Below are 72089 nucleotides of genomic sequence, written 5' to 3'. Positions count from 1 at the left end.
TTTATTCATTTTTTATTTCCAGCTTTATTGTGATGTTACTGACATATAACATTATGTAAGTTTAAGGTGTACAGTGTTGATCTGATACCCTTATATACTTAATGCAAAATAATTACCACCATAGCATTAGCTAACACCTTTACCACACCATATTATTAAACATGTCTTTTCTTTGGTGAAAATATTTAAAATATACTCTCTTAGCAACTTGCGAGTACAGTTGCCCCTTGAACAATGTGTGAGTTAGGGTTGCTGACCCTATATGCAGTGGACATCTGAGCAAAACGTGTGATCAACTCTCTGTATACGCAGTTCCTCCATATATACCACAGTTCCTTCATATACACCACAGTTCCTCCATGTCCATGATTCCTCTGTATCTGAGGTTCTGCATCTGAGGAGCCAACCAACCTCAGATTGTGTTGCATTGTAATATTTACTATTGAAAAAAATCTGCGTATATGTGGACCCTCATAGTTCAAACTTGTGTTGTTCAGAGGACACTTTTGTGTATTTGTGTGTGGGTCTGATATTTGTATCACATCTTATTTATCCATTCATCTGTTGGTGAACACTTAGCTTGTTTCCATATCTTGGCTATAGTAAATAATGCTGCAATGAATTTGGGAGTGTGGATAACTTTTTGAGATCCTATTTTTATTTCATTGGGATATATATCCAGAAGTGTAACTGCAGGATCATGTAATAGTTCTATTTTTTATTTTTTGAGAAACCTTCATACTGTTTTCCCATGGCTGTACCAATTTACTTTCTCATCAACGGTGTGCAAGTGTTCTCTTTTCTCTGTATCCTACCAACAAGTTAGCTCTTGGCTTTTTGATGATAGCCATTCTAACAAGTGTGAAGTGATACCTCATTGTGGCTTTGATTTGTACTTTCTTGATGTTTAGTGATGTTGAGTACCATTTTGTATATACTTATTGGACATCTGTATGGAAAAATGTCTATTCAGTTCCTCTCCCATTTTTAAATTGTATTATTCATTTTTTTTTTTTGCTGTTGAGTTGTATCAGTTTTTTACATATTTTAGATATTACCCGTTTATCAGAGATATTATGTGCACATATTTTCTCCTGTCTTCAGGTTGCCTTTTCATTTTGTTGATGCTTTCCTTTGCTGTGCAAAAACTTTTTAGTTTGATATAGTCCCACTTATAGACTTTTCATTTCCTTGCTCATGCTTTTGGTGTCATATACAAAAAATCATTGTCAAGACTAATGTCGAGGAATTTTCCCCTGTTTTCTTCTAGGAGTTTTATAATTTCACTGCTTATACTTAAATCTTTAATCCATTTCAAGTTAAATTTTGTGAGTTGTATAGATAGGGGTCCAGTTTCATTTTTCTGTGTGTTGGTGTCTAGTTTCCCCAATGCCATTTATTAAAGAGAGCATCTTGTGCTCATTGAGTTTTCTTGGCTCCCTTGTCAAATGTTAGTTGGCTGTGTAAACACAGTTGCATTTCTTACCTCTCAGTCCTCTTCCACTGGGGAGACTATATATATTTTGAGTATAACATAGTACCCCTGCGAGTTCTTTATGGTATATAGATGTATGTAGAATGTATAAACCATGATGGGCATAATTAAGAGACATACTAAGTGGTAATATTTTATTTTTTTGTCGTTTGTATATCATCACCCACAAAATTTTATGATGTGATTCTGTTCACTCTTTTTGGCTTCTGGCTTGCTGCCACCACGCTTTTCCTTCTAAATTTGCCCTCTTTTATTGAGTTGAAAGATTTGTCCCTCTCACTTACCCTTGTCTGGGTATCCGTGTAAGAAATTTGCCGTCATGCCATGAAAAACGCCTGTAGCACAGACATATGCAAAGTATTACCACTCTGCTTTAATCACCACAGTAGAGTCACTCCATGAATAATTTGAGCCACAACATCCTGTTGAAAACCAGGACCTCTGGGTTGTGAGTCATCTGTTCTTTCTGTGGCAGGTGTTGGGGTCAGAGCACTTTGGATATTTACTGTGATTTGTAGAAAGGACAGTTAGCCTTAGAAGTCCCAAAGCTACTGCAGTCAGTACACTTCATTAGACAAATACTTGTACTGGACTAGAGAGTTTGTCTTTCTCCCTTCAGACCTGGAGTGTAGGCTCTTTCTGTAGTATTCATGTGGAAGCAACTGTTGAGGAATTCTTGTCTCTCAGAGCTGGACCTTGAACCTGAGTCACAAAACCAGCAAGCACTTGACCATGCATCTGAACCTGTCAGGGTCTGTTTTATGGTGAGCCAGGCATGGACAGAGGTCGGAAAGGCCTGTGCTCTTGCCACCTAGTTCCCACATTTGCTTTGGTTCAATCTTGTTGATAGTTACCTTTAACAACTGTCATATTGAAAGTAAGTGGGGAAAAGGTCTATAGTGTAATATCATTGTTTGAGGGAAAGGTGCTATGAGTACATGAAATATTGATTCGAAAATGATATAACTGTGGCTGAAAAATATCTGTTACTTCATTTGTTTCTTTTCTCATTTACCTAGTCATTCAAACCTTTCTGATTAGTAGCAATGAGGAAGCTTGTGATAAGATACAGTGCTAATTTGTAAGTGGCATATTGATTTTTTATGTATAGATACCTCAAAATTCCTGAGACTGCTTAAAATTTCTCCCTGAAAATATAAAATATGTGTGAATATAATGAGGGATAATTTCTTGAAATGCCATTTTTTTTGGTCTTTCTCTTTGGTTAGGAGACTGAAGAAAAGTGGAAAAGCAGCGATTCCACCCTCTTGCAACCATGGGCCGTGTCTATATTCTGGCCTCCCTTGTTTCCAGAGAATTAGTTATTTCCTTGGATTTCTGTGGTTAGCAAAAGAAAGCCCCTTTAAGTCTTTGTTGGGAAGCCCTAGGATTTCTAAGGGAGGAGGCTGGAATTTCCTGTGATGTGGTGAACAAGAAGCTCTAAATGCTGAACTGGACCCTTTCCTGTGCCCACTGATGGGGCATGACGGTATGAATGTCCAGGATGGAACACCAGGTAGTGCTTGTCCACAGGCAGAGGGTCTGGAGTATAAAGATGGGAGATGCTTCAAGCACAGCAGCTACTACCTTCAGATGGACCGTGCTTGCCTAGACAAGGGGCCTTTCGGTGTGACTGCCAAGATGCGTCTTCAAGCAGCAGAGCACCTTCTCCATGTTTCCAAGACTATGTAAACCCCTACGTGGTCCTAGGATCCCAAAGATGAGGGAAGAGTCCTCAACAAATTAAAGACAATTGGTGTTTGTGCTCATACTGCTAGGCATGGTCATAGCTAGCTTTGTTGGGATTTAGAATAGTGTTCCTGTATCTTTACTGTGTGTGTGTGTTTGTATTAAATGGGATCTTATTAAAAATGCAGATTCTGACTTAGTAGGTCTGAGATAGGGCCTGAAATTCTGTGATTCTAATTATTAGTAGTTCCCAGCTGACACAAATGCCATTGGTTTATGTATCACCTTTGAGTAGCAAAGTATAGAAGAATAATCTTGGTCAGTTTTCCACACTGGACAACTTAGGAACAAACTTACATGTACATACATCCACACATATGTTCATGCACATATACTAACATGGTATATGCATATGTATCTATGTATTTTCAATAGAGCATACTGACCTTTAACCAAATGGCAAGCTGTGGAACCACCTGCTTCAGAACTAAACTCTCTGATGTGTGTGTATAGGATGCAGATCCCTGATTCCACCCCAGGCTTGATGCATCAGGATCTGGCAGAGCCTCCTGTTAATCATAACTATAAGTTGATAAACTTTGGCTAGACTTGTGGATTCTCAATCTGGTTATACCTTAAACTTATGTTCAGAGTTCTTCCAAGAATTCTTGTCTTTATTCCTAGAGACTCTGATTGAATTTTTCTAGGGTGGGGTCTGGGTTTTGGGTATTTTTTTTTTAAAGCTTTCCTGATGGTGGGACTATGTAGTCAAGATTGAGATCCACAGAGGTCAAAAGCTGTGTAGCTGGAGTCCGTCTTCACTGTGAGGCTTGGCAGGCGTACTTCCTAGCAGGGTGACCTATAATAGCCATTTAACTTTTTAATCTCAGTTTCCTCATCCATAAATGGGGACTTGATAATAAGAACCTCACAGATGAGAGGGTGCAGGACAAATATTAGGTTATAGTGCCTTGCACATGGTAAACAGTAAGTAAAAGCCTTTATAATTCCATTTTTACTTGTATTCATGCATATGCATGAATTCTGTCTTTTATGAAGGATTTATGAAGAAACGTCACACTTCAGTCTGTGTCCAGTTTTTCACAAAACCAGAATTATGAAAATTTGAATTTGTTGTCAGTGTTCATGTATTTTATGGTAGAGTTAGTCACTGCTTTACTTCTTTTACATTTGTCAGTTGAAAGCAATTCATGCTCACTATAAAAATGTTCGGAAAACTTAGGAAAAAGGAAAGTCCAATTCACCCATACTCCTTTTACCTGAGGTTAACTATTATCGTCTTTAATTTATTTCCTTCTCATATTTTTGAATATACATATAGAATAATATGCATAAATAGCAAAGCTTGATATATGTGAATATTATAAAATTGGAATCATTACTATATATAATTTGTACCATGTGTTTTTAACATTAATATTTTATCATAAATATTTACCTATGCTATTAAATATTCTTCAAATATATGACTTTTAATTTCTACCTAATATTCTGTTACAGGACTGTACTATAATTTACTGAATCTTTTCTGTATTGTGGGATTATAATTGAGTGATAAATATTTTTGTACATAAATCTTTTATTACATCTATCATTTACTTAGGATAGATTTCTGGAAGTGGTATTATTGATTCAAAAGTATGAACACTTTTATGGCTCTTAATGCATATTGCCAAATAGCTTTCCAAGTTAAATTTCCAATAGCAATATATAAAAATACTTGCTTTTCTCACTCCTACTAGTATTATACATTACCCTTAAAAATATTATTACTATGTGATAGGAATTTTAATTTGTATTTTAAAAAGTTGAGCACGGTTTCCATTTTTCAAATGCTTAGTATCTGTCAGTTCTTTGTTCTTTTATGAATTTTCTGCTCATGTTCTTTCCCTTCTTTTTCTATTGACCTACTAGCATTGATCTTGTTGATTTGTAATTTTTTCACTTAGTATAGATGTTCATCCAGTTTTCACTAATTAATCATTTAACTTTTTGTACTTAGATTCTTTTTTTGTCACAGAAGTTAAAAAAATCATTGTATTCAAATATGCCAATACCTACTTTGTGATTTGACTAATTGTTTTATAGTGTAAATGGATTTTCTAAACCTCAGATCTGTTAAACAGCTTCCTATGTTTTCTTGGGTATATTTTAAGAAGTATGTTACTCTTTTAGCTGTTACAAATGTTGTTTTGGCATATGATATAAGACATGACTCTGACTCTGAGCTGACTGGCAGAGAACCAAGCTCTGGATCTGGAGGTTTGCATGGATTTCATAGGATGGGCTGCAGACACTTTCTCCTTTATTTTTGAATTATTTGGCACAGAGCTAATGGAGAAGGGAGTGATTTTGTTTTAATCCTGATATGGGATTATTTATGACATTCTCTTCTTGCCCCACCTTGTTTGCTAGGAGCTCATATTAGAAAAGATTGTCAATTATATTTTTTAACTTTGGTCTTTAAATATCTAGGGCTTCCCCGGTGGCTCAGCAGTAAAGAATCCACCTGCAATGAGGGGAGATGCGGGAGACCCAGGTTCGATCCCTGGGTGGGGAGGATCCCCTGGAGGAGGGCATGACAACCCACTCTAGTATTCTTGCTTGGAGAATCCCATGGACAGTGGAGCCTGGCGGGCTGTAGTAACATGGGGGTCTCAAAGAGTCGGACACGACTGAAGCGACTGAGCACACTGGCATAAATATCTAATTTCACCATATTATGTTTGAAGAATGTGGCTTATATTTTTAAGACTTCTATGTATCTTGTCATGTAACAAAATAATTGTCTCACTTCTTTTGTTTTTAACATAGTTGAATGAATCAGAGAGTTCGGTAGAGCTTGTTATGAAGAGCAGCAGCGGCCCTCCGGCCCCAACTTTCTATCATCTCTACCTTCTCAGAGGTCAGTTATTCCACCTCTTAGAAGTAAGTTCTAAGAGAATCTACTCAATGTCTTCACAAGACATACTTGTATTGCTGCTTCCCACAATGGAGGGGGAGGATTTATCCTTCTGATTTCTCCAGACACACAGATGTGCTCAGGGACCTCACCCCACATGGACACGAATATCACACTCTTTTCATTCCCCTCTGGTATATTTTCATATTTATGGGGCAACTTTGGTTTTGTTTCTATTCAGTACTTGTATTCTCAATATCCATCAATACAGTTCACAGCAAAGGAGCACTTGGATGGAGCTTATTGATTGTTGATGTTGCTGTATTTTGAACTGACTGGGCTGTTTTACTGTTGTTAAGTCTTTCTTTTTGGACTGGTCAGGTATGCTAGATAAAGCTCTTCTAATTTCCTGCTTGGAGGAGGTATAAAATCTTTTTGCCGGAATTTTGGGAACTGCTCAAAGAAGGAGAGATTGGTGGTGTTCAGAATGTCCTCAATCCCTTTACTTTGAGAATGGCTCAGTACACCCATTCTCACCTGTATCTGATGCCTCCTTGTCCAGGACGTTCTGTTGTGCTCTGTCTAGAGCTTTAACTTCCAGTATTATGAATGGGTTGGGGAAGCTTGAGAGGAGGGCAGGGCAGTTGTCTGGCCACATGAAGTCATGGAGAGGACTTGGGGATCTCCTTACTTCTTAAACAAACTCACACAATCCTTCTTTCATCTGACTCTCACTCCCATTTACAGAGATACCTGGTGCAGCCAGTTTTGGAGTCTTTTGGGTATTCTTTAGGGTAAATTAGGTTTTTCATGGTTTTTCCCACTATCAGCTTGGTATTCTGCTTTCTTGGGTCTGCTAAGTCAATTACCATGGGTCATCTGCTTTCTAGCTTCCAGAATTAGGTGGTGATTGTCTTTTCTCTTGCTCTTTACTCTAATGGGCTATATCTTTATAAAACTATTTTAATTGTCATTTTGTGGAGAATCTTGGGGGCAGTATATGCAAATACAAGCACTCACTTTGCTTTCTTTACCTAGAAGCCCTTTTTTTCTTTATTAAAGAAAACTTATGTGTTCATTTTGGAAAAATTAGAAAATACAAGGTAGACAAAATATTTAAAAATCACTCATTCTCACTTTCTAGTCATACCCTTTGTTAATACCATTTTGGTATATAGCTTTTAAGATACATTTTTGGAATATATTTATAAAGAAATGATCTTATTATATGCAGACTTCTGGTAACATCTTTCAAGATCATCTTCAGATCAGATCAGATCAGTCGCTCAGTCGTGTCCGACTCTTTGCGACCCCATGAATTGCAGCACGCCAGGCCTCCCTGTCCATCACCAACTCCCGGAGTTCACTGAGACTCACGTCCATTGAGTCAGCGATGCCATCCAGCCATCTCATCCTCTGTCGTCCCTTTCTCCTCCTGCCCCCAATCCCTCCCAGCATCAGAGTCTTTTCCAATGAGTCAACTCTTCACATGAGGTGGCCAAAGTACTGGAGTTTCAGCTTTAGCATCATTCCCTCCAAAGAAATCCCAGGGCTGATCTCCTTTAGAATGGACTGGTTGGATCTCCTTGCAGTCCAAGTGACTCTCAAGAGTCTTCTCCAACACCACAGTTCAAAAGCATCAATTCTTCGACGCTCAGCCTTCTTCACAGTCCAACTCTCACATCCATACATGACCACAGGAAAAACCATAGGCTTGACTAGACGAACCTTTGTTGGCAAAGTAATGTCTCTGCTTTTGAATATGCTATCTAGGTTGGTCATAACTTTCCTTCCAAGGAGTAAGCGTCTTTTAATTTCATGGCTGCAGTCACCATCTGCAGTGATTTTGGAGCCCCGAAAAACAAAGTCTGATACTGTTTCCACTGTTTCCCCATCTATTTCCCATGAAGTGATGGGACTGGATGCCATGATCTTCATTTTCTGAATGTTGAGCTTTAAGCCAACTTTTTCACTCTCCACTTTCCCTTTCATCAAGAGGCTTTTGAGTTCCTCTTCACTTTCTGCCATAAGGGTGGTGTCATCTGCATATCTGAGGTTATTGATATTTCTCCTGGCAATCTTGATTCCAGCTTGTGTTTCTTCCAGTCCAGCGTTTCTCATGATGTACTCTGCATATAAGTTAAATAAACAGGGTGACAATATACAGCCTTGATGAACTCCTTTTCCTATTTGGAACCAGTCTGTTGTTCCATGTCCAGTTCTAACTGTTGCTTCCTGACCTGCATACAGCTTTCTCAAGAGGCAGATCAGGTGGTCTGGTATTCCCATCTCTTTCAGAATTTTCCACAGTTTGTGGTGATCCACACAGTCAAAGGCTTTGGCATAGTCAATAAAGCAGAAATAGATGTTTTTCTGGAACTCTCTTGCTTTTTCCACGATCCAGCAGATGTTGGCAATTTGATCTCTGGTTCCTCTGCCTTTTCTAAAACCAGCTTGAACATCAGGAAGTTCACGGTTCACATATTGCTGAAGATCATCTTAAGCTGGTAATAATATAAATTTACTTAATTCTTCATAATATTCTTTTCATATTTTCATAATATTCTTAATTGAAAAGACTAAGAAAGATTATCTAGATTATTTTGTAAATAAGGTTACAATGCTGAATACAAATAATTGTGGAAAGGAAAGATATGTTAAAAATAATAGTCTCAAATACAGTTATATTTGAGCTTTTAGCTACCATCTTATATTAGATAGAGCTTAAGAAAGGAAACAGAGGACTGTGAAGTATAACCTGGCAAATCCCTTGTTTTAGATAAAGGGATGTCAAGAAATTCCATTTTATTCTTGAATTTGATAATTAGAAAATAGAATTTAAAAATTTTTGTTTAATTTATGTAGTGAAGGCAACCAAACACAGCATGGAATACATTACAAGTTCAGTTCAGTCGCTCAGTCGTGTCCGACTCTTTGTGAACCCATGAACCACAGCACGCCAGGCCTCCCTATCCATCACCAACTCCCGGAGTCCACCAAACCCATGTCCATTGTGTCGGTGATACCATCTAACCATCTCATCCTCTGTCATCCCCTTCTCCTCCTGCCCTCAGTCTTGCCCAGCATCAGGGTCTTTTTAAATGAGTCAGCTCTTCACATCAGGTGGCCAACGTATTCGAGTTTCAGCTTTAACATCAGTCTTTCCAATGAACACCCAGGACTGATTTCCTTTAAGATGAGCTGGTTGGATCTCCTTGCAGTCCATGGGACTCTCAAGAGTCTTTTCCAACACCACAGTTCAAAAGCATCAATTATTCTTCAGCGCTCAGCTTTCTTTATTGTCCAACTCTCACATCCATACCTGACTACTGGAAAAACCATAGCTTTGACTAGATGGACATTTGATGGCAACATAATGTCTCTACTTTTTAATATACTGTCTAGGTTGGTCATAACTTTCCTTCCAAGGAGTAAGCGTCTTTTAAATTCATGGTTGCAATCACCATCTGCAGTGATTTTGGAGCCCCCAAAATAAAGTCAGCCACTGTGTCCACTGTTTCCCCGTCTATTTGCCATGAAATGATGGGACCAGATGCCATGTTCTTAGTTTTCTGAATGTTGAGCTTTAAGCCAACTTTTTCACTCTCCTCTTTCACTCTCATCAAGAGGCTCTTTAGTTCTTCACTTTCTGCCATAAGGATGGTGTCATCTGCATATCTGAGGTTATTGATATTTCTTCTGGCAATCTTGATTCCAGCTTGTGCTTCTTCCAGCCCAGCGTTTCTCATGATATACTCTGCATATAAGTTAAATAAGCAGGGTGACAATATACAGCCTTGATGTACTCCTTTTCCTATTTGGAACCAGTCTGTTGATCCATGTCCAGTTCTAGCTATTGCTTCCTGACCTGCATACAAGTTTCTCAAGAGGCAGGTCAGGTGGTCTGGTATTACATTACAAGGGAAAAACACAAAGACTCAGCAAAGTTTTCTTTTACCTTTTGTAATTTCCTTTCAGTCTCTTGCAAGTTAGTTAAATTGATTGGATCACACTGCCAACCATGGTAAAAGCCAATTTTCTTATTCTAAATGTATTTCATGTAGGAATGATTCCAGTCAATTGTTTCTTTAAAAAATGCCATTTCTCCAAAGATCTCTGTAAAAATGTGGATGGCTAGCAGCCAGTGGTCATGTATGGATGTGAGAGTTGGACTGAGAAGAAAGCTGAGCGCCGAAAAATTGATGCTTTTGAACTGTGGTGTTGGAGAAGACTCTTGAGAGTCCCTTGGACTGCAAGGAGATCCAACCAGTCCATTCTAAAGGAGATCAGCCCTGGGATTTCTTTGGAAAGAATGATGCTAAAGCTGAAACTCCAGTACTTTGGCCACCTCATGAGAAGAGTTGACTCATTGGAAAAGACTCTGATGCTGGGAGGGATTGGGGGCAGGAGGAGAAGGGGACGACAGAGAGGATGAGATGGCTGGATGGCATCACTGACTTGATGGACATGAGTCTGAGTAAACTCCGGGAGTTGGTGATGGACAGGGAGGCCTGGCGTGCTGTGATTCATGGGGTTGCAAAGAGTCAGACACAACTGAGCGACTGAACTGAACTGAACTGAGCAGCTCAAAGATATTCATAAAGAATGGAACAATAGATTAGAATATACACCTTTTTCATTGTGGGTCAACTGAATTGTATTCTGTATTTAAAAGTGGACACCGATTATTGTGCATTTGTTTGCAAGGCATTAAAAAAAATATATATATTCATATATATGTGTGTCTATGTATGGGCTTCCCAGGTGATGCAGTGGTAAAGAATCCATCTGCCAGTGCAGGAAACACAGGTTCAATCTCTGGGTTGGGAATATCCTCTGGATAAGGAAATGGCAATCCACTCTAGTATTCTTGCCTGGGAAATCCCATGGACAGAGAAGTCTTGTGGGCTACAGGGCATGGGGGTCATGAAGAGTCAGACCCGACTTGAGTGACTAACTGACTGACGACAACAACAACATTTTCTATGTCAATGTATATATATATATACTGTTTAGTGGCTCAGTATACATATATATATATGTATATATGTATGTATATACACACTCATTTACATACACATATGCATATGTATAAACATATATTATCTCTAATCTTTCCAATGATAAGTGCAGAGCATGCATTATCCAGTTTATTTACTACTAAGGAAAGGGAAGGCTTGCAGAGGTTAAGTAATTTGTCTATGTTTATTTAGCCCATATGCAACAGATAATAGACTCAAACCCAGGTCTTATATTCTGTGCTCTTCTACAAAGTGGTACCTTGGATTAAAGATCCATAAATTTGTCCCCAATTGAAGTATTAAACTATGCCCCAGTGTAATTCTCCCTCAAGGTGCTAATATTTGGAAAATTGTCGAGTTCTTCCAAGTAAGTATTCCAATGACTGAAAAAGTTTTAGGGGGTGCTGTCTTGAGAGATGCTAAATACATCTTTCTGGCAGCCTTTAACATACTGATTGTGTTTTGAATTGTTGGAGGGGCGTGTCATGTACCCAGTTTTACAAACTTACCTGTGCAACCCTTTTTGTTTCTGATACACCTGAAATCGACTCTTCTGGAAGCCTTATTTGGGACATTATATTTCAGTGACCACCATACATTGCACTGCAGGATCTAATGTATTGAGTTTTGTAACTTCTTTCCTCCTTATGAAGGACAGACAAGAAAGGTGGGAAGGAAGGAGAAAAAGAAGAGAGAAGAGAGGGAGCTTTAATCATAGGCAGTGTCCTCTTTGCAGTCATTAGGTTATGTCATTCAAAGAGATTTTCTATGGTGTTGAAAATTACGACAGACAAATAATAAAAGCTTTCATGAGTGAGAGAGTATGTTTCATCTGTCTTTACATCCATGGTGCCTAACACAACCTGTCACTGACTTGGTTGTTCAATAAATTGATGATCCAGGGAATGAATGAGTGAACAGAAGTGAGAAGTCTGAGGTCTGGAAGTCCTGGGTGAGCTTGGGTGTCCCCCTTGATCTCTCTGCTCTGCTGGGTGAAATGGAGATGGATCCTTTGTTGCAAGGTGTTATAAGGATAGCATAGATGGTGAAGTCCTTACAGCAGCATCTAGAACAGAGTATCAGCCTGCTACACTTCTCAGTGACCATTCTGTTCTCTTTCAGGTGAAGATTTTATGCTTCATACAATACTGGCATTTTGTTTTGGAATTCCTCTTTCTTAGAGACATTAAAGGTGGGGAAAACAGATATCTAAAGATTTTTGTATTCTTAATATTCAGTCATCTTCTGAATATCTCAAGGATGTTTTCCTTCAAATAAGTGGTCTCCATCCCATCCTGTTATAAACTTTTTTTTTTTTTGCACAAGATAATGGGTTGTCTAGACTTTATTCTGAGTGTTGATCGAGGCTGCAGAATGTTCACCTTTCTCTTCATATAAATATGGAAGTTGTTTTTAATAACTGTCACTCAGATGGTAATCAGCAAAGAAACTGTGTGATGTTTGGCTAGGAAAGAGGAAAATTAACATATAAAAAAATCATGGGCCCTTCATTACATGGGGCACCAAAGGAACCCCTTGGAAAGAGACAGGCATGAAACAGTAGGAAGTGGGACAAGGTTCATGTTACTAGCTCATAACTATCATGATTTATTTCTGAAAATTAACATAATCTATGCAGATACTGAATCTAACATTTTCATTCCACCATGTTTTTTCTTTCTTTCTCATCTGCCTCTGTTCTCAGCCATGGTCAAGTTATGAACAATTGAAACTTAGCTAACTTTACCTTCTGCCATTTACTAAACATTCTGAAAGAAAACAGAGAAGTGGTCAAGAAAACCCCTAGTAATTCTGCAATGATTTTTTTCCTTTTTCCTCCTCATCTGTGGAATAATTCTGTGCACCTTGCGTTTGTGTGTGTGATGTGTGTGATGACGCACACAAAGGGAAAATGCCTTTCAGAAAAGACCAGAGACAGAGTGTCTGATTTCCCAACCTGATAAGGCTTACCAATAGAAAGAGGAGAAAGAGAGTTAATGTTAGGGGCTGAATGTAAACACTTTTTGTTGCCTCTGTGGCCTTGCAGTCTGTTATACTGCACTATTGGATTTCTCAAATTTCTGTGTACTTCTTAGCTAGATTTTTGAGCTGATGGTTTGCTGATGTCTCTCTTACCAGCAACAGCAAAACCATCTCTATGTATATGCTTCTTTCATCTGTGTGGATGGATTGCTTTCTTCCAAAAGGCTTTAGCTCCTGCAGGTGGCTGTACTCTTGAGTCACTGTTTTCATTCTTTTTCACAGGAGAGTTAGGGTAGGGTCCTTGTCTGAGAACAAGCCTGTTCTTTAAGCCGTCATGAGCTACACAGCACATATGTTTAATACATTTAGGGATATCTACATGTGGTTGGTGCTTAGCTAATTAATTGCGTTTGGATGAAGGCTGGACTCTCTTCCTTCTCTTCTCCATGTGTCTATCAAATGGCTTCCCCTTTTTACTTACTCTGTATCTTGTTTCTGCCCAGAGATCTTCCTTTCTTTCAACACTGCTTACTGACCCACCTCCGTCATGGACAAGCTTTGGAAGTCACCAGTTCGGTGCTAGGGAATGTGAGGGGCTTGGCAGATCTAGGCTCCTCTTTAAGGATGAGTATGATGGAAAGACTCCTGGGCTGGGAGTCAGAGACCTGATTCTTTCGCTTACTGGCTCTGACCACTGAGCAAGCCTTAGAGCTAAAACTTCTTTTTATAATCTGTAAAGTGGGGTAGCAATATATGGGTACATGGTTTCATGAGTTTCAAATTAATAATAATGGCTATAAATAACTTCCCACTGGAGAAAGCCCTGGGCTTCTATAGCTATTGTAGCTTAAAAGGAAATATGTCCCTTCTCAGGTTCTTTTTCCACATCGCACCAATCCTCCACTTTCCTCTGCCTGTTAAGTCCTTTCTACCATCAGGGCCCCTGTTGGTTCTATCTACTTTATAATGCTTTCCCCTGGTGCTTTGACCAGTTGGTCTCTAAGTGTTCAAATTGCCTGTAAGCTTTACTGACAGAAGAATTTTTTTTTTTTTATCACTTGAACAAATGCAGCTTTGTGTTTGGTTTAACTTCTCTGCTTGTAACACAATAAATTGATCCTACTTCTGACCACTCCCAGCAGTGTCATATTCAAAAAATATTCAATACATAAATCTGACATCTAAAATAAACACCCGTTAAATCTTAAAAAAAATTTTTTTTTTGATGTGAGCTATTTTTCAAGAAGTCTTTATTGAATTTGTTACCATATTGCTTCTCTTTTATGCTTTGCTTTTTTTTTTTAACCTCGAGGCATGTGGAGTCTTAGCTCCCTTACCAGGGGTGGAATCCACACCTCCTGTGCTGGAAGGTGAAGTCCTCATCACGGCATCCCCAGGGAAGTCCTCGTTAAATCTTAACTGTAACTTTCCTATAAACAGCAAAGGACATGACATTGCCTGACGCTCATCACAGCATCACAGTTACTCTGCTCCCTTCTCCAGACTGTGTGCCGCATGCTGACTCCTGTTCCATCAGTTCCTTTCTTCTATCCTTCAGGGTATTTTTCTCCTTCAGTGAGTAGCTCTCTAATGTTTCTAACATATATTAAATTTGGCATTCTGGCCATTGAGAAAGAAGAGAATCTGTTCGAATTCTTCACAGTGACTTCTTAGTACAAAAGTATACTAAGCATGCGGTAGGTATGCCTTCAGTGATTGTGGTATTGAATCTGTCCCGTAATAACCATGTGGCTTTTGTGATAAAGTCAGATTGTTGGTGGGTGCCACAGTGTTTGGATCTTACAGTGACTTCCAGGGCTGGGAATGGCTGTGTTAGAGGCTGGAGAAATATAAGAAACAAGAGTCTTCCTTCCATGACCATCTCTGTGCTTGCAACCTGTCAGCTGGTCAAGGCCTGTTGCCCACTGTGGAGTCAGTGGCTGGGGATGTAGGAATCGGGTCCAGCAGCCTTGATCTGCTGTCTCTTCCTCCTCCTCCTTGGCCAGTCTCCACTGCAGCTCACCCAGTTGGCCAAGTGATCAGGGCTCACACAGTCACTTTTTCTGGGGAGAGGAGCCTCCTGAGCACGTCTCCCACAGAATGGGTGTTACTGCCCAGCCAGCTATTGGAGCACCTTACATTTGTAAAGAATTCCCAGTTTGCAAGCCAACTTCACATATGTTGGTATGATTTAATACTCCACATTACCGTGGAAAGCAGATATTTAGGGCTCTGAGATCCCTCTTTCCTAGATGAGAGAAGGGAAACAGGTATACAAGGTTTCCTCTGTCTTTTACCAGCCACAGGCTGCCTTTCTGCAGCCCTCTCCAGTATGTTCCTGTTCCAGTTCTTTAGTTTACCTAGCGCTTAACTTTTTTTTTTTTTTTTCTCTTTACTAGTTTAATTGATGCCATGGCTCATCTCTTCTACCCTTTAGGATTTGTCAGCATGGGTCTGTCTTACCTGTATATTTTCTGGGCAAAATCCTATCAGTCTGATCTCAGGGAAGGGAATTCAGAAGAATTCTGAATTTATTATGTAAAATGCTTCCTCTCAATGGTGTTGACAACCGCATATCTATTAGAAGCCAGGCTTGGGAGCACAGATGGTAGCCAAAGAAATGAAGATCACTTGGAAAGAGTCTCTTCTTTGACATGTGACAAGACGAAAGGCACACCTGGAGTTTTATGGGGGAAGGAAATGAAAGGGAAATGATTTCAGGAAAGATGCAGCTTTAACTAGCTCCTCCCAATCCATGTGGGTTAACTCTTAAATGCAAGTCCTGCACTGTCTACCTGTGGTTTTATGAACATCATCTGGTTAAGAGACTCAAACCTACCCTTTAATAAGTTAAGCAAACTTGTCACTGGGTTCCAGCTGTATTTTACTGTTTTCACTCTTTGGATCTGTGTTTCTAGATTTGAATCATGAAAAATGGATGGTTCCTTGAAGTCATAGGTCACAAGCTGGTAGGCTTTGGGCTTCATTTAACCTGCAGATGTGTTTTATTTAGCTTATTCAGAATTTTTAAAAAAGAGGGGAAAGACAGGAGTTAGTTTCCAACATTTGCAGATTGCGACATTTCGGGTAAAATTGTATTTTTAGCCTCTTTAGAAAATTACTTTCTCTGGGGCCTTTGGGATCGAATAATTATTACACATCCATGTTTGGTTAGAGCCAATGAGGGCCCTGTGGGCAGTCATCTGTCTCGGTCCTGCTGGGCTGCCTCTCTCATATATGGAACTTACTGAGCCCCTGGACATTTTGAGTTTCCCACCCCTCCCCTAAAAGTCACTCTGCCTCAAAACTCTTTTATTTAAGTTTGGCATCAGGCAACGTAGAGACATAATTTGAAGCTGAGGGACAGAGGGGAGGAAGAAGAAGAAGGTTGCCCAGGGAATCTCTTTAGGTTTCTCTTTCCTTTTTCCATTCCTCCTCTCCTCTCTCATAGGTAATTTAATTCAGACCAGAATATTACAGTGCACGTTGGAAGCAAGCCAGCTTTGTCCCAGGAATGATAGGCTATGACAGTGGTTCTCAATGCTGGTTGCACACTACATTCTATACAGACATTTAGAACATGCTGGAGTCTGGTCTTCACTCTGGACCAATCAGATTAGTCTCTGAGAGTGGGACCTGGACATCAGTAATTTTGAAAGCTCCCTAAGTCCATTGGTAGTTGAAAACTCTTGGGTTAGGCCTTAGAGGAAGTTTGTAGAGTCTTTGAGGTCTTTGAACTTAACAATGCTCTTTACCATTTTGCTACGCAGACGCAGAGATGCTTCTCAGATAATAAACGCTGTAAGTATCTGTGTGCGTCCATGCGTTCTCCTCACTACTTCCCAGAGTTCCCTGGGAAGATCGAGGGCGGGTTTCTTCTCCATCAATATAAGGGGGACAGTCCAACATCTAGTCTCCTGCCACAGTGAAACTGGTATGTGTAGCAGCAAATGTCATTTGTTTTCACTATCCAGTGGCCAACTACTCCAAGTTCATGACACTTTTTCAAAGCACTAAGGATTCTTTAACTCACACACAAACTGCCAGTAGAATAACAACAAGAATATGTTATCTTCTTCACTCAATAAAGTATTAGAGCAAAATAAAACATTCTTTTTTAGCTTCAAAACAGATATTAGCAATACAGACTGCAAAATTTTACAGTTATTTATAGGGAAGTAGGATTAGCAGACAGGGCTTGTCTTTCTGGCACCAATTCTAGCTGGTTTTCAAATGCTACTTTTCCCTTCGTGGGTCAGAGCCACATGTGCGAGTAATTCTCAATAAGATGAATAACTGATATGTAGCTGATGGGTACCTCCTGCAAGGGTGGATGGTTTACCTCAGATGTTCCTAATCCTGGCTGATCCTTCTATTTCCTCAGACACTTAAGAAAAAGATAGATATTCTGGGCCCCACCTCATACTGCACCAAACTTTCTGAGAGCGTGAGGCCTGGGCATCTGTGTTTTTAAAAAGATCCACCCCTGTTCATCCCTAGTATGTCTCCTCATACATTACTGGCAGAATGGTAAATGGAAGACTTCTGTTTGAAAAGCCCACTTGATTCTATCAGTCAAGATGTAAAATACACTTCCCTTTGAGCTATCAATTCTACTTCATCCTGTGGCTGTATTTGCACAAGTATCACATATATATCACAGAAGGCAATGGCACCCCACTCCAGTACTCTTACCTGGAAAATCCCATGGATGGAGGAGCGTGGTGGGCTACAGTCCATGGGGTCGCACAGAGTCGGACACGACTGAGCGACTTCACTTTCACTTTTCACTTTCATGAACTGGAGAAGGAAATGGCAGCTCACTCCAGTGTTCTTGCCTGGAGAATCCCAGGGACGGGGGAGCCTGGTGGGCTGCCGTCTATGGGGTCGCACAGAGTTGGACATGACTGAAGAGACTTAGCAGCAGCAGCAGCAGCAGCAGCAAATATATATGCAAATCTGTGATAGCAGAAAGCTGGAAACAACCTAAATATTTGTTAAAGTGGAGATGGCTAAATAAATGAAAATATATCTGCACAGTGAAATACTACTTAATTAAAAATAATAAGTTAGATTGTTGTGTATTGATATGGAAAAATATACATGTATATTTTAAGTAAAGAAAGTTGCAGAATAGTTTGATTAGTTTGATTCCGTATGTCGGTGTCTATGTATATTGGTGTGTGTGTGTTTGCATTCACATTACACATATGTATACATATTCAAACATACAGATGTACATATTCATTCATATGTTCATTCATTCATTCACACACACATTCATATACATCCCTACATCTAGTTAGTTAACTACTGGAAGGATATGCTGTTAACCATTTGAATTTATTTGAGTGTGTTTCCTAAGCCTTTCAGTGTTGATCAGACATGTCTGAGAACCAGTGGCTCTAGCTGCTAATGTTGGATTCTTAGGCCAAGCCCACGATCCTTGGAACCTCCCAAAAGATAGTCTGTGACTGTTCCTAGTTAACTGAGGAGAGAGCCTCTGCTCTGGCCCTGTTAAGGCAGACAAGCACCTGGATTGGTTTGGGGATCCATGAATGATGGGTGACAGTTTGTCAGGTGACAGTTCCTCATAGTTTCTTCTCCTTTATTTCATGGATGAAGCAAATTCAGAAATAAGCTTTCAGAATGCTGGAGAGGATGTGGAGAAAAGGGAACCCTCTTACACTGTTGGTGGGAATGCAAACTAGTACAGCCACTATGGAGAACAGTGTGGAGATTCCTTAAAAAACTGGAAATAGAACTGCCTTATGATCCAGCAATCCCACTGCTGGGCATACACACTGAGGAAACCAGAAGGGAAAGAGACACGTGTACCCCAGTGTTCATCGCAGCACTGTTTATAATAGCCAGGACATGGAAGCAACCTAGATGTCCATCAACAGATGAATGGATAAGAAAGCTGTGGTACATATACACAATGGAGTATTACTCAGCCATTAAAAAGAATACATTTGAATCAGTTCTAATGAGGTGGATGAAACTGGAGCCTATAATACAGAGCGAAGTAAGCCAGAAAGAAAGACAACAATACAGTATACTAATGCATATATATGGAATTTAGAAAGATGGTAACAATAACCCTGTATACGAGACAGCAAAAGAGACGCTGATGTATAGAACAGTCTTTTGGACTCTGTGGGAGAGGGAGAGGGTGGGATAATTTGGGAGAATGGCATTGAAATATGTATAATATCATATATGAAATGAGTTGCCAGTCCAGGTTCGATGCACGATACTGGATGCTTGGGGCTGGTGCACTGGGACGACCCAGAGGGATGGTATGGGGAGGGAGGAGGGAGGAGGGTTTAGGATGGGGAACACATGTATACCTGTGGCAGATTCATTTTGATATATGGCAAAACCAATACAATATTGTAAAGTTAAATAAAAGAAAATATAAAAAAATAAAAAATAAAAATAAATAAAAAATGTTTTTATAAAAAATAAAAATAAAAATATGTATATATATAAAAAAAAGACATCAATTATATTTGAAAAACAAACAAACAAAAAGAATCAAAGGGGTGATCTTGCTTTCCTAGTGGAAATAGTATTTAAATGACTTTGACCTTTGAATCTTAATGGGTTCATTAAAAGAACTTCCTTTTACCTTTAATCAGTGTAAAGAGGACTTTTATGATGATGATAATTCATTTGAACCCCTTGTTTAATTTCAAGAAAGTAGGAGATTGGGGGAGGTCCTTATACTTGTTAGTATGTAGGACTTAGAGGATGGGGCACAAACATAATTTCTCCCTGAAATGAAAGGACTCTTTCCTTGATCCTGCTCTCTAACTTCTTCCTTTCTTCATTTCCAGTTAGCTGGACATCACATGTAAGGGGCATGCAAGAAAGAAGTGAAAAAACACTTAAGTACCAGGCATTGTGCTTCATAGAAATTGTTTTATCACTTGCCTGAATAACCCTACAAAGAGATAGTATTCTCCTTTCATAATTGAGAAAATATATTGAGATCCATCCAAGATCATGTCCAAGATCTCATGCAGCTGGCAAATGTTGGAACTAGTGTTGGGCTTCTATCCACCTAGATCTCTTCTGGTACCTCTAGCAAGCAATCCCCAAGCTAATAATTTTTATAATAATATTATCTTGGATATTAAAACAAAGCAGGAGTCACTTTATCAAGATTGGAAAATGCTGATAGCATCCTAAAGTGCTAATAACATTTTTGCAATCAAATTCCCAAATAACCCTTTTTGTATAGGTCTTTCTTACATTGTGTGGAATGGCAGCAGAATAATATTTTTTGATATTTTCCCCAGTGCTTTTCCCCCAAGGATTTTATCCCTTTGACTCTTTTCCAGTTCAGCCATGTGGACGAAAAGTATTGGTTGCCTTAGGGCAGGACCATTATGATAACAATCATACAATCTGTATTAGTTTGCTAGGGCTGCCATAACCAAGTATCACAAATGGAATGGCTTCGTTAACACAGTTTTGTTGTCTCACCGTTCTGGTATCTGGAAGTCCAAGATCTGAGTGTTGACAGGATTGGTTCCTTCTGTGGGCTTTGTTCCAGGCCTCACCCCCTGCTTCTGGGGGTTGGCTGGCAGTCTTTCATCTTCCTGGCTTGTAGGTACATTATCTTCACATGGCGTTCTTCCTGTGTTTGTGCTTCTATGTTCAAATTCCCCTATTTTATAAGGATCCCTTTACACTGAATTTAGGGCTCACCCACTCTAGTATTAGCTCATCTTAACCAAGTACATCTCCAACAACCCCATATACAAATAGGGTCATATTCTGAAATATGAGGATTAAGATTTCAATATGTGAAGTTTCGGGGAGCCCAGTTCAACCCATAGAACTATCCCTGAAACATTTGGGGTATTTGAGGACTGAGGAGTCCTAGGCCATATTTCTCTAGTGGATGGTAAGACCTCAGGGATAAATGACTGGATGGGAGTGTTGGATCCACACAGAGAGGCTTCAGCTTACAGGGGCAAGAACAGCAGAGCGGTGCTGTGTGGCTGAGCTGGGCCTGGAAGAGGCAGGGTCTTCCAGGGTCCATGATTATTCCTTAAACACCGTGATGCACTGGGGCAATGGACTGCATCCATGGACTGAGAAGGTCCCCCAAGACTCAGAGCAAGCGCCAGACTAGAAGGGTCTTTTTAGACAGGAAGGAGAAAGAATGCAGTTGTCCTCTGTATGGAGTGTGGAGGAAGCAAAGTGACATTAGTTGTTATCTGACTGCGGGGAAGACTCAACCCTTCTCTCTTCCCTCCATGGGAGTGGTTGGGTCTGGAATGTGAGCTTGAGGGAGCCAGCTAGGAGAGAAGAAAGCCCAGAACTGTTCATGCCAGCGGCATTCAAAGAGGAAAAAAACCCAGGAAGGTAGGGGTGGTTGGGGAGGCTCTGGGGTGTGGTCTTCTCAGACAACCCCAGAGGGAAAACGGGCAACTTCCCAGGGTGACCGTTTAGTGAACAAATTGATGGCCTATTAGCCAACAGTTCACTGCATGTTGTGGAAAAACAAAAACGAACTGTTTTCCTCCCCATTGCAGTTCGTGGATTGAAACTCTTTCATAATGAAATGCTGTGAGACAGTAGAGGCCAGGTAGATCACTGAGTTTTTCAAATAAAAACAGACTTTTCTAAACATTGGCAACAATTTCCTTTGTAAATAGGTTTAACCTTAGACCTTCTGTCATCTCTTATTTTTACACAGGAAATTAATTTCTCCATCTTCTTGGTGTTTGAGGGAAGAGGGAAAAAGTTGAAAAAGTCCCTGGGATTTCAAAAAAACTGCCATATAAACTTTAAAATTAAACAGATGTTATGTGAATCACATGTAAATTGGAGCCATGGGAACCTGGGTCATAAACTGAATGGGATGTTCTGAAGCAGGCAAAGAAGTGGATTTTTTGGCAATTATTGGGGGCCTTGTGGATCAGAAATACCAAATGGAGGTGGATCTTTGTGTTTCAGCAAGAGTTAGAGGATATTCTAAGCCATAAATCCTTTCCAGAAGATTCTAAACTTCCCAAGGGCAGAGGCCATGTCCCACTTCACTGTCTAATCTCAGCACCTGGCAACTGCCTGGCGCACAGCAGACACCCAGGCCATTTACTGGGACAAGTGCATAGTCAATAGTAGGTAACTTAAGTGCTGAGGTCCCTGTAGTTGACCTCAGTTTCATTCTTTGCTGTTTTAGTCTAGATGTTCCCAGAAGCACAGGCTGAGGCGAGGACTTGGGTGGGGGATAGTATATTTTGGAGGTGATCCCAAGAAGCAGAAATGAAAGAGAGGTGAGGAGATGGGAAAGGGCAAAAGAAAACAATAGAGGCCTCTATTGAGGCCTCTGCTATAGGCAGTTGTGGGGTTTGTTTTACCCCTTTTGAAAGTTACAAAATGCCTCCAGGTTTGTCCATCCCATGGACAGCAGTTGATCCAGCACCATCATGGGGTTTCAGGAAACATCATGGGTCCTCGTTATCCACTATATCTGGTCCCTCATGTCTGCAGAACTTTCCAAGGCAGAAAGGCAGAGAGAGGCACTTATATACACTTGAAGGGGGACAGTCTTATGAATTATGGGCAGGAACTAGAGTTGGAGGTGGGCCAAGAAGGTGTGATGTGGGACACCAAGAACATTTTCTCCACCCACTGAAACAACTTACATTCCTCCTCCTTTAAGGAAGATTGTTTTATTTGGTCTATCCTGGATGCTAAAGAAACAGATTCACCCTTCATTTGAACTGATTAACTTTGTTATTTAGATTCACAGAGCGGGAGACTAAGGTTATCAGAAAATATCTGGGCATGTTCTGCCTCCATGGTCCTTAGGGATCTGCCACACTCTTCATGGGAGAGATTCCTGGAGGGTCTTTCCATCCTAAGTCTGGGCTCCTCGGCTTTGGCATTCTACCTGTCTTACCTCTTCCTACAGTACGCATTGGCCCTGCCCCACCAATCTGTATCTTTGCTCATTAGAGTTGTTCATCAATCAGTTCACCGAGAAACTGTCTTTCTATTTTTATAACCCTTTCTAGCTGTTGTGGGTTGAATTGTGTCTTGTCTCCTTCCCCTAGCAAATTTGTATTTTGAAGCCTAACCCCCAATACTTGAGAATGTGATTTTATTTGTAAATGGGGTTGTTGCAGATGTAATTTGGGAAGATCCCCTGGAGGAGGGCATGGCAACCCCCTCCAGTATTCTTACCTGGAGAATCCCCATGGACAGAGGAGCCTGGAGGCTATAGTCCATAGGGTTGCACAGAATCGGACACGACTAAAGTGACTTAGCAGATGTAATTAGTTGAGATGAGGTCATACTGGCGTAGGGTGGGTTCCTAATCCACTAGGAATGGTGTCCTTAAAAGGGGGAACATTTGGACCCAGAGACAGACAGGTATAGAGGGAAGACACATGAAGAGGTACAGGCCATCTGCAAGGGAAGGAGAGAGGCCTGGAACAGCTCCTTCCTCATACCTCTCAGAGAATTCAACCCTGCAAGCAAACTGATTTCATACTTCAGCCTCCAAAATGGTCAGACAATACATTTCTGTGTTTTGGCTATTTTTTCAATGGGACTTTATTATGGCGGCCTTAGCAAGTAAATATATTTTCAGCTCCAAGCCCTCATCTTCCATGAATTTCAGTGGATTATACAAAGCCCTAGACCAGGGGTTAGAAACTCTGAGTCTAGTCTTGGTACCTCTCACTAAGAAATTGTATAAATGTAGGCAAGTGTCTTAAGCTCTTTTTGTCTCTTTCTTTGAAGTGCAAAATAAAGATGATAACCATCCTGCCCCTGTTGGCTCCAAGTGGGGCTGTGAGGATCAAATGTGATCCTCGCATATGTGGAAAAGGGTTTGTAATCTGGAAAGCAGTATGTTAGTGCACGAAGGGGTGTAAAAAAGATGGATGCATTGAATCCTGGTCTGGGAGTCAGTGATCTTGAAACAATTGTTTATTTCCTTTGAGCCTCAGTCTTGTCTTCTGTAAATTGAGCTGATTTTAAAGTGCTCTCCCAGCTCTCAAGCTCTAGGATTATATGATGATATTATTATTAGTCATTTATTGATTCAACAACATCAGTTGTCTACTCCATGCCAGGCTCTGGGACGAGGCACAAGGGAAACGAGTGTGAGTAACCTCAGCCCCGGTCTTCCAGGAGCTTTGTTCCTCCAAAATTTTCCATCTCAGTAAATCTCACAATGGGCTGTCTCCACCCTTTGATGATATATTTTCCTCAGCTTTAGAAAAACAAAATTTTGGAGGAAGATAAAGATGGCAGCAGGAAGGGATGGTTTTAGAAAGAGACTGTTTCCAAAGCCATGTTGTTTTGTCAACAGTTAAGGAAGTGGTTGGCTGTGGATTCCCTTTATATAGGCCAACAGTGACATTTTATTAAAATCTCATCTTTGCAATGTCCTAGCTTAGCCTGGTTTCATTTTGTTGGCGAACCTCTGGGTTTACTAACAACATGCAGCTGTTTAAGGTGTGGGGCGAGCACATCCTTTCCTTGAAGTATTCCTGACAACCAGTATTTGTGCTGTAAATTGTGTCACCATCTCCTCTTTAGTTTGTATTTTGTTTTCATTGTATTTTGCCTCATGGACACTCTCCACATTTCCAAGAGAGAAAAGCTGCCCTTATCCCATCTAGGCAGACCTCTCTGCATGTCTGTCCTGTGTCCAAATGTCAGTGGCTGGATATGAGTTTGAGTCGAGACACTGGACTTGAGGTATCTCACTTATTCATTTGAAAAAAAATATTTTTCAGAGTGCCTATAATTGGGTGTATTTCCAGCTATCTGGGTGCAGCTGTATTTCCAGCTATCTGGGTGTAGCTGGAAATACAGCAAGTCAAGGAAGCTTATTTTCCTCCTTGGAGGTTCCATTCTGCTGGGAAATAAGTAGGTAAAGAAACAAAGTTATTTAAAAAAAAACAACAAGATAAGTTCAGATTATGAGTGCCAGCGCAATGTTTTAGAGAATGACAAGGGTAGGCAGGGAACATTGGTTGGTGTGGATGAAGAAGTCCTCTTTGAGAGGTAATATTTGAGCAGACACTTGGATGAGGTAGATTTGGGGTATGAAATGTCTTCCATGAAAAGATTATAAAATGTGAAGACTTCAGGGAGGGAAATTTGGTGTGTTGAGAGAATCAGAAGAGGGAGTGGATAGATTGTATGAGAATATCGATGTTACTCCTGATAGTACCCCACCCCATTCATCTGCTTTCCTTTTGTTTGAATGACTTCTTTGGATCAGTTCTTCCCCCTGCCTCCTCATTTCTGTTTCATAGATTTTCTACAGTGTCTATAAACTTGGGTCCCTTGAGAATTGTCTTTATCAAGTCTGAAACTAAAGAGAAATGTTTTGTGGGATGCTTTTACTTATATAAATGGGGGGAAGTTGGATGGATGGAGGAAGGGAGCTAATACGCATCTCAGGCAGAGAGGAGTCATTTAATTATTTAAAAAAGAGCACATTGGAATTAGCATGAGAAAAGGGGGGATTGATTGTGAGGATGTAGGGGAGGCTGTGGATCCCAGTGGCAGGGGTACAGCTGGGCCTCATTGTTTTAGGCAGCTCCCGTCTTCCTTTTTCTCTTTCTGGAGTACTTCTCTCATGTCTGTGTTTCTGCTTGTCTGCTCTGTTCTGCTTTCTGCAGTTATCTTCCTCTGCAAGGCTCTTGGTTACTTTTCTCCTGTAACTTTGGGCTGTCGTTGACGTAAGCATGGCTTTGTGGCAGGCAAACAACTTGACCTTTCATGCCCAGCTTTAGACTTTAGTCTCAACTACAAATTCCTGCAGTAGTGACTCTCCTTGGTTCAGTAAGGGTCAGGCATCCATCTTTGATCAGTTCAGTTGTAGCTGATGTCAGGGGTATTTTCTTGGTTCATAGAGGTGTCCCCTTGGTGGAATAGCTTCTCTAATGAAAAGGTATTAGTAGGGATAGAGTCAAGACCATCTTTAGGAAACAGATTTATAGTAGAATTTGCTTGTGGTAGGAGGATTCACACCAAAGGAGGAAATGTGATCTGGAGAGAAAACTAAAGCAGAGAAGGAATGGATTAGTCATTGAAGGGGAAAACCTGGTGGGCATAAAGATGTAGGTTTAGTTTTTGTCTGATATTTTTTATAACATTCTCATGTGTGTACATACATATACAACTCCATCTCCTTCCACAAATGATGTGACACAGCTTACAAAAAACATTTAAAATTCAGAGTTAGTTTAAGGCACTTCATTCTGCTTTATTGTCAATTTACCTTCTATAAGTAGACTATGGCTTAATTTTTACATGTAATTCTTCCATAATCAAGATTTAATTGTTTAGGACTGCTATGTGCACAACAAATCTCATTAAATATTTTTTCCTTAGCACACAGAAAAACTGAATGTCCCAGCCTTCTCTGCAGGTAGATGGGTCCATGTAACTAGGTTGTTGTCAATGGTATATGGGCATAATTCCACCCCTGGCCCCTGCAGTCTTTCCACTCAATCTCCATGCTCTGTCATCCTTCAGTAGTTTGCTAAGGATCCCAAGGATCCCAAGTAGTAGAGAGGGCTTCCTAGGTGGCGCTAGTGGTGAAGAACCTGACTGTCAATGCAGGAGACACAAAAGAGTCTCTCGTTAGATCTCTGAGTCAGGAAGATCTCCTGGAGGAGGGCATGGTAGTCCACTCCAGTAGTCTTTGATTCTCCATTGGAGAATCCAATGGAGAGAGGAGCTTGGAGGGTTACAGTCCATAGGGTCGCAAAGAGTTGGATATGACTGAAGTGACTTAGCATACAGTAGAGAACCTTAAATCCTAGAAGTTGGTTCAGCCACGGGATAGAAAAATTCTAGGTTCCTGAACGGCCCTACAGAGCCAAGACCCTCTGTCTCAGAGGCTCCTAGTTTAGATAATGACATAAATTACAAATGGGTAATGCCACTGAGTTTTTAACATTAATTGTTATGTTTGTCAGTTTTATCCTTGCCAGTGTTATAGGAATATTCTTTTCTGGAGTTTCTGTCTTCTCATTTAATGTGCAGAAAAGATGGTGTTGTAGTTTAATATAAAACAAATAAATCCACAAAGTATAATGATGAGGTTACAGTAGAATGAAAAGCAACTGGAAAGAAGATATATAAATTTGACAATAAAGAAATTCTTTTAAAAGTAAATTATACAGTAATATGTCTAGATGTTTAATCTTCAGGGACGGAATAAATTCATTTAGTGATTTATTGTTTGACTACAGAAGTTGTTTGCTTTTCACAAGAATGTTTGAATTTCATCAGTCTTAAGTTCATCCAGAATGCCAGTTTTGGTACACCCTTTTATTTACTAATGTAGTACAAGGAGAAATTTTCTTAAGGGAAAACATTCTTTTCTCTTACAAACAATTAGCTTTTGGTAATGGAAATGTAAATAGAAGCACAATCCATTAATGTTTAAATTTCTCTCCTTGCCACACATATAGCTGACATAGGTACATAACATAGATAATAAATGCAACTACACACACACACACACACCCCTGTGCTAACACACCTCACATGTTAATCTTGTACTAACCTGTTTGTTTTGTTTTGTCAGTTCTGGGTTTGCAAATTATAGAATTCTCTAAAAGTTGTAGAAAAAGCACTGGACCAGAGTCAATGATTCTTTCTGGTCTCACCTCTGCTACTACCTGTCTGTGACCCTAGACGTTACCTCATTTTTTAAATTGTATTTTAATTTATTTAGCTACAAGGTGAAAATAGACTTTAGAGTCAGATGAATCTAGGTGCCTTTGGGCAAATTCTTCAGCTTCTTCAGATCTTCCATTCTCTATTACATGGAGATGATACTTTGTCCCCTGTGAGGTCAAAGAGAGTATTAATGGGACATATCTCAAGGGCTGGTTCACAGTGAGCATTGAATTACTTACTTCCCTTTCTTTGTCCTCTGGTTATTGGAAAGTTCCATGTTCTCCTCAAAAGAGCAACAAATATGGGAATCCAATCTTCCTTATCTTGTTGGAGGTCAACCTGTTGTAGCTTCTACTAGGCAGAACTAGACTTCTGTCTGATTTTCTTGGTGATCAAGGAAATGCCTAGAAAAGGAGAGTGTTGGAGACAGCACCTCAGTTTAGTTTAGTTCAGTTGCTCAGTCATATCCGACTCTTTGTGATCCCATGGACTGCAGCACGCCAGGCTTCCCTGTCCATCACCAACTCCCAGAGCTTGCTCAAACTCATGTCCATTGAGTCAGTGATGCTCTCCAACCATCTCATCCTCTGTCATCCCCTTCTCTTCCTGCCTTCGATCTTTCCCAGCATCAGGGTCTTTTCCAATGAGTCAGTTCTTCCCATCAGGTGGCCAAACTATTGGAGTTTCAACTTCAGCATCAGTCTTTCCAATGAATATTCAGGACTGATTTCCTTTAAGATGGACTGGTTGGATCTCCTTGCAGTCCAAGAGTCTTCTCCAATACCACAGTTCAAAAGCATCAATTCTTTGGCGCTCAGCTTTCTTTATGGTCCAACTGTCACATTCATACATGACTACGGGAAAAACCATAGCTTTGACTAGATGGACCTTTGTTGGCAAAGAAGTGTCTCTGTTTTTTAATGTGCTATCTAGGTTGGTCATCAGAGAAGGCAATGGCAACCCACTCCAGTACTCTTGCCTGGAAAATCCCATGGACAGAGGAGCCTGGTAGGCTGCAGTCCATGGGGTCGCTAAGAGTTGGGCACGACTGAGTGACTTCACTTTCACTTTTCTCTTTCATACATTGGAGAAGGAAATGGCAACCCACTCCAGTGTTCTTGCCTGGAGAATCCTAGGGACGGGGGAGCCTGGTGGGCTGCCATCTCTGTGGTCGCACAGAGTCGGACACCACTGAAGCGACTTAGCAGCAGCAGTAGCAGGTTGGTCATAGCTTTTCTTCCAAGGAGCAATCATCTTTTTATTTCATGGCTGCAGTCACCATCTGCAGTGATTTTAGAGCCAAAGAAAATCAAATCTGTCACTGTTTCCATTGTTTCCCCATCTATTTGCCATGAAGTGATGGGACCAGATGCCATGATCTTAGTGTTCTGAATGTTGAGTTTCAAGCCAGCTTTTTCACTCTCCGCTTTCATTTTCATCAAGAGGCTCTTCAGTTCTTTGCTTTCTGCCATAAGGGTGGTGTCATCTGCATATCTGAGGTTATTGATATTTCTCCTGGAAATCTTGATTCCAGCTTGTGCTTCATCCAACCTGACATTTCACATGATGTACTCTGCATATAAGTTAAATAAGCAGGATGACAATATACAGCCTTGATGTACTCCTTTCCCGATTTGGAATGTCTATTGTTCCATGTCCGGTTCTAACTGTTGCTTCTTGACCTGCATACAGAGTTCTCAGGAGGCAGGTAAGGTGGTCTGGTACTCCGATCTCTTGAAGAATTTTCCACAGTTTGTTGTGATCTACACAGTCAAAGGCTTTGGTGTAATCATAAAGCAGAAGTAGATGTTTTTCTGGAATGAGACAGCACTTACCACACATTATACTCACTGTGAGCACCCCTTCCAAGTGAGCAACCAATTGTATGCAAATGTGCGTGTACACACACACACACACACACATACACACACACTTTGAACTCAGCATTTGTGGGATTCAGTCAGCCCTCACCTGTGCCTTCTTCACTCTTGGATAATATCCACGGGCTATAAGAGGACAAGAGAAGAGGTGGGAAGAAGAGTGGGGGTCCTGTATTTGATGCATGGTAATCTAATGCTGTCAATGTAAATCATTAAGGAAGTAATTAAAACAAAATGATCAAGAAATGTTATAGTCCACAGTTTATAATCTCTTTTTAGAATATTGGTTTTTCTCTGTAACTTGCAAAAGATCAAAAAAGCAAAAACGTCACTGTCTCCTTTAGCAGAACTTTTTTTAGTGTGATTAAGAGTGTCTCAAGTGACCTGTGAGCTGACCAAGGTGAGAAATAGTTTCCTGTGTCAGTTCTTGGCCTGGTTACTTTATGGAGAGGGACAGATTGCAGATGGCTGGGTTGCTGTCTTTACTATCATCAAATGAATAGAGAACTAGCTCAGGTGCGGGTAACCTCATTTCTTGTTCTGGTTTTGTTGATAACTAGCTTGTAACTTTCAGTAGTATTTTAATTTTTCAGGCCTCAAGTTTCTGTATTTTTAAAATGAAGGAGGTGAACAACACTGATAGCTGAGAGCTTTAGTTTTAGTATTATATGATTTGAGCATAAGATTTTTTGGACATATTTTCTAATACATGAGTCTCAAAATTCACTGATTTTCATGTTACCTCACTCTGTACTTTTGCCTTTTTCTATGAATTACCAAGACTAGGCAATTATTTGATCATTATTTTTACTTAAGTAACCGTTAAAACTTATTCTCTTTCTCAGCAATAATTTTCATTAACTTATAGATTTGATCACACACACAATCACCAAATATGAACATTTTTTGTACGTATTCTTACATGAAATAACACATTTTGGGAAATGCTGTTATAGTAATTTTTGGAGAGGGATTAATGTGCAACTACTCAAAGTTTAATTTTTCTATCTCGCATAGCTTATCTCATAGAAATTATAAGTTGATGTGCCAGCATTTATGCTGGTCAGTTGCCTCCCCCTGCCCAGTCTGAAGTGTATCATTGTTTTTGGTCTAACAAATTGAGAAATGGAAATTTTGCCCTTCCCAGTAACACCTGTTGATCTATGCCTAGAATTCAGTGCAATGCAATTAATATGGATGGTAATATCAGAAGAACAGAGAAAGGGGCAAAACGAAGGTTAGAAAAATCATTCAGATCAACTTATGGATAATAGAATTTTCCTTTTTTTTTAGCTAAGAAAGTGTTGGATCCTATGACAAGGCATCTTGTATGTCCTATCTCTTCCATATTTCTGTATGTTGGCATTTGTACTGAGTTGCTACACACCTCTGCTAAGCCCTCTTACAGAAATTTAAAATGTCTAATGGGCTTACATTTATTTAATTAATCTTCAAATATGAATTCCTTGCAAGTCTTGCTTTTGAAAGAGTTCCACAAGAACTGGAATTTATGAAACCCAGCAAGTTTAACCTAGCCTTCATTTTGAAATCACCTGATATCAATTAGCATTCCTCCAGTTTGGGGCTGATTTATGATGCCCTTGTAAGGCCCTGAAAATATGAAAGCAGAGAAGCAGTATTTCAAAATGCAGCATAAAATCAACAATAAAATGTATATTTATAACCTGAAAAGTATGATTTCATCTTGGAGAATTACCAACCCAATAGCAGTAATAAGCATGATTTTCATTGTACCATATTGTACTTATTAAGCACTTCAGGGGACTTGTAAATAAATCAAATTGTGGGATCAGTTTTGGATATCTGAACATATTTTTAAATATTGTAAAAATGTGGAAAAGTATCACAACTGGTTATCATTTGTTCCTGTTTTCCAAAAGGGTTTTAATCATAAACTCATTCTTACATCCTCCTACAAGCTGGACTGGGGCCGGAATGGCCTATAAAGTGACACATTTTAATAAATGTAGATTTAATATGGTCATGAGATAAGATTAGACCCTTCAAAAACCCTATTCAAATACCACAGATTCTGATTTATGCTTATAAAAGTCAGGGAGAGGTAGGTGGTTTAGAGGATGCAGTGTTATCAGAGAATTTAGGGTGCCAGATATGCCTGTTTCTGATTTAAAATTTTAATAAAAAAATTCAGTATGGGAAGTTAAGGCACCTAATTGAACTGCCTCAACTTGCTCTTGTTCACATTATATTGACCTCCACAAGTCAAGTCAATCCAACAAACATTTATTAACAATGTATAATGTGTCAGACATTGTGATGGGTATAGGGGCTACAGTGTCAAGAGATTGTAGTTTGGGTGAACTTTCCCTGGTATACTGATCAGTGTGAGAGAGCTGAAGTTCCAGGTTGACCACAGAGCATGACCTTCCCCAGTTTGGTCATTTTTCTGATTTTTGATCAATGATCATGGAGTCCAGTGGGACAGGAATGCATGGTTTGACCCTGTTCTTGGAGGTCAGTAGCCCAGGGAGTTATTTTAGTGTTGCCCTAGGTTAGGTTTCAAGTAGCAGCTGGGTTAACCAGAGAGTCTTGCTCAGGTAGCCCCAGATGGATGGTTCATCTAATGAGAGTGGTGATGACAAGGACATCTCCAAGGAGCTTTATTATCAGGACGAAGAAACAAGGTTTAAAACAAAAAATTTTTATTGACATTCCTTTTTACAGGCTATGAGATACGGATTCTGTAACTAAAGGCAAAACAAACCATTTTTGTTTCTGATGTACACACGGCAGGGTGTGAGGCTCCTCCCAGGTTTCCCAAAGCAAATGAGAATCGTGAAAGAATCTCAGAGAATTGGCAGGTGAATCCTCCAGTGTGCTGCTAGGGAGGACAATGACATTGAATGTCAGCATTTGGATGGGTTCTCCTCCAAGCTACTCAATTACTTGCTGATATTGGGTCCCAGAAGCAGAAACTTGGGGCCTGAGGTGACCCGGGATTAACGGGCAGAATGCTGAGTTTTCTAGTGTATTATAGAAAATGAGGGTTGAAATCAACTTTACTTACATCCAAAAGAATAATGTGTCCCTAGAAAGATGGTAACTTGGAGACATCTAAGAAGTTGACATTAGGATCCTGTCTATTTCCCCCACCCACTCATGGCTCTTCTTCTGTCCTGCTATACCAATGGGTATCAGGAAAGAATAAACAAGAGAAATGGGAGAATATAAGATCCGAGAGACAGACATAGTGACTCAGACTCAGTCTTGACACTGAGAGCAGAGTCTGTGATATGCAGATACCTGCTTTTGCACAGGTGAGGTGCTCACATGGTACCAAGACTTACAGCATACCTGAGGTGTAGTCTGTGCTACCTCCAACACAGGTCTTTTCTAGGGAGATCTTATTTTGATTGAGTGGCAGCTGAGAAATAGTGAAAAGCACTTTGATCTGACTTCCAGAGGTATGGCTTCTCATCTTCTCTTACTGTGTTTCTACTGTGAGTTTTTGAGTGACCTATCTATCCCCTTGGCTTTCTTCATGTAGGGAGAGGAGGGATATCATTTTCCTCTGGTCTTAGCAACTCTCATGTTTGACCTATACCAGTGGTGTTTCGTACGAGTCCTTGGAGGCTGCATGGAGCCCCTTTAACAGCTTCTAGGTGGCCTGGGAGAAGGAGGATTCCTCCCCACCACCCTCCATGGCTTCACCAACAGCAACCCTGCATTTCTGCTCTGTGTATTGAGATTTCTTTGTTAAAAACAAAAGCTAAAGCAACAATGTGTGAAAAACTGCTGTACTAAACAATCCACAAGGGAACCTATTCACCTTTCAGTGACTAAGAAGGGACTGAAATTTGGAATCAACATGAAAAGAAGCCATTGAAAAAATATTTTCCATGGAAAAGTTTCAAAGCAACAAAAGGATATAAAAAAGACCTGGCAGTCCTTTTTATGGCAGGTGGAGAGCAATATTATTAGTGACCAATATGTTCCACCTGTTTAGACAACATATGATAGGCTATCTTTGCATCATCTTAAATTTTTAGTCAGTTCAGTTCAGTCGCTCAGTTGTGTCTGACTCTTTGTGACCCCGTGAACCATAGTACGCCAGGCCTCCTTGTGCATCACCAACTCCCAGAGTTTACCCAAACTCAAATCCGTTGAGTCGGTGATGCCATCCAACCATCTCATCCTCTGTTGTCCCCTCCTCCTGCTCTCAATCTTTCCCAGCATCAGGGTCTTTTCTAATGAGTCAGCTCTTCACATCAGGTGGCCAAAGTATTGGAGTTTCAGCTTCAACATCAGTCCTTCCAATGAACACCCAGGGCTGATTTGGACTGGTTGGATCTCCTTGCAGTCCAAGGGACTCTCAAGAGTCTTCTCCACCACCACAGTTCAAGAGCATCAATTCTTTGGCGCTCAGCCTTCTTTATAGTCCAACTCTCACATCCATACATGACTACTGGAAAAACCATAGCCTTGACTAGACGAACCTTTGTTGGCAACATAATGTCTCTGCTTTTTAATATGCTGTCTAGGTTGGTCATAACTTTCCTTCCAAGGAGTAGGCATCTTTTAATTTCATGGTTGCAATCAGCATCTGCAGTGATTTTGGAGCCCCCCAAAATAAAGTCAGCCACTGTCTCCACTGTTTCCCCATCTATTTCCCATGAAGTGATGGGACCATATGCCATGATCTTAGTTTTCTGCATGTTGAGGTTTAAGCTAAATTTTTTACTCTCCTCTTTCACTCTCATCAAGAGGCTCTTTAGTTCTTCTTCACTTTCTGCCATAAGGATGGTGTCATCTGCATATCTGAGGTTATTGATATTTCTTCTGGCAATCTTGAATCCAGCTTGTGCTTCTTCTAGCCCAGCGTTTCTCATGATATACTCTGCATATAAGTTAAATAAGCAGGATGACAATATACAGCATTGACGTACTCCTAATTTTAGTGGGCAACATCAATATATTGATTTGCTGTTTTGCTGCAATTAGGAGATGGTGAATGGAACAGCCTAGTTCATGCTGGGACTAGTCTAGTGCTGGCTAAATGAACAGTTGGGCTGAATGAACAGGTCTGACACAGATGAAAAACTGTGTGGCTCACTTCTGGTGAGAGAACTTCCCTCTCTGAAAGCCTGAAACCAGTCAGTTCTACTTCAAACCCATGTTAGCATTGAGTAGATTGGAGCTGACTTGAGCAGCAGAAGGGAAACAGTAAGTCAATACCACATTATCGAATACTTACTATGTATTCAAATCTGGCCCTGGTGTTTTTCTTATTACCTATATTGCAACTTTGTAAGGTAAGTAGTACAGATAAAAAATCGAGGCTTAGCAAAGTTAAATCATTTATCCAAGGTTACCATAGCTGGTGAGTGATTGCCATTAGTGCATCCAACTTCTTTTTTTCCTTCATTACACTTTGTGGTTGCTTATAGCAAAGGACATCTTGAGCCTTACTCATTCTAAGCCTTTCTGAGCAACGATCTGATAAGTGGTCTTTGAATCTCAATTGATAATTTATTTATTCAACCAAAACTATTTATAGAGCATCTGTTGTGTGAAAGACATTTTATGTAGAAGTTGGAGGATGAAAGATAATTTAAGTATTCCTTTTTTATCCATAAAGTTTATAGTCTCATAGAATAAAGAAGCTTATGTACATAAATAATTACAGTTCAAGAAAGCAATTGACATATGTCCTCTGAGGAGGTTAGGAGCTTCAGAGGAGGGAGATAAAACCTGATCAGCAGAGAAGTCTTGTGGAGGGAGGTTGCGTTTGGATTGACTCTTCAAGGGGAATATGACTGGTGCATGTAGATTGGTACTCAGTAAGGAACTCTGGGAAAAATAAACATGAATTGACGTATATGTTACATGAATAATGAGGAGTAGACAGGGAAAAAAGCTGTTGGCTGGAAAGTAGAGCATATGAAAGGGAGCCATAGAAAATAATTGTGGGAAGATAAATTGGATCAAGTTAGAATGTGCGTTGGGGGGGTCTTGACTCAAGCTGAGGAATGTGGACTTTATTCCCTGGGAATGGATGGAAAGCCATCAAAAATTCTTGAGCAGAAATGTGACATAGCAATGCCTCAGAAAGACGAATGAAGTCACACTGTGTATGATGGATGTACAGGGACCGGAAGAGGATAGACAACTTAGGAGTCTTTTAAAATAATCCATGTCAGGGACATTGACTATCTAAAAGAAGGTGAATGGGAGGAGAGAGGAGAAAATCTGGGAAACATGAATATGGAAGTAGAGGTACATAGGCTGAGCCTTTGACTGAATAGGGAATGGAGAAGAAAATTGGATTTTGAGGGGAAGAGAATGAGTTTGGTTTGGGACAGGCTGAGTTGACCTGTAGGAGACAGGAGCAGATGATTATGGAGCAAGGGGACATGGAAACATGAAGCTTGGTGCAGTGTAATGGTCTGAAAAGGCTAACTCAGTTGACAGAGGCAGCAGTGTCCAGGCAGGTATAGGGACAGGTGCTAGACTGTTCTAGCTGGGTGAGGGTGGCAGGATTTGTATTTTTCATTCTAACTTGCCCTGAATTGTTGTTGAATGTCCTGAAAGAGCACTGAGGCTTTGCCCGCTGGCCCGTGGGATTGTCTGTCCAGACTTTGGTATTTTAAGACCGCATTAATATAAAGGATTTGGTTTTGATTGAATGACTATTAGTATTTTTAAAGATGGTTATATTTGTCAAACATCTGTTTTGTTTTAGAGAAAAATCTTTCCCACTGGAATGACTGATGGTTTTTAACATCCCTGCGACATAGTTGTCTTTGTCAGGAGAGGGGAGAGGCCCCGGCCTCTTGGCTTTGAAAACTGTCCAGCAGTTTGGCATCGAGAACATTTGCTGGGTCTTCTCCATGGAGACTACCACAAGAGTAGAAACAGTGGGTATCTTGTGATAGGATTAGGTCTGGGGATAATGTGTCCTCCATTTGGGTTCTTTTTTTTTTTTTGGTGGTAGATTTTATTGCTCCTAAGTAAAGTTTAATTTTGTGGCCTAATTTACAAGCATGAAACTACATGCTACTAAACACATATTTACTTTCCTGACTTGGCCATTTCTTTGGCTTTTCTACGCTGGGTTTACTCACAGTATTCAGTCTCTGCCTTACCAGCTTCTGGTGCTGCTGGTAATGCTTCTGTTGGAGATGGGCTGGCATTCTCCACCAAAGCACTGATTGGCCTCCACATCAATGATGGAGGCCAATGATGCATGAGGCCTCCATGCATATGATCAGAGGTGTTTTACAGCTGGAGATCCTGAGATGTACTTCGTTCTTTGACCAGCAGCATGCAAGATGATAAGGACCAGGACCTGGAAATGGGCATAGCAGCTATCTCAGCTGCAGTAATGACATCTGAGGTGGCTTCTTGTAGGAATCCCTGGAGAAACAGAGTTCAGTGATCTGTGGTCTTTTAATAGACATAAGTTATTTCTTCTCTTGTGTCTATCCTGGTGTCAGAGTCCTTAGACTTTATACCCAACAACTAAATAGCTGAAGACAAAGCCTTGTCAGGCTTCTCTATCATTAAGTGCATTCCCTAGGAGAACCCTTGTAATAAATCTGTTTTTCCATGATGGACTGGCCAACTGGTACACCATGAAACCTTACTAGCTGGAGGGAAGTGTCATGAAACTAAGGGAACCAATTAACCAGAAAAGAGAAAAATGTTGAGCCACTTGGGATATCTCTTTGAATATTCTGTAACCAATTACTGATTATTTTATGCTCTTAGACATTTTGAGTGTATTAACTGGAATCAATTGTGAGATAAAGCCAATAGGATGAATGTGTTCTTTGTATGCCGTATGCTGCTTAAGTCTTATTTCTTGAGTTAGTTTTGTCAGAAGCTATTCATGATCCCAGAGATTTTAACATTCAGGAGCCAGTTGAATTTCTAGCAATATGTGATCAAATATGATCCTTGTGGGTCTGGAAGGTTAGAACAGGAGCTGGTGTATAAGTGGATGTATGATGGGGACCAGTCCAAGATAAATAAGGGCAGAAGACAAAGGAGTATGAATTAAAGGAAACTGAGGAGGTGCAGGCCGCCTTGAAGTAAAAGCAGATGTATTTGTGGAATATGAGGAACATCTTATCAGCTAATCAACATCAGTGTGGGTCCAAGGGGGACTATCTTTAGAATCCATGTAACAGAGTATAAATCTTGTTTATGTTTTCCTTACTGTTGATATTTTTATTCCTGCTTTTCAGAGGTGCAAACAAAGAACTGATAGATCATATAGCTGGAAAGTGATGGAGCCAGGTATTTTTAATTTCAGAGATCACACATTTTGTCTGCAGAAAAGCATATTAGACATACTAGAAAAATATTTATTTAGCTGTGTCAGGTCTTAGTTGCAGCATGTGGGATCTTTGTTGCATTACATGGGATCTTTCCCTGTGGTAAATGGACTCTCTAGTTGTGGCTCACAGGCTTAGTTGCTTCATGGCATGTGGGATCTTAGTTCCCTGACCAGGGATGATCAAACCAATGTCCCTTGTATTGCAAGGTGGATTCTTAACCACTGGACCACCAAGGAAGTCCCTGTATGTGTGTGTGTGTATATATAAATATTCTTTTAATTCATTTTATTATTTAGATCATATAAATCTATTCTTACCAATTCCTAATCTCTATTGTGTGACCCTCCACAGCAATAAAGAATGAGAGTTTGTTTGATTGAATTACTTCATAAGCTTAAAGACCACAGTGGGATTGACTTTGGAGTCACAAATAGATCATACTTTCCCTGTTGGTTCTACCAAATTTGCCACTGGTGGGCGTGTATGCGTGCATGATCTGGTGGCTGTTTCTTTCCAGTCTCAGAAATGGAGAATTTTAAGAGAGGGTTGTAGTATACTAATGTGGCATCAGATAGTTCCATTGTTAACTGGTATTTATGGAAGTGGGGGCTTCCCTGGTGGCTCAGCTGGTAAAAGCGGCTGCCTACAATGTGGGAGACTCGGGTTCGATCCCTGGGTGGGGAAGATCCCTGGAGAAGGAAATGGCAACCCACTCCAGTATTCTTGCCTGGAAAATCCCATGGACAGAGGAGCCTGACAGGCTACAGTCCATGGGGTCGCAAAGGGTCGGACACGACTGAGCAACTTCACTTCACTTCACTTCATGGAAGTGGGAGCAGGGGGCAGCAGTTTTTCAGGGAACGTTTTGCATTTTAGTCTTACTACAATCAACAGATTCCTATAGGGAATCCTGCAATTCTTTTCAACAACCTAACTTCCTCCCACAGCCATTTTTGCATCATCTGTTGTGTGCAAAGAAGGTGCTCAGATTCCTTTTCCTCTAGGAATTGAAAATCCACTCATCTACCAATGGATGGTACTTTTTTAAAAGTACCATCACTTTTGCAGTGATTTACTGCAATTTTGTTTATTTATGCTGATAATATGCATGGATCTCTCTTTTCCCTATGGCTCTAGGACTTGGGGATGTTTTCTTTTCCTCTTATCAGCCAGGAACTAGTACAAAACACATCTTTGGACTACCCCCAGAACTCTATTAACTTCATCTCCTACTCTGTCAAAAGCTCAGTAGTTGATGGACCTGGCTTGGTGCCCAGTCTGCTCCAGCAGAATTCTCTGGACAAGCTGAAGCAAAGCATATGATTTGCCTCTCCACTTAAGAAGGATATTCACATGAAGTGCTGAATTTGTAGCCTATATGGAGAGGCACAGGTATGGTGATGGCCAGCCTCGTGGTCCCTGCACCTATCAAAGGCCCCATTAGCATTTGTCTGTCTGACTATGGATTGTTGTCTTTGGCAAGTATCAGCAGTGGTATTTTGAAACCTTTTCTGGCTTCTTCTTCTCATCCAGGATGCCAAAACTTATCCCCGTCGAGACAGGTGTATGCTCAAATGTAAGCTAATATGAATTCAGCATATAAATTATAGACACAATTGATCTGAAGTCTACATAACTTGAAAACTCAAAAGTTGAAAATTCTGATTTCTTTCTCTCTTTTTTAAATAGAAAAAAGCCCCCCCCCCAACCAAACAACAACATAAGCTGAGTTTTTGAGATGACCTTGGTGTCCCCCTTCTCCCCACAATGGGTCTTTGACCTCTTCAATGATAGAGGGCCAGAGGATTCAAAGATACTTGGTGAAGTCATGGTTGGGCCTTCTAGTATGTCATGGGCTGACTAACTTAGGATATCTGTTCTGTTCTGCTCTCTGTATAGGACCCTGTGGAATACCACCAAGGTTATCTCTGGTGCCCTTTGGGAATTCACCAAGCTCTAACTCTCTTCAGTGAAGTCTCCTGTTGTCCTATGTAACTCTGAAATTCCTGCTCCTTTCCCCATTCCTCCTCGTGCTATAGGCATGGATACTTGGATTCTACTCTTTGGGGCTTAGAACACTGCAAATCTCTCATAACTCTGGAAAAAATGGAGGTTATTGTGCTTGGAGTCAAAGCATTTTAATTTTTTGTCAGGAAACAGTAAACAAATCATTCATTCATTTATTCATTCATTTGGCAGTTAAGAAATTATTGAGTACATTCTGTGTGCACAAGAATGTTCTAGAAATTGAGAATATAGGGTGGAAAATTGAGAATATAGGGTGGAAGTCCAAGTAGAACCTGTACAGTTTTGTCATTCATCTTCAGGCATGTAGATGTCTTATGTCTCAAGTTATGAAGAGGAGGGGCTGCTTCCCACAGCAGCTGAGTTCACACAGTTACGGCTTCCTTCCCATTTCCTCTAGAGCTGCTCAGCCTGATGGTGATTTTTAAGGACCAGAAAACAGGATCCTTGTCCATCTCAAGTGTGACAGTGTATTTGCAGAGTACCTGCTATTTGAAGCCACACAGAGGACCAGTTTCCTGCGGAAGCATACTTAGGATATCACATATTTTCTAGGATGGTCCAATGACAATTTCATATAATTCCTTGAGGGGGGAGATCAGTCCATTAAATGGGTAACTAAATAAAATTTTATTTTAAAATCCTTTAAGTCTTTTCACAAATAAAAACATATCCTTGTCAAACTAGGAAGTCTAAATTTTGGTTGAGAAAAGTAAGCTGAGACAAAGTGTAAATGGTACGTTGATAGTTTTCAGTACCGTCTGAGCTCAGTTGGCATTTACCTTGATCAGCAATTACAGTCTGACAGCAGTTTTCCAACTGCATAGCCAAGTACACCAAAAAGGAAGGTAGGGGAAGTTCCAGCTATGGGTTTGATTTCTGTTATGGATTTCATTAAGGATCTCATTTATGGGTTAATTTATGGATCCCATTAAGGATCATATTTACAAAAAAATTGAGTGCATTGTTTTGCCATAGAAGAACTTGAAAAGTAGTTCCTCCTTCACTTTCCTACTCTGTATGAACCTCAGCAAAACCAAATGTGGTGAGCTCAGGTAAGCAAAATGGGAGCTGGTGATAATCTCTAGGTCTTGATATTACTGACAGGTCTTATGCATTTAGAGCTCTGTCAGAGATTGTGAGGGAGGGGTTTGGAGTTTTCGTCCTGGTAATTGGTGTGTTTGATCAACCAACAACATCCAAACAAGTTAGGCTAAGGCATGGCCATGGATTTCACTACCCCCTGAAGACTCATCCGGAGTCCTCCTAAATTAACTGGAAGCATGGGTTTGCTATCTTTTGTGTGTCCAGTCTGTCTTTCTATTGCAAACTCTCTGTCTTCTCTCAGCATTTCCCTTGAGAAAGAAGGAAAGCCCATTTCTTTTCCTGCCCCTCAGGAGAGGCTTAGTTCATATTCTCTCTTCAATTCTTTTCAGCAGCCAACTTTCCCGGCTTGGAAAGGAAAGTGAAACCATAAAGGAGAGTGGCATCTGCTGGAGTGTTTATGCCCACACTTCATGCCTAACTTGGGTTCAGTTCAGTTGCTCAGTCGTGTCCGACTCTTTGCAGCCCCATGCAGCCCACCAGGCTTCCCTGTCCATCACAACCCTTGGAGCTTGCTCAGACTCATGTCCATCGAGTTGGTGATGCCATCCAACCATCTTATCCTCTGTCGCCCCCTTCTCCTACTCCCTTCAATCTTTCCCAGCATCAGGATCTTTTTCAGTGAGTCGGTTCTTCGCATCAGGTGGCCAAAGTATTGGAATTTCAGCTTCAGCATCAGTCCTTCCAACGAATATGCAGGACTGATTTCCTTAAGATGAACTGGTTGGATCTCCTTGCAGTCCAAGGAACTCTCAAGAGTCTTCTCCATCACCACAGTTGAAAAGCATCAATTCTTCAGTGCTCAGCTTTCTTTATAGTCCAACTCTCACATCCATACATGACTACTGGAGAAACCATAGCTCTGACTAGATGGACCTTTGTTGGCAAAGTAGTGTCTCTGCTTTTTAATATGCTGTCTAGGTGGTCATAGCTTTTCTTCCAAGGAGCAAGAATCTTTTATTTTCATGGCTGCAGTCACCATCTGCAGCAATTTTGTGTAAATCAAAAGATAAAGGCGTTTTATTTTCTGATGAAAATTTCTTTTTTACTTTCTTAGAGGAAGAGGATGGCAGAATGGGGTATCTGACAACATATCTAGCAGGGATATCTAGCAGGAGTGTGTACAGTGTGGTTCAGAGCTTAATAAATATGAGACATAGTCTGGAAATAGAAGTTATACATCTCCCCTAGGCCTCTTGGAATATCCCAGATGGGACTCCCTTGGGCTTCTGTGTCAGTTACTAGCCTTCACTGAACCAGTGTGAGTGCCAGACACTGTATGAGTACTTCATGTGTATCTCATATAATCTTTACAACAGTCCTATGGGGTAAGTTTTGCATCATTTTAAAATGAAGAAAATGAAGTGCTGAGCAATCAAATAACTTTTCAAGATCATACATTTGGTAAGTGACTGCATTGAGATTCTTGCATTTTTTAAGGCCTCTTGGATAGCCCTAGTGAGGATCTCATAACCCTGTTTAAAGAAATGCCAAGATAACCTTGAGTAGACCAGCTACACACATCCAGCTATGCATCCCTAAAGCCAAATGATGTTTGGCATAGGTGAGTAGAACGGCTCTAACACTGGGCTGGAGGAAGCAAGGTATATAGATCTGAGGAGTGTTTATGGTAGAATTAAACATGGGCAGGGCTTGAACAGAGGGTCTTGCATACTGTCCCTTCATCCCTGGGTCCCATTCTTCTTTTGAAGAGGGGAGCAGATACTTTTCATTTTCTTGAAATCTCAAGGTCCCAGGGAGGGCAGGGCTCTGACAATGCAGTGGTCTGTGTGTGAAATGCTGAGACTCAGGCGTGTGTTGTATAGGCAAGGGCACTAATGCGGACTGCAATCTCTTTCCTTCCACAAAACCCAGCAAACCTCAGAGAAGGAGGCTTCTTGGCCAAACTCTTTCTTCAAGGAGAAAGAGACATGAATAGCCATTAGTAGACGATGCCAAGATACTGCTTAGGAAAGCCAGCATCATATGTTCATTCGTTTTGTAACCCCAGAAAATGATGTCATGTGTAATACGGATCAGAAGACAGAGGCATGGAGTGAACTCTGGAAATAACCACAAGACCTGGGAAAAGGTTGAGGGTGTGTGAGAAATTGTTTTGAGTAAATTGTTAGAGTTAGACTTGAAAGACTAAGGCTGTTCAATAGTAAACTAGGTCCTCAGTTTGAATGAGGGTCTCTGCCTTTTTGCTTTTCAAAATGTGATTCATATCATTGGTATCAACTAGCTTGTTTGAAAGGGAGAATTTTAGTTCTTGTCTTGGATTTACTGAAACATTTGTCTGCAAATATTTGCATTTGTAGGGTCTGCATTTTCAAAAGATCCCTAGGTGGCTTGTATGCACAGTGAAGTTTCAGAACTATTGTGCTAAAACATAGTAGATACAGCACAGTGTATCAGGTATTGGTCAGAGGTCTCAGTCTTGGCTGCACATTCAGATCACTTGGGCAACCCCACCCCAGACCAATTAAATCAGGTTCTTTTGGAGTAGGGCCCAAGTATTGACATTAAAAAAAAAAAAAGTCCATGATGTACAGCTAGATGGTGGGTGATCTATATGAAAATGGGAGTGCTGCCATATTAATTGGAGTTCTGAAAGAACTGGCCTCTGGTGTGGTACTACTTAGTGTATTTGTTAGTGATTCAGAAGAGTAATTGTAAGATATACTGATTCCATCTGCAGATGATCGAGAATTGCACAAGATTGCAAGCTAACATCCTGAAACCCATCAGGACTAAAATGTTAAGTGACTGTGGCAGGAGGGGAGAAAGTGTGGACAAGTAGAAGAGGTCTTGTACATCTCTGGGGGCCCCATCCTACCACATCAGAAAAGTATCCAAGTGTCAGCGTGAGCTGCAAGTGAATAATGATTCTGCAATCGTAGCAGGGCATAGTTAAACAGTAGAGAAAAATCGGAGCATGTGAAATGTAAGGAGTGAGAAACCCTGATGTCACCTTCCCCTGCTATCTGATATGGTTAGGACTTTGTATAGTGTTGTCCATGGTAGGGTGCTAGGGCTGAAGAGCCATTAGGATGAACCTGGGATATTTTCAGAGGAGACTCATATATATCAAGCATGAAATAAAGGACAAAAGGTGGATTTTACTTAGTATGTTTAAAAAAAACTAAGGGGAAAATGTAACATTTTTAAAATATGAAACAGTGCTTTTGTATGAAAGATGGTAATTAGCTGATCTCTTTTACCAGAAGGAGATTAGAATAGAGAATAGACTATTTAGGAAAAAATTTATGATGTAAAATGGGAGGAGATTGTGAAAAGGGGTATGATGAAAAGAAACTTTTATGTGCTTCTGTTGCTTTGGGGCCCTTTCCTTAGAAGCTGAAACAGGTCTTAATAATGTACCTGGAAAGTGAGGCTCCTACCAAAGGGTAAATGACAGACTCTTGCTCTCAGAGGGTGAGATATTGTCCTGGGTTTCTGTAAATTGACATTGATAAAGTTGGTATTTCTTGAGTTTGCTTACACACCTGAGCCAACTTTGATTTGTACATACCTAGTCTTAGCCAGGGGAGAAGGCAATGACACCCCACTCCAGTGCTCTTGCCTCGAGAATCCCATGGATGGAGGAGCCTGGTAGGCTGCAAATCCATGGGGTCGCTAAGAGTCGGACACAACTGAGGGACTTCGCTTTCACTTTTCACTTTCATGCACCGGAGAAGGAAATGGCAACCCACTCCAGTGTTCTTACCTGGAGAATCCCAGGGATGGGGGAGCCTGGTGGGCTGCTGTCTATGGGGTCACACAGAGTCAGACACAACTGAAGCAACTTAGCAGCAGCAGCAGTCTTAGCCAGGAGAAGGCAATGGCACCCCACTCCAGTACTCTTCCCTGGAAAATCCCATGGGCAGAGGAGCCTGGTAGGCTGCAGTTCATGGGGTCACTAAGACTTGGACACGACTGAGCGGCTTCACTTTCATTTTTCACTTTCATGCATTGGAGAAGGAAATGGCAACCCACTCCAGTGTTCTTGCCTGGAGAATCCTGGGGACAGGGGAGCCTCGTGGGCTGCCATCTATGGGGTCGCACAGAGTCGGACACGACTGAAGTGACTTAGCAGCAGCAGCAGTTTTAGCCATCTAGTACTATAGGAAACCTTATTTATTCTGATGAAGAGCATCTACAGATTACCTCAGTGAATTATCAGACTTGATGGAAAACATGCAAGCATTATCTTTGAGACTGTAAGCAAGACAAGGGTGCCCTCTGTCACCATTTTTATTTAGCTTTATTTTGGAGTTCCCAACCAGCATATAAGATGAGAGAAATTAAATATATGTAAACATTAGAAGGGAAGAAACAAAGCTATAGTTCACAGAAAATATGAATAACTAGAGTTTATTAGAAAACCCCAATGAGTATATAAGTAAGTGATTGGAATTACTCAGAATTTGGTGATATGGCTGGATATAAAAATCAATTTAGTAAAACGGATCACATTTCTACTCACCAACTACAATTGAAAATTAGTTGTGAAAAGATAAAAAATCTAAGATACTAGAGTTTCACATCCAGTAATGGCTGACCAGGATATTTCAAACCAGTCCTCAGAGAAAAGGTGGACAAAATACAAAAGTAAGCATTTGAAGGTGCTATGTAGGCAGTGATAATTTTCAGATTCCGGATCTGGAGTAAAGAGAGAAGCCTCTGGAAAAGTGAATTCGGCATTTCGGGATTGCTTTTCATTTTGAGGTAACCTCAGATTCTGACAACAAGAGCAACAGCTGAGAGGTCCAGAAGCTGACCAGAGCTGTTAGCACTTGCACAGAGCTGGAGGAATGAAGCGGGTTCCCAGGTGGCACTAGTGGTGAAAGGAGTGGCTCCAATGCAGGAGACCTGGGTTCAGTCCCTGGGCCAGAAAAACCCCCTAGTGAAGGAAACGGCAACCCACTCGAGTATTCTCGCTTGGAAAATTCCATGGACAGAGCAGCCTGGCAGGCTACAGTTCCTGGAGTTGCAAAGAATTGTACGTGACTGAAGCGACAGCAGAGAGGAGTGCAGGGTAGAATTAAGGCCCCACTAGAAGAGGACGTTCTGATAAACATCCCAGGCTTTTAAGTAGGACTCTACAGACCTACACACTGGGAGTAAAAGGGAACCTGAACTAGACAAGTCCAAACAGGATAAAGCTTGCTGCTACTGCTAAGTCACGTCAGTCATGTCCGACTCTGTGCGACCCCACAGACAGGTGCCCACCAAGCTCCCCTATCCCTGGGATTCTCCAGGCAAGAACACTGGAGTGGGTTGCCATTTCCTTCTCCAATGCATGAAAGTGAAAAGTGCAAGTGAAGTCGCTCAGTCGTGTCCGACTCTCAGAGACCTCATGGACTGCAGCCTACCAGGCTCCTCTGTCCATGGGAGTTTCCAGGCAAGAGTACTTGAGTGGGTTGCCAGTGCCTTCTCCGCAAATCAGCTTAATTCTGATTGGACCTTAACCTCAAATTAAATCAATTAAATCCTCTCTGGAAAATAATAATATCATCCAGAGCAGTGTATTACTTGTACAGTTTTTCCTGAAAAAATGCCCTCAAAAGTAATTAGATATACAAAAAGACAAGATTTGACTGAAAAACAAGATAAAAAATGACAATGAAAATGACCCTAAAGGAAACGTATCAAATACAGAGTTTAAAATGATCATGATTAGTGCATTAAAATATCTAGAAGAAAATATAGAGAATGTTGACAAAAGCAAGAAACTTAAAAGAAGAATCGAATGGATATTATAAATGGAAAAAATGTGATACTAAAATTACGAACTCAATGGGTGAATTTAACTTCATGTTAGACATAGATAAGAAAAAGAATAAATTGTTAGATCAGAATAAAATATATGTATTGAAGAATGAAATGGAAATGGATGGACAATTTTAGAAGAGCATTAGCTATATATGTGACAGAATGAAAATGTCTGAGAAGAGCTGATGAGAGAGGATGTGACAGAAGTAGTAGCTGGTTAAGTAGTGGCTGAGAATTTTCCAAACCAGATGAAAGACTTCCACCTACAGGCCCAAGAAATGCTATATCTTTTCTTAATGGGACAAATAAAGAATATCTGGACACTTTATTTCCTCCTGTCTCTTGCTTCTGGTGTTTCTTTTAGAAACAGCTGTCAGTCTTCCTGTTGCTCCAGTGAAGATCCTATTATTTCTTTTCCTCTGGCTTCCAATACCCAATAGATGGTTATTGGCAGAGGGGTAGAGAATAGGCCACTTGAATAAAGACCAGTAATGGACCCATGAATATAAGGATATCTGTTGTAATTACTGGGGAGAGTGGAAGAAAAAGGAAGTATTTTTTAATATACCACGCTGAGACGATTATATAATACATTTGAAAAATAAATGAAACTTGATTCCTACCTAACATGATACTCAAAAATTAATTTCAGGTATACTAATGACCCTCATGTAAAAGGTAAGACTATAAAATATTTTGAAATTAATGTAGGAGAATGTCATTGTCACATAAGGATAGAGAGGATTACTTAAATAAGACACAAAAGATTGACAAACCTAGACAGCATATTAAAAAGCAGAGATATTACTTTGCCAACAAAGGTCCATAGAGTCAAAGCTATGGTTTTTCCAGCAGTCATGTATGAATGTGAGAGTTGGACCATAAAGAAAGCTGAGTGCCAAAGAATTGATGCTTTTGAATTGTGGTGTTGGAGAAGACTCTTGAGAGTCCCTTGGACTGCAAGGAGATCCAACCAGTCCATCCTAAAGGAGATTAGTCTTGAATTTTCATTAGAAGGACTGATGCTGAAGCCGAAGCTCTAATACTTTGGCCACCTGATGCGAAGAACTGACTCATCTGAAGAGACCCTGATGCTGGGAAAGATTGAAAGCAGTGGGAGAAGGGGATGACAGAGGATAAGATGGTTGGATGGCATCAATGACTCAACAGACATGAGATTGAGCAAGCTCCAGGAGTTGGTGATGGACAGGGAAGCCTGGCATGCTGCAGTCCATGGGGTTGCAGAGTCATACACGACTGAACAACTGAACTGACTGATAACATATTTTGAAATTAATGTAGGAGAATGTCATTGTCATATTAGGGTAGAGTGGATTACTTAAATTAGACACAAAAGATTACCCCTACAGGGAAATGTTGATTATGCTGCTAAGTCGCTTCAGTCGTGTCCGACTCTGTGCGACCCCATAGACGGCGGCCCACCAGGCTCCCCCGTCCCTGGGATTCTCCAGGCAAGAACACTGGAGTGGGTTGCCATTTCCTTCTCCAATGCATGAAAGTGAAAAGTGAAAGTGAAGTCGCTGAGTCGGGTCCGACTCCTAGTGACCCCATGGACTGCAGCCTACCAGGCTCCTCCATCCATGGGATTTTCCAGGCAAGAGTACTGGAGCGGGGTGCCATTGCCTTCTCCGAATGTTGATTATAATAGTCTATAATAAAATTAATTTTTTTGTTTATTGAGAGATATTACACATTGTATGAATATATTACTCAGAATATACAAAGTCCAACTAATGAATTAGAAGGAGAAATAACCTAATGGGAAAATGGACCAATGAAATAAGTAGTAATTTTACAGAATCAGTTTCATCTGACAGATGGATCAATGGTCAATTTGATTACGGTCCGGGAAATGCACATTGAAATCACAATGCACTGCTATTTCATACTCAGTTGTTGAACCAATGTCAAGTGTTAACTGGTATATGGAGATATAGAAATTTTTACCTACTGCTGTTAGGAATAGAAATGGGTATATCCATTTTGGAACTGTGTTTGACAGTGTCTAACCTTGAGCATGACCTATGAATTGTAAGACCATATATGTATACAATATATAAAATTGTATACAATTGTACAATTGTATATACCTTAGAGAAAAATTGTGCATGTGTGTACCAAGAGGTGTACAAAACTATTCTTAATGGTATTTTTTATCATAGAGGTATATAATGTGTGTTTATATAGGTTAAATACATAAATAAAATATAAAGTAATATAAAAATAGCCTAAAGGTTTTTTGTGATGGTTACTCTTATGTGTCAACCTGAGTTGACACATGTGTATCATGGAGTGCCCAGATTAAGCATTATTTCTAGGTTTTCTATGAAGGTGTTTCTGGATGAGATTATCATTTTAACTGGTGACTCAGTAGATTACACTTTTAAGTGTGGATGGGCATTATCCAATCTATTGAAGGCCTAGAAGGGGACAGACAGAGGATGAGATGGCTGGATGGCATCACTGACTCGATGGACGTGAGTCTGAGTGAACTCCGGGAGATGGTGATGGACAGGGAAGCCTGGCGTGCTGCGATTCATGGGGTCGCAGAGAGTCGGACATGACTGAGTGACTGAACTGAACTGAACTGAATAAGAACAAAAGGCAGAGAAAGGAGGGATTCACCACTTTTTTGCTCCTGCTTGCCTGTTTGAGGTGGGGCATCTGTCTTTTACTTTTGGATTGGAACTTATATTATCAGCTCCCCTGGTCTCAAGCCTTCAGACTTGGGCTAGAATTACACTATCACCTCCCCTGGGTCTTTGGCCAGGGGAGGTGATGGTGTAATTGCATGGAACTTTTGTAAATGCATGGAACTTTTTAGCCTCCACAACTGTATGAGTCAATTTCCATGCTCATGTATATTAGTAATTACCTATTTATAACAGAGCTAATAGGATATAGTTTGGTTCTGTTTCTCTGGAAAACCCCAATAGATTTATCAAGAAAAAGATGTATATTTATACAGTGGAATACTATGCAGCAGTGAATATGAAAAAATTTACATGCCCTGTCAGTGATCAACACACAGTATTGAATTAAAAAGAACAAGTCGTTAAAGAATATATTGGCTTAACTCCATGATCATAAAGTTCAAACATAGATATTAAACTGTATATTGTTTCAGAATAACTACATAGGTAGTAAACCTTATAAATTACTGACACTGTTACCTCTAAGGAGGAAGGAATGAGCTGTAATCTGTGATGTATACAAGTGGCTTCTGGGTATGGTGGTGTTCAGTTTCTTGAAATTGATGGTAGGTGTTAATTAAAGAAAAACTACAGCATCAATCTCTCTCCCCTGTGCAAGGCTGGGTGGTGATGCCCCGTGAGTCTGTAGTCACCCTGTTCTGGCAAAGGATGTGCATTGTGTGTGAACTAAGTATAGAGAGCCAGTCTTGGTTTCAGCCAAATCTCCAATTGCAGATTTCCTTTGAGAACTGTCCTTTTCAAAACTATTAACTCATATTTGTAAACAAACCTGTTTGTTTCAAATCATTTATGACCAGATTGCCAAGATACAGGTGCTGATATAGCTACTTACTTTCACAAGATCTTTGGAGACTATTTGTGACACATTAAAATTGTTCTCCTTCTGTCCTGCCTAACAAATTCTGAAAAGTTTGGGATGATTAGTTTTTCTAAGCTGAAGGCCTCCACGCAAGGTCAGATTAAGGTTTTCTCTCTATTTTGATTCCACGAACGTTAAGGTTTGGCTCTCCCACATTGAGTATTGTTGTACATTTCTCCCTGGTGTAAGGAAGGAGGTTTCTGTTGGGCAGTAGAAGCCCAGGTCACCTCCAGCCCAGAGTTTTGGAGAACTCTTTTTGAAAGCACAGCTTGGTATCACACAGTGGCTTTCAGTTCAAAGGTGACCCTTTATTTCTGCTCCTCCTCCTCCATCATCCTTTGTTTGTTTAGGCTACTGGTTCTTCCTCCAAGCATTCTGAGTAGATGTGGGTGGAGAGAAGAGCAGGAGGGTGTGTGTGTGTGTGTGTATATGTGTGATTTGAGTGAGGAGGCTGAATTTTCACAGACTCCTTTTTTACTTAGCATTTGTTTATGCTTATCTACTCCCAATCTTTAATTCTTACCAACCTTTCTCCACCTTAGTGGATTTCAGTCTTTCTTTTGTTCCTGGTGTTTGGGACTAGGATGTATCTCGAACACCATATGCCCCCCTCACCAATCTGGCAAGGAGAGAAGGCAGGATTATAGGATCCTAAAGCAACTGAACTGAACTGAACTGAACTGAAAGGTGAGGGGAGGGTGAGAAGTGGAAGGAGGGAGGTTTGTTTGTGTTTTCCAGAGAACTGCATGTGATTTCAGGCTGCCAGCCTTTGCTGGTTTGAAGTCCTTGGCAATAACCCTTGCTTGTTTCCTTCTGAGAATCCATGAATTATCACGAGGTCTTTTAATAAGCTGACAGTAGTGGTCGCTCAGCGTTGTATAAGGGAGGAGACTGCCTCATGGCCTTAGGCACTGCTGGTGGTGAAAGAATGTGAACTACTAAAGCCACCCCTGCCCGACCAGGTGCTCAGCTCAGACCCCATTACAGCTGAAAACACAGCAACTGAAAAGCAGCTAAACTACCCTGAATCTTCACAAAAGGAGAGTCCAGCCCCAGCCCACAGCCACAGTGACATGGCTTTATGGGAGGAGAAGGTCTGAGTAAGGAAAGAGAGAGAGAAAGAAAAAAAGAAACGGTGCTCAAATGAGCCAGGAGAACAGTTGTGTGTGGCTTTTTGAAGCTTTGTGATAGTGTGCACCTCCGGGTTCATTTGGGGTTGTTTATTGACTTTTTAGACTGTGTATAGGAGATCCTAAGACCTTATCAAGTATTGTAACCCCTATCTGATTGGAAGTGGGTGAATGCATCAATTAAAAGGGGTGTATATATTTGGCTCTGGTGGGGGAGTGGTGATTCAACAATCCAGCCACAGAAAAGCCTTCATCCCAGGCCAAGCCCTGGGGGCCGCCTCTGTCCTCTCCCCAAGGGGCTCTGTGCCAGGACCCCCAGAGGGTGGAGAGCCTATGATAGCTAAATCGCTGGATGCCTGCTGCCTGCCTGCCTGCTGGGGAAGACCCTGGAGTTGGCTTGGGCCTGCTTCTGTTTTATAGCCTGATGGATTTGGGCTCTCCCTTTCCCTCTTCAGAGGCCTACAATCTGCACCAAATGTTTCACATTACTCAGTGTGAAAAACCTCCTATTCTTTCAGATTTTTTACAAGTTCATACATCCGTGGAAACCCGATATTCCATATTTCATTCTGCTTCGTGGATGTCATTGTGAGGGATGCGGGTTCACATGCAACAGGCCTCTTCTGGCTTTGATCAGTTTGACCGCAACTAATTGTAAATGGAGAACAAATGAAAGAAATATTTACAAATTTCATGGGAATTCAGGCGGGGCCTAAGCCTCCCCTAATGCCTCCATTCACAGTAAATGTTTATTGAATACTTTGACTCTACTGTGCACTTCAGTATTTATATAGTATTAGGTTTTAGCTTGTTCTGAAGGAATCCAAAGAGTTAGTAAACTGACCTTCCCTGTCTCCCCATGTTACCCCCTTCCCTTCTGCAAACTTCCTTTCTTTTGCATTACAAAATCTGCTGCTGCCTAAAACCAACTCAAATTCCAAAGCTACAGCTGTAAGAAGGGGAAGGAGAGAAAGGGATGGAGAGAAGAAGGAGGGGTGAGGGGAAGGACCGTAAAATTTAAAACAAATTTTGAGTTGCACAGTCGAGTTGGGAAAAGTCAAATGAAAATGTTCGAGATTTGTTCAAAATAAAGTCATAAATGCTTGGAGCCAAGTTAAGCAGCTGTTGGGTCAGGCAGGCTAAGGCCTGAAAGGCAGCACCAACTAAGAGCTGAGTATTATGCAATTAAGAAGCAGTTGCCTGGTTATAAAGAAACATCCATAGTCCTGTAGAAGGATTTCTTTCTCTTTTTTTAAATTTATTTTTAACTGGAGGAAAATCGCTTTACAGTGTTGTGTTGGTTTCTGCTGTACAACAACATGAGTCAGCTGATATATGTATAAGTATACATATATCCCCTCCCTCTTGAGCCTCTCTCCCCGCCCCCATCCCACCCCTCTAGATCATCACAGAGCACCAGGCGGGCTCCCTGTGTTATTCAGCGACCTCTCACCAGTTATCTGTTTTACACGTGATAGTGTATTTATGTCCATGCTACTTTCTCCATTTATCCCACTCTCTCCTTCCTAAGAGGATTTCTGATTTAGGACTTTCCATTTCTAAACATACTTTTCCAGAAGAATTTTTCTTCACTCAGGAACCAAAATAAGTTTTGTGATTTCTCCCTGGAGGTAGTGGAGTGGGGTCACTCTATGGCTTGGAAAGGGTCAGCTGACACTCCCCCCACCCCACCCCGATCCAGCTTCCCTGCCTCATGGCATAAGCTGAAAGTCCTGTCAGCCCCTGTCTTCTTCCCACTGCTGTCAGGAGCTACTGGCACTTCCCAGGGCAGCTTGGACAAGTGGTGGTCCAGATACCAAAAGGTAGACAGGAGGTAACCTCTTTCTGGAGAGTCATTTGGCTACCACTTTGGATGGCAAGTGCTTTTGAGGTTGGCCAATCAATGCTCCAACAACTGCTGTCTTAATTAGAAGTATATCACATCTGTATCTGTGGTATCCTGGGCCCCTTCCACGCTAGGAGTCGTAAAAGCCAAGCTAGATTCTGTTGTTTATGGATGCTGGCTTAACTTGTTGTTCTCTAAGTTTTTCCAACATTTCCACCCAGGCACAAAAGACATGATTTAGGGGTCATAAAAAGGAGAGGGTGAATGGTCCCAAAGAACCCCAGAACACCCCAAAATTCTGATGAGAGAGGTGTCTGCAAGGAAAGTGGTTGTACGACAGGAGTGATAGCTTGAAAAGTAGAATTAGGAGGTAGAGAAGAGGAATGTGGCACTGGAGGAGGTCAACTCCAAAGTTAATAAAAAGTGGAACCAAGTTCCCAGAAAAGAGTATTCAGAGCATTACACATTTGCTTTGTAAAATAAAACTTTTACTTTTACTCATTGTTCTCTTTCCAATGGTATCTGGAGCTACACCGCTCAGTCCCAGGAGTTCTTTTTTTTTTTCCCAAACAATATCTTCCCATCAAAATGTGCTTGTACAGCCATGTTTACTCTTAAATGTAAATGGACAATAAGAAAGTTTTCACTTTTAAAGATTATTTATAAAAAGTGAAATGGACAGAGCTGAAATGGTGGGATTTCTTAGCCACACAGCAGAGCACAGAGCTGGTTGGAAATGAACTGATCACAGGCGAACAGCTTGACATTACATGTGGTCAGTTAGTGGGGGACATTGGTCTTCGTGGGTAAGGTCAACTTCTGTAGCTTCAAATGGGCAAGTTTCTCAGCTGCTGTCTACCTCAGATTCCTCATCTAGAAAGTGGGACAAATAATATTGCCTATGTCACAGCATTGTTTTGAGAACTGACTAAGTCAATGTACATAAAATGTTTAGAGCATTACCTAGCACATAATAGATGGTGCATCAGTATTGGCTGTGCTTTTTGCTTCAGGAGGCAAGAGGTATTTTGTTTATCAGGGAATTCATTAAATTCTCACTGCCGTCTTAGCAACAGAATGTTTATGGAACTTAAATTTCATTACTCATTTAAAGAGATTCTCTACTTTAGGGCCTTTCTGGGACTAACGATTCTGTCAGTTTACATTTAGTACTCAGGAGTGACTGCTGTGCTTTCACATGTTAGTTATTAAGAATTTTAATTCAGTACTATGTGTATTTTAAATCATGTTTTTCTGTGCGTGTGCAGTCATGTCCGACTCTTCATGACCCTATAGACTATAGCCCACCAGGCTCCTCTGTTCATGGGATTTACCAGGCAAGTAAACTGGAGTGGGTTGCTGCCGTGCCCTCCTCCAGGGAATCTTCCTAACCCAGGGATCAGACTCATGTCTCCTGCATTAGGGGCAGTTTCTTTACTTCTTAAGCCATTGGGACTTGTTCCCCTGGAGAAGGGAGAGGAGAAAATCCACTTGGAATGGATTTGTACAAGAGTGCTTGATTAGAAAGATCTTTAAACTTGCCCTTAGCAGTTCCTTAGACCAATTTTCTTCGATGTACCTTAAGCAAGAAAATGGGGGGTTTTCTTAATTATCTATTTTATAAATTTTTGCTGGTCAGATATCAAATGAATTGTTCAGAAGTGAAATTAGAGTGCATGTTCAGTTCAGTTCAGTTCAGTTGCTCAGTTGTGTCCGACTCTTTGCGAACCCATGAATTGCAGCACGCCAGGCCTCCCCGTCCATCACCAACTCCCGGAGTTTACGAAAACTCATGTCCATCGAATTGGTGATGCCATCCAACCATCTCATCCTCTGTCGCCCCGTTCTCCTCCTGCCCCGAGTCCCTCCCAGCATCAGAGTCTTTTCCAATGAGTCAACTCTTCGCATGAGGTGGCCAAAGTATTGGAGTTTCAGCTTTAGCATCAGTCCTTCCAAAGAAGACCCAGGACTGATCTCCTTTAGAATGGACTGGTTGGATCTCCTTGCAGTCCAAGGGACTCTCAGAGTCTTCTCCAACACCACAGTTCAAAAGGATCAATTCTTCAGCTCTCAGCTTTCTTCACAGTCTTAACTGTCATATCATACATGACTACTGAAAAAAACATAGCCCTGACTAGATGGACCTTTGCTGGCAGAGTAATGTCTCTGCTTTTTAATATGCTGTTTAGGTTGGTTATAACTTTTCTTCCAAGAATAAGTGTCTTTTCATTTCATGGCTGCAATCACCATCTGCAGTGATTTTGGAGCCTCAAAAAATAAAGTCTGACACTGTTTCCACTGTTTCCCCATCTATTTCCCATGAAGTGATGGGACCAGATGCCATGATCTTCGTTTTCTGAATGTTGAGCTTTAAACCACCTTTTTCACTCTCCTCTTTCACTTTCATCAAGAGGCTTTTTAGTTCCTCTTCACTTTCTGCCATAAGGGTGGTGTCATCTGCATATCTGAGGTTATTGATATTTCTCCTGGCAGTCTTGATTCCATCTTGTGCTTCTTCCAGCCCAGAGTTTCTCATGATGTACTCTGCATATAAGTTAAATAAGCAGGGTGACAATATACAGCCTTGATGTACTCCTTTTCCTATTTGGAACTAGTGTGTTATTCCATGTCCAGTTCTAACTTTGCTTCCTGACCTGCATATAGGTTTCTCAAGAGGCAGGTCAGGTGGTCTGGTATTCCTATCTCTTTCAGAATTTTCCACAGTTCATTGTGATCCACGCAGTCAAAGGCTTTGGCATAGTCAATAAAGCAGAAGTAGATGTTTTTCTGGAACTCTCTTCCGTTTTCCATGATCCAGCGGATGTTGGCAATTTGATCTCTGGTTCCTGTGCCTTTTCTAAAACTAGCTTGAAAATCTGGAATTTTGCCGTTCACGTATTGCTGAAGCCTGACTTGGAGAATTTTAAGCATTACTTTACTAGTGTGTGAGATGAGTGCAATTGTGCGGTAGTTTGAGCATTCTTTGGTATTGCCTTTCTTTGGGTTTGGAATGAAAGCTGACCTTTTCCAGTCCTGTGGCCACTGCTGAGTCTTCCAAATTTTCATGTTAATCAGTATTAATTAACGGAAGCAGAAAGAGGAGGCTACTGACTACTGTGAAGTAGTGTTCTTTAGCTTTCCCATTAAGAATTTGTCTGGACTTCCATGAACAAGGGACAGAAGACATTTATTCCACCTGCAACTTGAGCTATGAAAATTGTCCTGTGTCTAAACATTCTAAATGCCTCCAGCATTTTTTCTAAACCGCAGTTTAAAGAAGAACAAGAAAGCAAGCAGTCTGCAAATGATGCCTCTGTACCAATGGCCAACATTCCAGTTGGTGTTTTATGGGGCTACACCCACATTAAATTGACCAGAATGGGGGTGACCCAATGACAATAGATGCTTTTGTTGCATTGTTTTCATGCAGAGCAAGTGGCATTCCTCAGGCCCCTTTCCATGTAACGCTCCACCACAAATATGTTGCTACTCTTCTTACCTGTGGGACTGGGTCGTATCAACTCTAGCATTTTCAGGCTTATCTGATGGCAAATGAAAACTGATACTGGTGGGGAGGGTTGTGACTACTTGGTTACTGGACAGCCATTCACCTCTGTTTCTACATTCTTTAAGCAGTTTCAGTTTAACCCTTAAAAAAGGTTTATGAGCAATGAAATATACCCAGATATCCATGAATATATTTATATAAGAAAAATAGAAAATATGCACCTGTATTCTCTTCATATGATATATATTGATATTAGACATTCATTCTAATGAGTTTGGACATTATATCATGATGATAGGTGCATGTGGATTTGCCTGTCCATTTGTTAATGTACTGTAATGTGACTCTGTGTATGTGTGTGTTTATGTGGATATAGGCACATGTGGAATGAGATCTTTTCCCGTGACAATCTGCAAACATTGCTTCTGTGACTCTGGAGTGAACAAAGCCCCAAACCCGTTGATTATGTGAATGTTCCTCATATAATATGTAAATCCTACAACAATGCTAAATGTCAGAATTGTGGGAAAACAGAGGTGGTCTTAGAGTATCTTCTATAACATTCATTGTGACATTGTGATTTAATTGTCCTGAAATGTAGCCTAAAAGGTTTGCACCTTTTACCCCTCCTGAGCACTGAGAAAATTATAGGCTCAGCCAAATTACGATGAAACAAAATCTGTTGAAAATGACCAATCTGTTTCTAAAAATGATGATATAAACAATATAAATATTCAATTATTATACATGCTAACACATTCAATATATTCAATTTTTCACCTGCAAATATTTTCTAGAATACCTTGATGTAGTTATATCTACTGTCCATGAAATTGCATTTTAGCCTTAGGTAAATTTCAAAGAATCACATTTTACTGGAAGTGACTCCAGATGCCATTGAATATAGTAATTGAAAACCGGCAGCTAGCATGCCAGATTTTGCCAACAATTGGGTTTGGTTTGGCCACTTCATATCAGTATGTGTTTGTGTGTGTGTAAACATTTTATTGAGATATGCTGCTGCTGCTGCTGCTAAGTCGCTTCAGTCGTGTCCGACTCTGTGCGACCCCATAGATGGCGGCCCACCAGGCTCCCCCGTCCCTGGGATTCTCCAGGCAAGAACACTGGAGTGGGTTGCCATTTCCTTCTCTGATGCATGAAAGTGAAAAGTGAAAGTGAAGTCGCTCAGTTGTGTCCGACTCTTAGCGACCCTGTGGACTGCAGCCTTCTAGGCTCCTCCATCCATGGGATTTTCCAGGCAGGAGTACTGGAGTAGGGTGCCATTGCCTTCTCCTTATTGAGGTATAATTGTGCATAATAAACTGCACATATTTAAAGTGTATGATTTGAAATTTCACAAATACATACCTGTGAAACCATCTTTATGACCAAGATCATTAACATATCCATCATCGTGGAAAGTTTTCTTGTAGCCCTTTAGAATCCCTCTTTCCTGTCCTCAGCCCCTCCAGGTAATCACTGATCTGCTTTCTGTCACTGTAGATTAGTATGCATTTTCTGAATGGAAGCATATTGTATGTATTCCTTTTTTGTCTGACTTTTTTCACTCAAGATAATTAGTTTGAGATTCATCCCTAAATCATAATATTTACAAAGGTTTTCTCCTATGTTTGCTTGCAGAAGTTTTATAATTTATGTTTTATATTAGGATCTATATCCATTTTAAGTTATTTTTGAATATGATCTATGTTCTGTATCTGTGGTTTCATAGATGAAAGTTCATTTTTTTTTCATATGAATGCAGAATTGTCCCAGTACTGTTTATTAGGAAGACTATCTTTTATTTACTGCATTGCTGTGGCACTCTGTTAAAGCTGGATCAATTTAGGGCTTACTTCATTTTCCATTTCTCAGAGGTCACTGTCCCTCATTGACTGATGTCCAGTTCTTGAAAACCATTGTTTCCTATATCTTGTCTATTTTTATTTATTTCAAATGGGAAGTTAAGTCTGATCCCTGCTGCTCCATCTTGGTGGGAAGTAGAAGTCCCATGCTTAGAGTGTTTTTTGAACTTTTAAAATGTGTTTCCAATAAATATAAATTAGGAAATATTACATTCAAACTAGATTTCTGGCTTCTCATGAAAAATCATCAAATTTGGCAAAATGAGATGCACACTCCACACAGCATCCATCGATTACACAGCTTCCTGTTTTCTTTTGGCAACAAGAAACTTGTAACTTGTTTTTCCCAATCCTCATCTTGCTTGCTTCACTCATTTAACTTTCCTACTCGACCCCCTTAGGCCTGACCAGTCAAAGTCTTTCATTTCATTCAGGAGGAAAGGGAGAGAGGCAAAGTGAGATGAAATTAGAATCTGGTTCTCTGGCTCCAAATCCAGTGGTATTTCCACTGAGGTTGAGCAGTCATGTTGTATTATTGGCATGGAGATAAGCAGACTGAAGGCCTAAATAATTGCTGACAGATTCAGATGCTCAGTGCCTATTGTTCACACTCTTCCTACGTCTCGATATGGACCTGTGAAGTTTATTATAATTTACCCTTCTCCGTATTTGAAAACAAATTATGTAGCAGAGATTTAACTATTAATTTTTTAAAAGAAACTGTTTATTCAACAAAACCACCTTTTGAGGATCACCATCAAATGATCAAATCAGTGATCAAATTGATAAAATCAATGATCACTATCATTTTTCCTCATTAAATAATTTTCAAACACCTATCAGAATGATTAAAATCTGATGATACCAAATGCTAATGAGGATGTGGAGCAGTAAGAACTCTCATTCGTTGCTGATGGGAATGCTAAATGGTGCAGCCACTTTGGAAGACAGCTTGAAAGTTTCTTACAAAATTAAGATACTCTTACCATTTGATCCAGGAATCATGCTCCTTGGTATTTACCCAAAGGAGCTGAAAACTTATTTTTACCCCTCAACCTGCACACAAATTTTATAGAAGCTCTGTGTATAATGACCAAAACTTGGAGGCAACAAATATGTCTTCAGTAGGTGAATAGATAAACTGTGGCACATTCAGGAAATGGAATTCCGTTCATCACTAAAAAGCCATGAAAAGATGTGGATGAAACTTAAATGTTTGTTTCTTAGTGAAATAAGTCAATCTGATAAGGCTATGTAGTGAATGATTCTTAACTAATGACCTCTTTTTCTCAAGTCTTAGAATCAGCACCTTAATGTGGGTTCTGCAAGGAAGCTTGAGTTGAGAATGGTCATGGACCCCATGAATGCTCAACCTGACTCGGCCAGCTGTGTGAATGTGCACAGGAAAATAACTTTCTCCCTCTGACCCCAAGTTTCCTTGTCTGTGTAGAGATAGTTAAATGAGATGAGATGAACTCTCTTTTCCAACATTTTGTGCATTCTAAGAATTTTATTTGTCACCAAGCTACTGATTTCCACTTTCAGTTCAGTTCAGTTCTGTCACTCAGTCGTGTCCGACTCTTTGCGACCCCATGAATCGCAGCACGCCAGGCCTCCCTGTCCATCACCAACTCCTGGAGTTCACCCAGACTTACATCCATTGAGTCAGTGATGCCATCCAGCCATCTCATCCTCTGTCGTCCCCTTCTCTTCCTGCCCCCAATCCCTCCGAGCATCAGGGTCTTTTCCAATGAGTCAACTCTTCGCATGAGGTGGCCAAAGTACTGGAGTTTCAGCTTTAGCATCATTCTCGCCAAAGAAATCCCAGGGCTGATCTCCTTCAGAATGGACTGGTTGAATCTCCTTGCAGTCCAAGGGACTCTCAAGAGTTTTCTCCAATACCACAGTTCAAAAGCATCAATTCTTCAGCGCTCAGCCTTCTTCACAGTCCAACTCTCACATCCATACATGACCACAGGAAAAACCACAGCCTTGACTAGATGGACCTTTGTTGGCAAAGTAATGTCTCTGCTTTTGAATATGCTGTCTAGGTTGGTCATAACTTTCCTTCTAAGGAGTAAGCGTCTTTTAATTTCATGGCTGCAGTCACCATCTGCAGTGATTTTGGAGCCTCAAAAAATAAAGCCTGACACTGTTTCCACTGTTTCCCCATCTATTTCCCATGAAGTGATGACACCAGATGCCATGATCTTCGTTTTCTGAATGTTGAGCTTTAAGCCAACTTTTTCACTCTCCACTTTCACTTTCATCGGGAGGCTTTTTAGTTCCTCTTCACTTTCTGCCATAAGGGTGGTGTCATCTGCATATCTGAGGTTACTGATATTTCTCCCAGCAATCTTGATTCCAGCTTGTGCTTCTTCCAGCCCAGCATTTCTTACGATGTACTCTGCATATAAGTTAAATAAGCAGGGTGACAATATACAGCCTTGATGTATTCCTTTTCCTATTTGGAGCCATCTGTTGTTCCATGTCCAGTTCTAACTGTTGCTTCCTGACCTGCATACAAATTTCTCAAGAGGCAGGTCAGGTTGTCTGGTATGCCTGTCTCTTTCAGAATTTTCCACAGTTTATTGTGATCTACACAGTCAAAGGCTTTGGCATAGTCAATAAAGCAGAAATAGATGTTTTTCTGGAACTGTCTTGCTATGATCGCTTTAAAACAGCTCTGATCTTGCTTCTCCCCATATAGTTTGGCATCGTAGTTTCCATTTTTGAACTCTTTTGGCCTTTAGTTGTCATCTGGAAATCAGATTTTTAAACTCTTGGTTTCAAGATCTCAACTTATCAAAGGACAATCTCTGGCCAGGTATTTGTTCTTCTTGAAAGGCAATGCCAAAGATGGCTCAGACTACTGCACAATTGCACTCATCTCACACGCTAGTAAAGTAATGCTCAAAATTCTCCAAGCCAGGCTTCAACAGTATGTGAACCATGAACTTCCAGATGTTCAAGCTGATTTTAGAAAAGGCAGAGGAACCAGAGATCAAATTGTCAATATCCTTTGGATTATCAAAAAAGCAAGAGAGTTCCAGAAAAACACCTATTTCTGCTTTATTGACTATACCAAAGCCTTTGACTGTGTAGATCACCACAAACTGTGGAAAATTCTTAAAGAGATGGGCATACCAGACCACCTGACCTGCCTCCTGAGAAATTTGTATGCAGGTCAGGAAGCAACAGTTAGAACTGGACATGGAACAACAGATTGGTTCCAAATAGGGAAGGGAGTATGTCAAGGCTGTATATTGTCACCCTGCTTATTTAACTTATATGCAGAGTACATCATGAGAAACTCTGGACTGGAAGTAGCACAAGCTGGAATCAAGATTGCTGGGAGAAATATCAGTAACCTCAGATATGCAGATGACACCACCCTTATGGCAGATAGTGAAGAAGAACTAAAAAGCCTCTCAATGAAAGTGAAAGTGGAGAGTGAAAAAGTTGGCTTGAAACTCAACATTCAGAAAACAAAGATCATGGCATCTGGTCCCATCACTTCTTGGGAAATAGATGGGGAAACAGTGGAAATAGTGTCAGACTTTATTTTTTGAGGCTCCAAAATCACTGCAGATGGTGACTGCAGCCATGAAATGAAAAGACACTTATTCTTGGAAGAAAAGTTATAACCAACCTAAACAGCATATTAAAAAGCAGAGACATTACTCTGCCAGCAAAGGTCCATCTAGTCAGGGCTATGTTTTTTTCAGTAGTCATGTATGATATGACAGTTAAGACTGTGAAGAAAGCTGAGAGCTGAAGAATTGATCCTTTTGAACTGTGGTGTTGGAGAAGACTCTTGAGAGTCCCTTGGACTGCAAGGAGATCCAACCAGTCCATCCCAAAGAAAATCAGTCCTGAATATTCATTGGAAGGACTGAGGTTGAAGATGAAACTCCAATACTTTGGCCACCTGATGTGAACAACTGACTCATTGGAAAAGATGCTGAGAAAGATTGAAGTGGGGAGGATAAAGGGATGACAGAGGATGAGATGGTTGGATAGCATCACCAACTCAATGTACATGAGTTTGAGTAAACTCTGGGAGGTGATGGACAGGGAGGCCTGGCGTGCTGCAGTTCATGGGGCTGCAAAGGGTTGGACACGACTGAGCAACTGAACTGAACTGAACTGAAAGCAGAAAAAGAAACCATAATATTTTGGGCCAACCATAAACTAGTTTCCTCTTCCGTGAAATAAAGAGGTTTTATTAGATGTTCTTTTAAGCCCTTGTTTGCTTTAACATCCTAAGTTAGTTTAAGAAGCCTGAGGATGTTCTTAGACTGAATACAACTGATTTCCTTTTTGTCCCAATTAGCAGCTTTTGAAGCATTTCAAGTTTCTTCTCCCATCAATTATCTACAGATTTTCATAGAAGTGTAAGACTTCTTAGCTGCTGCTTGGCTCACCAAACTTATGTAACTTGGTGTTTGACAAACACTGCTGTTTTGGGAAGTTTCCCTAATCCATATTATTTTAAACATTTAAACATCTGAAAAACATTTTTTACCCCAAAGTGTAAACTTCCCAGCCACTACAGAAGAGAAGGGCTTCCTTGGTGGCTCAGAGGGTAAAGTGTCTGCCTACAATTTGGGAGACCTGGTTTCAATCCCTGGGTCAGGAAGATCCCCTGGAGAAGGAAATGGCAACCCACTCCAGTACTCTTGCCTGGAAAATGCCATGGATGGAGAAGCCTGGTAGGCTACAGTCAATGGGATTGCAGAGAGTTGTACGTGACCAAGCAACTTCATTTCTCACAGAAGAGAAAACTGTGAATGTTCTCTGCTTCATTTGCCAGGAGAACTGCATAGACTTTGTGCATTCTGATGCTAGGGGACTGTGAGGTTTGGTCTCTGGATCCTTGTTTATTTATTTATTTTTTTTGATAGTACCCCTTTTTGTTTTTGCTGGACAGCTTTAAAGGTAGGGATAATAGATCATAACTGTAATTTATATAAATTCTGAAAAGAAAAATGTCTATAAAACTTTGGAATAAAATCAGTAGTACATGGTATTTTTACAGTGGTGTTTTAAGAACATTGTTTTTTCTTGCTACTTAAAATTAGGGAAAAAATGAGGTCAATTATTTTTATATTATGTTTCTGTTGTATTTTAAAAGCACCATATTATTAGGTACTAAGATGCTGGGGGCCTCCTTGACTCATGTGTGGTTTCACTTCCCAGTTCTGTGAATACTTCCAGGTCACTGACCCAGCTCTGCAGTCTCTGGGGCTGCTGAAGGGCCCAGTGGGAGAGTAGGCACCTCCTGTTGACTCCTGGCTTGTCGCTTCTGTCCCACAGGCCTTCCCCACAGGACTTCAGAAATTTCTTTGTCTTAAGTGGTGGCATATCAGTTATAGAGAAATGCACTTTAGGAAACAGTCTTCAGGAGGTTCCACATACCATCTAAACAGAGCATCCCAAACTTACCCATCAAGTTCCACTTCAGTGTGATAAGTCTGTAAATTTAGCACCAGTACTGACAGGCAGGGACAGAGTCAGCATTCCAGAGGCTCTTGTTTATATGTACAGATTCTGTGATCATGTGTGGACTTTTATATTGAGTGGGGCTGAATGCAGAGAGATGACAGAGCTTATTAAAGTGGATAAAGTGAAAATTGTGGCTTAAGATGGTAAAAATTCTGGCTTTAATACTGCAGAGTGAAAGAGGAAAATTGGCCTTTTAGTCCTGTCTTCTGTCATTAGGCAGCACTTTGACGGGCAGCAAAGAAGAGCCTCTAAAACGCATTATTCTGTTATAGAAATGCAGGAGTGATTATGCTGTGCTGCACTGATTGGAGGATGTCTATAGAAAGAAACCTATAATTCCGTGGCTGCTTACATCATCTTCATTATGCAGCATGAAGAAACTTTTTATGACAAATCAGAATTGTATTTGATTAACTCAAATCAAACTGTATTTGATTAACTCATTCTAAAACTCAATGTGAGTAATAATAGGTGGCACTGTTAAGCTAGCAATATAAGATATTAGATAAGCATTTTATTAGCATTAGATAAAGAGCACCATGTTCACTGTAGGGGAGTTGGAAAAACATATCATTTCAATAAAGTCATGTTAGTTTTATCAATTGTAAATTTTACAATTAATAAAAAGCCTTAGCAAGAGGTTTTAGCAAATTCTGGATAAATTTTACTTAGAAAATTCAATTTTAGAAGAATTAAAAAAAAAAAGAGTGGATATATGTATATGTATAACCTATTCACTTTGCTACACTCCTGAAATGAGCAAAACATTGTAAATCAACTATACTTCATAAAAAATTTTTTAAAAAGTAATGCAAAACCAGCAATAACATTGATATGAGAAACCTACCAAAAATAAAACTCTGTTAGGAAAAAGTAGATAATCTTTAGACAGAGTTCCCAGCCAAAACAAACAACTCAATCAAACCACAAAACCCTGTTCCTTATAGGATAAAATAGTTTCTTGTGACATTAAATTATTTACTGAATTTGCAATTTTGATCAAGTATCATACAATTAAAAATAACCTCATGTCCTATTACATAGATGACTTTTTATTTAAAATCTTACTAAATGTAAAATAAAAGGGGATGGTGGTGTGGAGAACTTAAAATATTCAATAAACTGTGTTGTAAACAGATGTGCTGTCATCTAGACTCTCTTGTTCCATTAATAGAGCACAGGTAGGGTAGATTTCTCAGCTTTTTTAGGGGCTAGGATTTTTCACAGTGGTCAGTGAGTACTGGCTCAACTGAAAGTCATCAGCTGCATTTGCCCCCTAACAAAAGAGTCTTGTCCGTCCTCTGAAGCTGTGAAGCCAGGCATTGACTTCTCCTCTCTAGCTATGAAAATCCTAAGTGGCATCATCTTCCAGTGTAAGGCTATTCCCTCTGCACTGTAAGTCTCTTGTTTAATGTACTCACCTTCGTGACTTGTCTTCACTAGATCCTCTGTATTAGCACTTGCTGCTTCATCTGGCACTTTTATGTTTTGGAGATGGCTTCTTTCCTTAAACCTCACGGACCAACCTCTGCTAGCTTCAGACTTTTGTTTCCAGCTTCCTCACATCTTTCAGCCTTCATGAAATTGAAGAGAATTAGGGCTTTTCTCTGGATTAGGCTTTGGCTTAAGGGAATATTGTGATTAATTTGATCTTCTATCCAGACCATTAAAACTTTATCCATATTAGCAATAAGGCTGTTTTGCTGTCTTATGAGTTATGTTTTCACTGGAGTATAACTTTTATAATTTTTGGAGTAGCACTCTTAATATCCTTCAGGAACTTTTCTTTGTACCTGCAGTTTGGCTGTTTGGCACCAAAAAGAACAGCTTTCAGTCTGTTTCAGTTTTTGATATGCCCTCTTCATGAAGCTTAATCATTCCTAGCTTTTGATTTAAAGAGATGTACAACTTTTCCTTTCACTTGAATACTCAGAGGCTATTATGGGGTTATTACTTCAACACTGTTGTATCTTAGGGAATGGGGAGGCTTGAGGAGAGGAAGGAAGATGGTGGAATGGCTGTTAGAGCAGTGAGAATACACACATTTATCAATTAAGTTTGCCATCTTATTTGGATGTGGTTTGTGGCACGCCGAATCAATTATAACTGTAACATCAAACATGACCGATCATAGCTCTCCATGACAAATATAATAATCAAAATATTGTTGCAAGAATTACCAAAATGTAGTACAGAGTCATAAACTGAGCAAATGTTTTTGGAAAAGTGGTTCCCATATGCTTGCTCAACTCAGAATTGCTATAAGTCTTCAGTTTGTAAAACACACAATAGCCTTGAAGCGCAATAAAGAAAGTTCAATAAAACTATGTAAAGGGGGAAAATACTATACCATTCCTGTTGAACAATGCAGGCAGAAAGAAGCCATGAGAGAAGGATTCTCCAAGGAATAGTAGCTGCTGACTTGCATTGGCCCATTCTGGAATTCTGAACATTGACTGTGTCAGCAGGGATTGGCCCAGTCCAGCTACCCATATATAACCCCTGAAGTGGTATCTCTAATTTGGAACTTTGTGAAAATCAGCAGAAGAGACCTTTTGGTATGGTGAGGCCTCAAGCCACGCATACTCCCAGACCACACCCGTCAGAGTCATCTAGGAGATCTCGAGGTCCACATCCCACCACAGTCCCACTGAATCTGAGATGCGGGGGTGTGGTCTGGGAGCCTGCAGTTTCAGCAAGATTCCCAGATAATCCCTGCTGAATTCTGAAAGTCTCTGCTCTTGTAGTTACTTTCACCATCTCTGGGCTCAAATCCTGGTTCTGTCTCCCTGTAACTATGTGACCCAGAAGAGCTCTCTCAGTTCTCTGAGTTCCACTTTCCTTCTTCTCCATGAAATAGGAATAATGATGGTACCTGCTTTCTTGGGTCCTCTTGAGAATCGAGTGAAATAGGACTTGAAGCTCTTACTGCAGTGTCTGGTACATACAAAGCCCTCATAAATTTGGAATGCTATTCTTATCATTATTTTGAAAAGTTTGATAAAGGAGAGTAGACTCTCTATCCTGATTAGAGAGGACCATAGAGTTGGTTTATTGGAGAGAATACAAACCACATAGTGGATTCTGAACTACAGCACCTCTTTACTAAAGGGGTTAAAGTGATGGTCACTTCCCTGGCTTTGCCTGCATTTTTCTTGTCCCAGATTTTGCTGATGTTCTTTCGGCTGCTGTCTTTGGTTCGTGTTCCTTGGAGCCAGGGGTATAGCCCTCTTTTGTTGACTTTAAGGCCGTTACTCCTGAGTTTCTGCTTTTGAACCTGTTCTAAGGGGAGTCTTCAGCAGATAATTTACAAAGCGGGCTTTGATGCTCTCCAGCGTGTCCTGCAAAGCGCTGTCAGTTTTCCTTACATGTTAACCCTGGTGGCCTTTGAGAGCAAGGCCATGCAGCTGTCTCTTTCTGGTCACTCTCCTGTCCCAGTCTGCAGCCTCTCTCTGCTGTGCTCAGCTTTCTCTGCTGATCACAGCCTCTCCGGAATGGTGATGGAATCCCTATTTTTTGAGATTGGTGGGACAAATCCCTTTCTTTTGGCAGTTTGAGCAGCAAAGGGATTCCTCATTGCAAACAGGGTGACATTTTATGGATAACACCAGTAAATACATGTGATCTCTTCTTCTCATGGATTATTTTCTTTACTCTTTATATTTTTTGGTGTTTAGGAGTTGTTAATGGTAAAGAACCACTGATTCTGAAGGCTAAAAATGTTCTTGAGTCATTCATTACTGTGTCTTCTTTTCCAGAAAATATTTTAGGACAAAACCAAGTACCAGTCTGGGTATACTTAAAAAGAATAGATACTTATTTCTCACAGTTTCAGAAGCTAGGAAGTTGCAGATCAAGGCACCAGCAGAAAACCTAGTATCTGGTTTGCAAATGACTGTTTTCTCATTGTGTTCTCACCTGGCAAAGGGAACTGGGGGAGAACCATTCTCTCTTATCTCTTCTAAGGCACTCATCCCTTATGAGGCTCTATCTTCATGATCTAATTGCTTCCCAAATGTCTTTCCTCCAAATACCATCATCACCTTGAGGATTTAGACTTCAGCATATGAATTCTGGAGAAACTCAGACTTTCAGTCCATGGCACTGTGAGAATTTATTGGAGACTTTCATTGTACAATTTGCAAAGCTAGGGCACTTCTAGTCTTAGAGTTGGGCTTGTGGTAAAAAGGCAGGCTCTCAAGGCTCATGGTCCAACTGGAGTGAAAGGGCAGAACGTGCCTCAAGTCTGGGACTCACTCAGTTTAGGGGGGTGCAGTAAGAAGCCACAGTGAGGGCAGCAAGAAGGCAACATGTGTCCTTGGGCAGAGATGCCATGAGACAAATAAGCTCTTACAGAATGGGGGGGAAATGCCCCCACTTATGCCAGAGGATGGCGCTTCTGAGACCAAGTCCTGCAAAGGCAGCTGTGTGCATAGGCAGACACAGACTCAACAGAGCTTGGTGGAGCACAGCTCAAAGCCATGTACTGCTTTTGACACTCTTTTCTGTCACCTTGAGCTTCCCCAGGTTGTACTAGTCCTTAAGTCCCTCTACTGCATACGTCCTGGCAACTGGAATAATCCCAATATTGCTTGAGGAATTTAGAATTGGAGCTGGAAGAGCTGAAAGGTCTGAAGGAGATGCTGAGACTCCATGCACAGAGGCCTCTCTGTTCCCTGGGACCTCTGTGCCACTTGGAACAGGGTGTTAGCATAGCAAGTGATAAAAACATTTGAGTTTTGGGATCTGACAAATATGGAATGAAATCCAATCTCCTCTCCTTATTAGTTGTAGTGTTGTGCATTTAGACAGTACACAGTGCCCACAACTAGCATTTATTAAATGTCTACTTTGTATCAGATATTGATCAAGTATTCACACCTGCAAGTATTAACTTCAAATATTTTAAAATATTTAAAAGTATGCTATGAGGTGTGTGTTTGCTCAGTCACTTTAGTTGAGTCCGACTCTTTGTGACCCTATGGACTGTAGCCCGCCAGGTTCCTCTGTCTATGGGATTCTCTAGGCAAGAATACTGGAGTGGGTTGCTATGCCCTCCTCCAGGGGATCTTCCTGACCCAGGGATCGAATCTGAAGCTTCTGTGTGGCAGGCGGATTATTTACTGCTGAGCCAGCAAGGAAGCCCCTGCTACGAGGTAGATATTATTATCAACTTCATTTCACAGGTGAAAAATATTAGGTACAGAAGGGTTAAGTAACTTCCCTAAGCAGTTTGGACCAAGGGAATGTGCCTTCAGCACCTCTACTCTTAACAAGTCAGTTCAGTCGCTCAGTCGTGTCTGACTCTTTGCGACCCCATGAATCGCAGCACGCCAGGCCTCCCTGTCCATTACCAACTCCGGGAGTTCACTCAAACTCATGTCCATTGAGTTGGTGATGCCATCCAGCCATCTCTTCCTCTATCTTCCCCTTCTCTTCCTGCCCCCAATCCCTCCGAGCATCAGGGTCTTTTCCAATGAGTCAACTCTTCACATGAGGTGGCCAAAGTATTGGAGTTTCAGCTTTAGCATCAGTCCTTCCAAAGAAATCCCAGGGCTGATCTCCTTCAGGATGGACTGGTTGGATCTCCTTGCAGTCCAAGGGACTCTCAAGAGTCTTCTGCAACACCACAGTTCAAAAGCATCCATTCTTTGGTGCTCAGCTTTCTTCACAGTCCAACTCTCACATCCATACATGGCCACTGGAAAAACCATAGCCTTGACTAGATGGACCTTTGTTGGCAAAGTAATATCTCTGCTTTTGAATATGCTGTCTAGGTTGGTCATAACTTTCCTTCCAAGGAGTAAGTGTCTTTTAATTTCATGGCTGCAATCACCATCTGCAGTGATTTTGGAGCCCCCAAAATAAAGTCTGACACTGTTTCCACTGTTTCCCCATCTATTTCCCATGAAGTGATGGGACCGGATGCCATGATCTTCGTTTTCTGAATGTTGAGCTTTAAGCCAACTTTTTCACTCTCCTCTTTCACCTTCATCAAGAGGCTTTTTAGTTCCTCTTCACTTTCTACCCTAAGGGTGGTGTCATCTGCATATCTGAGGTTATTGATATTTCTCCCGGCAATCATGATTCCAGCTTGTGCTTCTTCCAGCCCAGCGTTTCTCATGATGTACTCTGCATATAAGTTAAATAAGCAGGGTGACAATATACAGTCTTGACGTTCTCCTTTTCCTATTTGGAACCAATCTGTTGTTCCATATCCTGTTCTAACTGTTGCTTCCTGACGTGCATATAGGTTTCTCAAGAGGCAGGTCAGGTGGTCTGGTATTCCCATCTCTTGAAGAATTTTCCACAGTTTATTGTGATCCACACAGTCAAAGGCTTTGGCATAGTCAATAAGGCAGAAGTAGATGTTTTTTTCTGGAACTCTCTTCCTTTTTGCATGATCCAGCGGATGTTGGCAATTTGATCTCTGGTTCCTCTGCCTTTTCGAAAACCAGCTTGAAAATCTGGAATTTTGTGGTTCACGTATTACTGAAGCCTGACTTGGAGAATTTTGAGCATTACTTTACTAGCATGTGAGATGAGTGCAATTGTGCGGTAGTTTGAGCATTCTTTGGCATTGCCTTTCTTTGGGACTGGAATCAAAACAGACCTTTTTCAGTCCTGTGGCCACTGCTGAGTTTTCCAAATTTGCTGGCATATTGAGTGCAGCACTTTCACAGCATCATCTTTCAGGATTTGAAATAGCTCCACTGGAATTCCATCACCTCCACTAGCTTTGTTTGTAGTGATGCTTTCTAAGGCCCACTTGACTTCACATTCCAGGATGTCTGGCTCTAGGTGAGTGATTACACCATCGTGATTATCTTGGTTGTGTAGCTCTTTTTTGTATAGTTCTTCTGTGTTCTTGCCACCTCTTCTTAATATCTTCTGCTTCTGTAAGGTCCATACCATTTCTGTCCTTTATCGAGCCCATCTTTGTATGAAATGTTCCCTTGATATCTCTAATTTTCTTGAAGACATCTCTAGTCTTTCCCATCTCTAGTCTTCTGTCGTTTTCCTCTATTTCTTTGCATTGATTGCTGAGGAAGGCTTTCTTATCTCTCCTTGCTATTCTTTGGAACTCTGCATTCAGATGCTTGTATCTTTCCTTTTCTCCTTTGCCTTTCACTTCTCTTCTTTTCACAGCTATTTGTAAGGCCTCCTCAGACAGCCATTTTGCTTTTTTGCATTTCTTTTCCATGGGGATGGTCTTGATCCCTGTCTCCTGTACAATGTCACAAACCTCCGTCCATAGTTCATCAGGTACTCTGTCTATCAGATCTAGTCCCTTAAATCTATTTCTCACTTCCACTGTATAATCATAAGGGATTTGATTTAGGTAAACTTGCTGAATTTGGTTTCTTCATCTGTAAAATGAGGTTAACAACAGATTTTTCAGTGTTGTACAGATCAAATTTTCAATGAGATGCCAACAAAGCACTTGTCTTTGCCCAGGTCACAAAGCGGGGTGCTCCACCACCAACTCCTCTCTTGTTGTCTCATGACAGGCAGGACCACTCCTGTTCTGGACAAAGCTGGAATCTCTCACCTCGCATGTGCCCAGCTCTCCTTTCCTTGGGCTCCTTGTTGCCCTTGTGTTTGCACTTCAGCAGCAACATCACTTGCCTCATCTCTATGCTCATCCGTAACTCCTTCCAGTTTCTGAGTATGAGACTTATTTTACACAGCATCCTTTCCAGTTAGCTGCTTCCTGGCCACATCTAAAAGGTA

The 72089-nt window shown here is 40.7% G+C and overlaps 1 pseudogene; it reads left to right on the top strand.

Moving 5' to 3' along the window:
- Positions 1-36979: 36979 nt before the first annotated feature.
- LOC123465534 lies at positions 36980-69344 on the top strand (annotated as a pseudogene).
- Positions 69345-72089: the final 2745 nt, after the last annotated feature.

Source organism: Bubalus bubalis, chromosome 3, assembly GCF_019923935.1.
Source record: "Bubalus bubalis isolate 160015118507 breed Murrah chromosome 3, NDDB_SH_1, whole genome shotgun sequence".
NCBI lineage: Eukaryota > Metazoa > Chordata > Mammalia > Artiodactyla > Bovidae > Bubalus > Bubalus bubalis.
Note: the sequence above shows the minus strand (reverse complement) of the source record. Positions and strands in the feature narration are given on the sequence as shown.